Source organism: Nyctereutes procyonoides, unplaced genomic scaffold (genome assembly GCF_905146905.1).
Source record: "Nyctereutes procyonoides isolate TBG_1078 unplaced genomic scaffold, NYPRO_anot_genome, whole genome shotgun sequence".
Taxonomy (NCBI): Eukaryota; Metazoa; Chordata; class Mammalia; order Carnivora; family Canidae; genus Nyctereutes; species Nyctereutes procyonoides.
The window spans coordinates 63,008,611-63,080,699 of record NW_026575133.1 but is presented as its reverse complement, the minus strand read 5'-3'; positions in this window follow the sequence as shown (position 1 = coordinate 63,080,699).

The window sequence follows — 72,089 nt, the reverse complement described above, 5'->3', positions numbered from 1 at the left end:
CAATGTATATAAAGTACAATTGCAAACTGTCACCCAGCCTTACTGAAGATATGTCCATTACTGTAGCTAATTTAAATGGTCACCAGGGTTGCATGCTTTGAAGTTTCGAATAATTTGATGACTTCACATCTTTAATTATATAGTTATGGGCCATAAAATTAATTACTTTGTAATCCTTATTTTATGATACATACAAATGTGTGCATGGTGACCTTTCTCTATAGTTAAAACTGCCTAAGCTACCTCATTAACAAGAATGCTTAGTAATGAAGTCTCAAAATTATATAAATCATTTTAAAAATTATCTCTATAATGATGATCCATTTGTTCACTTCAACATTTATCAGGGTCTAGGATCCTGAATAATTTGAGTCAAGATCCTTTCATCTCCACTTATTAGCGAACATTGAATGACTGTCGTTATGAACTAACCAGAGAGGTTTCTTTCCCATAACACTTTTAAAATTCAGTTCTACAAATATTTGAGTACCTAATGTTCTAAATACCATAATATAAGTTAAAACCACAAGAAGAACAATATATTCCCTGCCCTTTATGAATTTGTACATAGTGGAAATGTGAGGCGGTTACTCAAATCTTTCATTAGTACTTAAGGAGTTATTATTAATAATGGTCATGGGCTAGGCAGATGACATTTTATGATGTCTTGTCAACTTTAGAAAAAGTCTATATCTGGCTTTTGACATTCATTTGTTGTTGTTGTTGTTATGTTTATATAGTCCTAGATAATTGTTTGTTCCAAGATTGCTACAAGTTCTTAGTCAGCCAGGCTTCAAAGAATTCTGAGAGTTGCTTTAAATCTATTAAAAATTCTGTGGATTGCCCCTATATTCCAAATTTGAATCGCAGTTTGGAATGGTGTTGCTTACCTAAGGGATTGCTGAGATGGAAATATAATAATGTGAACATTCAGTTCCAGAGTAGTGATGTGATAAGCGTTTACTTTAAAGATTTTAAAAATGATGTCTCACTATAATCTTTATTCCCCTTCATATTTTCTTTCAATAAAATTTGATTAAAGAAACTCCATAGTGCTATTTGAAGACTCTAATTGTATAAGAAGTTTATAGAGCTTCTTAGTCAATTTATCATAGTTGCAGAAAGATATATTTAAAGCCTTTAAGAGACCAGTGAATGGCAAAAACTTTTGAAAGGTCGTGTTTCTTCGAGGCCATATCCCACCTATGGAAAATAATGTGATTACTAGAATAATTATAAACAGAGATTAAATGCCTATTTATGTCATACTTATAGGAGCTAGAAAAGATGAAGCTAGTTAGAAATGATTACCTATGAATTTCAATCTTACTGCAATGTTTATTTACTATATAATGTCAATATGATCACATTTCATTAACCTCATGGAGCTCAGTTTTTCGCATTTAGTATCTCTAAAATCTGGATATAGTGATGGCATGTGAAAATAAAATTTGAAGTGTTATTCATTCTTAGTAGTACATAAAACAATAGTTCATTTAAAGTCAGTGGCATTTTAGATTTGATGAAATGTGCTGTTGTTCTAAGTCTGATCAGAAATAATTGCGTAATAAAAATAACACATTAAAAAAAAACTTACTGGGTTGGAGAGAGATTTCTTATTGCCATGATGAAGTGTTGTATCCTGCTGTATCATTCTGCTTTAAACAATTGAAACATGGAATAAAATATATGAAACACATATTTTTAGACATTGAGCAATAAACAGCACAACACAGTAGTGATTCCTTAAACAAGATAAATAAAGTATAACAATTATCCCATTTTACTGTCAAAAGGGAATTTATAGGACACAGCTTGAAAGAATGAACCCAAACAGAACCCTGAAGGCTCTTTAGTTGAGGAAGCAAAGTTGAGAATTCAGGGTGGACAAAGCAGCTGGAATATACAAGCCATAGAACTGAAGAGAAGAAAAGAACAAAATGAGCAGAAAAGATGAACAGAGAGAAAGTATAAGAGGCTTCCCCAATATTTTAAAGCTGAACAGTAATCAGTATATGTATCGGAGGCAAAGAACCAATATAAAGGAAAAAGAAGAACAACCTCTGGATCCTATATGAGAATGGGAATAATTAGTTTCCCACCAGCCAAAATGGGAAACAAAACAGAACAAAAAAAATGAAAAACCCAATTTATGTCATATATCAGATATGAAGTAGAGAACTTTGAAGGATATACTTTGGTAATGGGTCATAATAATCACAGACTGAATACTGCTCTAGTTTCAGATTTACTCTGGAAACTTGATGGGAAAAACCCCATTAATAGGTAAAGTGCCAGAAATGACACAGATAATCAATAGAATCAGTAGACCAAGGTAAAACCAGAAGGAAAGAAAAACAGAAAGAAAACAGAAGGAAAAAAAAGGAAGAATGGAGGAAAAAAGAACAGAACTTAAAATCTTAGCAAGCAGCTAAGTATGTTTGTAGGTCCAGGAAGGAGAAGCAATGAAGGGGATGGAAAAAAATAAGTAAATAATGGCCAACTTCTTTGAATGAATAGACAGAAAATGAGTAAAAAATGAGAACAGTGGCCAGCAATTTTTTTTTTCAATGAGGAGTCATTTAGGTTTTGTGAGCCATGTGGTCACTGTAGTAACTTATTCAACTCTGCCCTCACAGTGCAAAAACAGGCATAAAAAACATAAATTAATGGACTCAGTTCTGAGTATGATGACTACTAAAGAAGATAGTGTGTATGTACATGCACATGTGTAAGATGAATTTACTTTTGATTCTAATTACAGTCTTGTTAAAATTCAACTTGAAACATCTTATTAAGTTAGCATTCAATGAGATGCCTGATTGGTAAAGCTATACGCTGAGGTCAAAAGAGGCCAGTTTACATAAAGAACCAAAACCTTCTGATCTATGAAGAGTGAAGATGAGTCCTTAAGACTTAAAGTGAGGAAGATTGGTCATAGTGGACCAGAGGGCTGGTCACAAGAGGATTCAGTGGAAGGAAAGAACAAGGTCTTTGGTAGAATGCCACTTTGTGGAAAGGGAGATTCTGAAATGATGTCTTTTTTTGTTTTCCTTTTTGCTCAAGCAAAGGATTTTGTGTTAATGCACGTAAGGCTGTTTGGGGAACATTGTGTGACCAGCTTGGAAACCTTTAGGACATGTAACAGTGGCACACAGTTTCTGAAATTTTGGGCTTAAAAAGGGAGATTTGGGTCCAGGAACCTACAGAAGAAAGGGCATTATTGCTAAACAGTCAATATTGTTGTATTTTGGAGACTAAGGTGTAACTGTGTGTATGGTAGCCCTTTGAAAATGAGAAGCATTGAAAGGCTGTGGATTAATGAAAATGTACAAATTCCTCTATAACTGGTTTCAGCTATTTCCTGTTATTGACACAGGGGATGGGGTCATTGATGCTAAATACGTGGATAGAAGGCCTCAAGAAAAAGTAAGAGTGATGTAATTTAGTATCTTGATTTGTTCAAGTGTGTCATCAGCTATGGGTATACTCCTGTGTCTAAGACATATTCTATTAGATGATCTATGTGGCTGGCCTTTTACATGAGATTAAATTTTGAGACTTTCTAGACCTGTGATTAGGTTCTCACTATAACTTACTGATCATTAAATTCTTTTTTTTTTTAAATTTATTTATGATAGTCACACACACACACACACAGAGAGAGAGAGAGAGAGAGGCAGAGACATAGGCAGAGGGAGAAGCAGGCTCCATGCACCGGGAGCCCGATGTGGGATTCGATCCTGGGTCTCCAGGATCGCGCCCTGGGCCAAAGGCAGGCGCTAAACCGCTGCGCCACCCAGGGATCCCTGATCATTAAATTCTTAAAGGGATATTGTTGCTCTTTGGCAGTTTGTAGGATTTTCTTAACCCTGACCTTCAGTTTTTTTGTAGATCATTCAAATAATTGCATGTCTTCTGATTGAGGGTCAGTGAAAAAAAAAAAAAAAAAAACAGACTGTAGGGTTGATTCTAGTATTTTTTCCTGAGATTCTGATGTGTATACCTGGCTAAGCCCATACTTTTTTACTTTGTTGGTGCTGGTGAATCCTTATTTTTAGCTCTTCCTTTTCAGCCAGGAGTTTCAACAAATAAGAAAATCAAAGTGGATTTGACAGAGGAGAACTGATATTATGTTTGTAGGTCAGAGTTACCTGTTCAAATTGTGAGTGCACCAATTATTTCTTATTTGGATTATTAGCCAGGGTTCTACTAATAACATGTTATTTCTAGACACTTCTTCCTGAGATCTCCTTATCAGGGGCTTGAGCTGCGGCTTTTTCCTCTGCTTTGATGCAGATTTTTCCACAACTAGCTCTTCTCTCATTCCCTTCTTCCTTCATTCTTTGCAGGTCTATACAGAGATAGGAACTTTGGGGGGGGGGGGATTCTTTAACAATCATTTTCCTGTCAGTGCAATAGCCATCTAATCTTTGCCTGGTGCCATTCTGTGGGGAAAAATGGAACCCTGGGGAGCTAGTACACCTTTTTACCTCTTGCTTGCATTCTTTTTTTTTTTTTTTTTTAAGAGAGAGAGCATGCATGAGCATGCCTGAGCAAATGGTAAGTAGGAGTTGCAGAGGGAGAGAGAGAGAGAGAATCTCAAGCAGACTCCCTGCTGAGCTGGGAGCCAGATGTGGAGCTTGATCCCAGGACCCTGAGATCATGACCCGAGCCTAAATCAAGAGTCAGAGGCTTAACCAGCTGAGCCACCCAGGTGTCCGTCTTGCTTGTACTCTTGCAGGAAGTAATAAAGACTTGATTATTAGTTTCATTTAGACTCATGGTCTAATTGACTACCATGACACCTGCTTTGCTCAAGTGACTCCGTTTAATATCCACCCCCTAACCCAGAAAGCTTTGGAAAAGCCCAAAGTTCTTTCATTGTCATGTCCTTTCCCCTGCTTACAAGTCTTTGAATTATAGGCTCTTGGCAAACACTGTTGTTTAATGAATTAATACATGAATGAAATACCAAATGAATGACTGGTTTATAACTTAGCAGGACATTTTAGAAATAATATTTAAATGAGTTAGAAAGTTTTTTTTTTTTTTTTTTAATTTTTATTTTTAAGTAATCCCTCTACAGTCAACGGTGGGGTCAAATTTACAACCTCAAGATCAAGAGTCTGAAAGCTGGGACAATATTTCTAAGCTATTGTTCAAATCTACAAATATGTTCACCCTAATTATTAATAATGCCTGGTTAAAGATGACAAAATCTTTCCTGAATACTTTTTTTTTTTTTATAAATTAATTTTTATTGGTGTTCAATTTACCAACATACAGAATAACACCCAGTGCTCATCCCGTCAAGTGTCCCCCTCCGTGCCCGTCACCCATTCACCCCCACCCCCCGCCCTCCTCCCCTTCCACCACCCCTAGTTCATTTCCCAGAGTTAGAAGTCTTTATGTTCTGTGTCCCTTTCTGATATCTCCCACACATTTCTTCTCCCTTCCCTTATATTCCCCTTCACTATTATTCATATTCCCCAAATAAGTGAGAACATACACTGTTTGTCCTTCTCCGATTGACTTACTTCACTCAGCATAATACCCTCCAGTTCCATCCACGTTGAAGCAAATGGTGGGTATTTGTTGTTTCTAATGGCTGAGTAATATTCCATTGTATACATAAACCACATCTTCTTTATCCATTCATCTTTTGATGGGCACCGAGGCTCCTTCCACAGTTTGGCTATTGTTAGAAAGTTTAAGCTGATTTTTATGAACTAATTAAATCTGGTTGCTATGCTGAGGGATCTGAATGAATTTCTCTGAAGAAATATTTTCATGGTTCTGTTATAATACTTTATTTTTAACTCTGAAACACACACACAACACACACACACACACGCATATTTATTTGTTTGTTTGTTTGTTTAGAGTGTGTGCATTTGCATGAGCAGGGGGAAGGGCAGAGGGAGAGGGAGAAAAGACTCTCCACTGAGCAGGAACCTCAATATAGGTCTCAATTCCAGGACCCCAGGATCATGACCTGAGCCAAAGGCAACCACTTAACCTACTGAGTCACCCAGGTGCCCCTCTGAAACATATATTTTAAAGAAAAAATTTAAACTAATATTATGCTTCCAAAATATTGTGTAATACATGTATGTATAATTATAAATATTATAATAATTATTTTATTCTTTTAAAAAATATAACCTGAAAAGATAATTTACACTATCAGAACCAAAACTATGTAGATCCATGAAGAGAGACATGTTATCAGTTTTATTCAGCAATGTATTTTGATCATTGAATACTGTGGATCATTTAGAGTTTGTACTCAAAATAAGTAGATCAAATATTTTGTATTGGATATATCAGTTATAAATAACACCAACCATTTTACAAGTAGGGAGCAGAATGGATAATAAATGTTGGAATTTATGTGGAGACACAGTGTGCTTTGGTACTTAGTAGAGCTTTGTTTATGGTAGCAGAAGAGAGCTGAAGTTGTTGCTATGATAATTGATGTATATTTACAGTCCTAAGGATTTATCCTGATATACTATAGCCTTGCAATATACTAGAATATACAGTACACAGAGGAAAACAGTTTTGTTTACATAAGTTTATTTTATGAAGTTAACTCATTTCAAGAGGATTTTCTATGTCCTGCTGTTCTTAATATATTATCCCTGCAAATTCCTATCCTTTACTTCAGAGGAAGGTTTTTTTAATTAAATTTATTTTTAGAAAAGTTTGGTATTTACAGAAAAAAATGAAAGATATTACAGCTCCTAAATACTCCATACCTGATTTCCACTATCATTAACATCTTAAATTAATATTGTAGTATTATGTTCGTTGTAATTAATGAACTAATACATTAGTATTAGAGACAGTTTCTTACACTGCTAGTTTTGATGATACTGACAATTTTAAGAAGTACTGGTCTGATATTTCATAGCATGCTCCTCTAGTGGAATTTGTTTGATATTCTTCACGTGATTATGCTGCTGCTATGAGTTTTTAGCAGGAAGATAACACAAGTAAAATGTCATTTCCATTCTATCATATCAAGAGTATGTATTGTTAACATAGTTTATGACTGCTGTTGTTGATCTCCATCACCTAGCTGAGGGAGTGTCTGTCAGCATACCCCTCCCCACTTTCAAAGCACTCTTTGGGAGATTATTACAATGTGCAGCCTATGTTTAGGGGGTGGGATTTATGGCCCACCCTTGAGAGTGCAGTATATACATATATTACTTTAAATTCTTCTTCATGAGAGATTTGTTGTTTCTCACAATTTATTTATTCAATTATTACATCAGTAAGGTTACATGAGTACTTATTTTATTTTATTTTTTTTTGAGTACTTATTTTATACTTGATTTATAATCTAGTATCATTGTATTTTTTGGTCACATTTTTCCAAATTTGGCATTTCAGTTAGTTCTTTTACTTATTCAATTATTACACCAGTAAGGTTACATGAGTATTTATTTTATACTTGATTTATAATCTAGTATCACTATATTTTTTGGTCACATTTTCCCAAATTTGTAATTTCAGTTAGTTCTTGCATCCCTTTGACATATCCTCAATGACTTTTTTTTTTTCCCCAGCACTTCTTATTTCTTGGAACTAGGGTATGTTCCAGATTCATCTTGTATATTTCCTGACATAGTCCTGGAATCAGGCATTTCTTCAAGGAGCCCTGGTTAATTTTATTAAAGAATGGAATTGGAAACCAAAAACTGAGCACCACATGTGCCTAGATCTGGAATATACTTAGTTTCTTTTACTAGGTTCCATTCCTTTTTGAGATACTTCAACCTCACAAATAGGTGTTTAAAAGTTACATACATTCAGGTTCATTCTTTGTGCTGCAAAGTTCAGTTAGTTTTCATACATGCATAATGTCATATATCCACTGTTAACAGTATTGCATAGAATAGTTTTATTGCCTAAATATCTTTTATGCTTGCTTCACCTTTTCAATCCTACCACCCTTTCCCTTGAACCCTTGGCAACCACTGATATTTTCACTATGTCTATAGCTTTAACTTTTCTAGAATGTCATAGAATTGTCCTGTATGCTGTTTTTTCTGACTACTTTCTTTAGACAATATGCATTTAAGATTCATTTGCATCTCTTTCTGTGGCTCAAGAGCTCATTTATTTTTATTGCCAAGTAGTGTCTCATTGTATGGATGCACCAGTTTATTTATCCATTCATCTATTGAAGGTCATCTTGGTTGTTCCAGTTTTAGTAATTATGAATAAAATTCCAGAAATATTCTCATGCAGGATTTTGTATGGATATGAGTTTTTAAATCGGTTAGGTAAATATATAGATGACTGCTGCATCCTATGGTAAGACTATCTTTAGCTTTGAAAAAAGTTGCTTAACTGTCTTCCAGAGTGGCTATAGTATTTCTTTCCCACCAGCAGGTATGCAAACTCTGTAGCTCCATGTCCTCTCCAATATTTGGTATTGTCAATTTAAAAAAATAAAATTTTTATTATTTTTTATTATTTTTTTAATTTTATTTATAAAATTTTATTCATCTAATAGATGTGCAGTGGATCTCACTGTTTTTGTTTACAATTTCCCAATGATAGGGATCCCTGGGTGGCACAGCGGTTTGTCGCCTGACTTTGGCCTAGGGTGCGATCCTGGAGACGTGGGATCGAATCCCACGTTGGGCTCCCAGTGCATGGAGCCTGCTTCTCCCTCTGCCTGGGTCTCTGCCTCTCTCTCTCTTTCTGTGTGACTATCATAAATAAATAAAAATTAAAAAAAACAAAAACAAAATACAATTTCCCAATGATAAATGATGTTGAATATCTTTTCATATGCTTATTTGAGACTTCTATATCTTCTTTGGTGAAATGTCTATTCAGATGTTTGCCCTTCTATAATTGATTTGTTTGTTTTATTGTTAAGTTTTAAGTCTTTTATATTTTAGATTCAAGTCCTTTATTAGATATATATTTTTGCAAATACTTTCTTCTAGTTCATGACTTGTTTTGTTTCTGTCTTCACAGTGTCTCTCTCAAGGCAGAAATTTTTAATTTATTTTAGAAATCTTTAATTCTAACAAGTTACAACTTGTTATGCTTTTATTGTGGTATCTAAAAACTCATAACTATTTTAGTTTTGCATTTCTCTTCTGAACAGAATTTGAATGAGACATATAGTAGCATAAGAATATTTATACATTAAGCTTAGAATTTGTTTTTTAAATTTGAATAGAAAATACATGTAATAAAAATTTAAATTGGAATCTGAAGCCAAGGTCACAACACATTCTTAGAGAAAATAAAAAATAATTCTTAATGATCTGAAAACCAAATATAATTTCTGAAGGCTAATGTTGTATAAAAACATGTCAGAATATCTTGTTCTGAATAAAGAAGCAGTATAGTGTGGGAACATTAGACAACCATGGTAATGGGTTTTCTTCTCTATTTATATTACTCTTTTAGGTAATCTCATTTAGGTATATATCTTTAATTACTTATGTGGAATGATGATCCCCAAAACAACTCTAATGTTGAACTCCAACTTCCACCTGGCTGCAACATATCCACACTTTGTTCTTTCACTGAGAACAACATAACATTGCCTGGGATGGGTAGGAATTCCAGAAGAAAGCAATGCTGAGTTACAACCCTAAGTTTAAATTTGAATTCCATCCACAAAAAGGAATAAGTCTTTTAATACTCTTTTAGGGATAGTTAAAGTTAGGACAGATTGGTATTTGAAGGAAAACATTTTTTGATACTCATCTGAGTAGGTATCTGTGAAAGGCAGAAACAGCTAGTAGAAAAGCCCAGATTCTCCCGGTGCATAGAGCCTACTTCTCCCTCTGCCTGTGTCTCTGCCTCTCTCTCTCTCTCTGTATGACTATCATAAATAAAATAAAATAAGATAATTAAAAAGAAGAGCCCAGATTAAAGTAATTTCTTTGGTATTTGTAATTTTTTTTTATATCTCAACATTAAGGAATTTTCCACAACTCCACTTTTACTTTTACATTGACCTTTTTAAAATTGTTTATTTTGCATATTTTTGTTTGTTTTACAAACTCAATCATGAGTGTGCCATTTGTTATTTTTTATGAAATAAATTTAAATATGTAACCACCACCCAAAGAAAAATATAAGACTTCAATTTATATTTCAAAACTGTAGTAATCAAAACAGTATGGTACTGGCACAAAAACCAGCAACTCAGCCTTTAAGGCCTGTCGTATTACCCCTAAATATAAGCATTTTTCTTACTTCAAGCCCTATTGTGAACTTAATATAAATGGAATCATATTCTTTTGTCTTCATTTTTTTCCTCAACCCTGTGCCTGTGAGATATACCTGTTTTATTAGCTATAGTTTTATCTTTGTAATGCTGACTGATATTTTTAATGTCTTATTGAAGTACAGTGAGTTATGTTTACGATTAATGTATTATGAACATAATTTAATATGCATTTTGTTCAAATATGTACATATTCCTTTGGATATATACTAATAAAAGGATTCAATGAGACCTATAATATGCATATACTCAATAAGTAAATAATAATAATTTTCAAAGGTCAACTTGGTAATTTACATTATACCAACATACATTTCTATTTGTTTAAAGGCAGGTACAATTGAATTTATGTTATTTTGAATCACATTATATATATGCCCAGAAAACTGGGTGTTGAGCAGGATTGTTGACCCTAAAATCCTTCTAGATTCATTATTATTAATATATTGGAAATCCTTAAACACTGAAATTTAGAAATTTCAGTTACTTACACTCAGTAATGGTTCTTAATCTTTTCTTCTCTTGTTTTATATATTTGATGGAATTTGGGAGACATATCCATTAGCTACTATGCTAAAATTTCTATATAATAAACTGCCATAAAACCTCAGTGGTATATAAAACTAAGCACTTAATGGCTCACAGATCTGCAAGTTGGCTTGCAGACTGCTAATTTAGTCTGGGTTTATATGAATGTTTCTGGTGATCATAACTCTGAGTGAACTGGGGATTAATAACCTAGGCTGAGCTCTATTCTGTTTGTCTCTCATTCTCCTCTCAAGACCAGTGGGTTTGCTGAGCATGTATCATCATCACTGCAGAGACATAGAAGAACAAGCCCAAATGTAAAAGACTTTTCCAAGCCTCTACTTATATCACTAATGTGGATATTCCATTTTTCAAAGATAGAAATCCAAGTGGGAGAACACTGAAACAAGTTTCATGGCAAAGAATTTGATGTGTACTCCTAATATTAGGGAATGAGTGAAGAATTGGATAATGGGACACCTTGGTGGCTCAGTGGTTGGGTGGCTGTCTTCCACTCAGGTCGTGATCCCAGGATCCAGGATCAAGTCCTGCATCGGGCTCCCTTTCTGGAACCTGCTTCTCCTCTGCCTATGTCTCTGCCTCTCTCTCTCTCTCTCTCTCTCTCTCTCTCTCTCTCTCTCTCGTGAATAAATAAGTAAATCTTAAAGAAAAAAAAAGAGTTGGATAATGATGCAATTTACAGCTCCAGATGTAAATTGGCATTTATTACTAGTTTATGTAGTCACAAACACATTATTTATATGCTGTTTTGCACAACCATGTTTTATTTTAATAAGTGGGAGAATACTGTCCTAACTATAACTAAGGTTTCCTGACATGTTAAGTCAATATGATACTTTCAAATATAGTCACTTGTGCAGATTCTGAAAGGAAAAAAAGAGCTAAGACATCCTGCTACAAATATTTTAATTAAGTGCCTATCATGTTTTGTTCAGGAAGTGAGGGTTCATTATTTAAGATTTTAGAAATGACTATTCTTTTTGGAGTTTTAAGCTGTATAGTCAAATATGTAGCCTGGATGGTGCTTCCCTTGTGACTAATGTTATGATGAAGAGACTGAGAACTGTCTTTCAAGAAATATTCTCTCTGACAGTATCATGATTAAGATGAGCTTTAATTAAGATAAATGGTGCTGCTTAGTCATCTGCTTGGTATGATGAGCCCTGAATCCTTAGAATAATGTTAAAAGTGTTGAAAGAATCTCCATTTTTTTTATTGAGGGCACAAAAGACATTTAGAATGGAGAGCTTGCCCACCTGTGCCATGAGCATGCACCTATCGGAAAGCCCTGATGCTGCAATTTCATTATAGTTAGCTATCTCTCCATAGGGTGGGCCGTGCTGACTACTAACCATCATACAAGGATGCCAGTCAGCAAGATTTGTTACAGGAAAAAAAAAGATTTTAAACAAAGTTAAGCTTAATTGGTGCTGATGTGTTCATTTATTTGACAATGCTATCATCTTTTTTTTTAATTAATCCATTCAAATTCTCCAAAGAAATTACACAGAACACTAAACTTTGACATTTACCAATCACTATTACTTAAGTGGGAAGAACTTTTTCTTAGTATCTGTGTTACTTTTCTGTTGCATTGTAACGAATTACCCCAAATTTAGGATCTTAACACAACAAAAATTTGTTGTCTCAGGGTTTTTAAGAGTCAAGATCCCAGGCAAGGGTTAACTAGATCCTCTGGTCAGGATCCTCCATGTTGAAATTCATGTATTAGTTGGGGTGGTTGTCTAACCTGACAAGATCAGAATTTGAATCCTTGCAAACAGTACTGTGCACCATTTTCTTGCTGGCATTAATCTAGGGGTTGTTTTCAGCTCATAGAATATCATTCCATAAAGTCATTATTTTACCTATGAAAGAAATAAGGAATATGAGCTATGATTTCAACTCACAAAATGCAAAGAGAAAATTTAAAATTCTCATTTCAGAGAGTATAATTTTTAATAGTATACACTTTGTGATAGTATTTACTACTGCAGTTTTAGGTGACTTAGGCATTATGTCCCATTAAATTATGAGTGATATCTTTTACTTCATGTTTTTAAAACATGGGGCCATTGGTGTGTTTTTCATAATTATCTGAAGAAAGAGGAGAAGGATGAGAGCAGAGATCTGATAAAAGATAAGATCTTTAAATTATGCTACCTAAAGGACCCAAGTTCTAGTATCCAGAGATAATCCTGGAAATGGCAAGACTTCAAAGGGGAAGAAGCAGAGAGAGAGGCCAGATCTAAGGAATTGGAATCTTTAGCTTGAGTAAACCAGGGATTTCAGAAATGCTTCTGCATCTAAAGGTACCTGTACAGTTATGTTAAACAATAGATAAATGCAGTAAAAGTGACTTAATCATCAGTTTGCTGCTAAGTGAGACCCAGGACAATCGGCACAACCATTAGAGACTTGGAAATCTCAGGAATAACTGAGTTTAATATGAACAGTTATCAGAACTAAAATTTAGTTGATGTAAATACACTATGAAAGTGTGGACTTAAATTTGTGGACTTAGTCTGTATGGATTTAAATTTGTATCTACTATTTTTCGGCGTCTTCTGTGACACACTTTTAAAAGGTAGTCTTTGAAATACTCATTTCTCACATCTCTCATGTCTGCCATATTCTCCTCACACTGGAAAATTCCTTTATGCTATTTCTTTGATCATACAAACTTAACTTTAGTATGAGTCCAAGAAGGTGTTGAATTGGGTTGGCTAGGAGGGATTCATTTTTGCAGAGTTTAGAATAGGGACGCCTTTGGCTCCGGGTGTGATCCCAGAGCCCTGGGATCGAGTTCCACTTTGGGTTCCCTGCATGGAGCCTGCTTCTCCCTCTGCCTATGTCTCTGCTTCTCTCTCTATGTGTCTCTCATGAATAAATAAATAAAATCTTTTTAAAAAAGAATTAAGAATAAAAACCATAATTAAAGCCAATTTAATGATTTAGAGAAGCATTTTCATCCCTATGAAAAAGACACCAACTTGTAAAGACCTAGCTGTTCAATAGGATCTCCTAGTATTTATAGATCTCTGTTAATGCCACTCCGTGCTTATAGACAGACTATGAGGACAGAATAATTTAAACTACTTGACATTATTCCACAAATTTACCTACCTTTTTTTCATATAGAACTTGACTAATTTTAGGTAGATATGTTTAATGGAAAATGCATACTTGGAGAATAAACAGTTACAAAAACATGCAGATATTGAAATTATTCTTAAGAAAAGAATACTTATAATTATGCAAAATAAGGAATATGCATTCTAAAGTGAACAGAAAATCATACAGAAATAATTGTTATATTCACTTTTTTGAAAGGATGCACTTTTTTTTAAAGATTTTATTTATTTATTCATGAAAGACACAGAGAGAGGCAGAGACATAGGCAGAGAGAGAAGCAAGCTCCATGCAGGGAGCCTGATGTGGGACTTGATCCTAGGACTCCAGGATGACACCCTGGGCCAAAGGCAGGCGCTCAATGGCTGAGCCACCCACGCGTCCCAGAGGTTGCATTTTTTGATCATTCTGGGTAATTATATAATGTCTACTGTTAAAGGAATCACAGTGATATATATAAGTAAAGATAAAGCAACCAATGATGAAAAAGCAATGATTTCAGAAAACAGATTCCATTTAAGTTTTCCTTTGTTAAAATTGATAAATTAAAATCAACTAAGTTTTTAACAAGAGCAATTGTTTGAATATTTGTTCAACCATGCTCTAACTACACCAGCTGGGATTTAGACAATTAAAAGTGAAAACTAATAGGATACTTTGAAGTGTATATTCTTCTGATATGTTTAGGAAACACTCAAAGTAAAGAAATCAGGAAAATTCTTAGATTGGGATTTTTTTTTCCTTTAAGAATTTTTTTTCCGGTTATTTGGCAAGAAGGACCAGTTTGTTTGTTTGTTTGTTTGTTTTCTAACTGACTAATACAAAAATCTCTCCCTAGATTGACTTTGCAAAAATAAAGAGGTTAGGAAACATGAAAGCACCAGGGAAAAGCAAGAAAGAAAGGGCTGCATAGTGTAATTGCAAATTAAAAAAAAGTTATTAAAAATGTTATTCCTTAAACATAACAGAACTGCAAGTTATAGAAAATTGATAAGAAAATTCTTTCATGAAATTTTATTTATTTACTTGCTTACTTTAAAAAGATTTTATTTGAGAGAGAGAGAGAGGGAAAGCACGTGCAGGGGGAAGAGTAGAGCGAGAAACAGGCTCCCTGCTGAGCAGGGAGTCTGAAGCAGAACTTGATCCCAGGACCCTGGGATCATGAACTGAGCCAAAGGCAGACAGTTAACTAACTAAGCCACCCATGCACCCCTCATTCATGAAATTTTTTTATTGAGATAATATTTACATAAAATGTATAGATGTTAAGTATAAAAGCTGATGAAGTTTGATAAATTTATAACTTTATGTACCATCACTGCAAGTAAGATATAAGACATTTCTAATGCAACAGTAAGTTCCTTTGTGCCTCCTATATTCAGTTGGCCCTTGCTATAACTTGCTCTCAGTGTTCCTTCATCAACTTTTATATCAACTTTGATATCATCGATCACCTCTTTCTTTGCCTTTGTGGGCACATCTTTCTTATTTTTCTATATACGTATCTGGTCATTCTGCATATTTCTCTGTAAAGGTTAGTTTCTTTAATTTTTAAATGCTTTGGAGTCTATAATGGGCCCACTAATTCCCTCTTTATATATTCCAAAATGATTATTTCTGTACATTTCCCCCTATTTTTAGTCAAGAATTTTCTCCTGAAACACATTTGTAAGCAAATATTAGAATGTTCTATAAGTAGCTCAAAATCCACATGCCTAAAAATGAATTGTCATCATTGTCATTGCCTAGTTCTTCTCTGATTATTGCCTTCTAAGTAAATGATTCCACAGAGCAATGCTAATACTCTTTCTTTCCCCTCTTTCCAGGCAATCAAAGTATTAACAAGTTCTACCCATTCAACCTTTAATATATTTTCCACATATGTCAGCTTCACTGGATCCTTAATGCTTCCACCCAAATCTAGGTCACCAGCATCTTTTATGGGGAAGTGATGGACTGACTGCTAAGGTGAATTTTCTACCTTTTTGTATGATTGCTACAAATTCCATTCATCATTGCATTCTTTCCAAAATACAGATGTGATCATGTGACTTATTTATTTAAAATATTTCATTTATTTCTCATTTCACTTAAAAGTAAATCCCAAAAAGCTAGATATAGCTTAATAAGTCATCTGTTATCTGGTCCCTGCATACCAGTTAAGCCTCATCTCTCTCTATTCTCTCCTATCAAGTGATACATAGTTACACAAATATTTCTGGGTTAATATTTTATTCTTTCTTTTCCCTATAACCTGTCACTTATGATCCATGGACTTTTCCACTAGAATCCTCTTCCCCATTCCTTTTCCTCATTATGGTACTAAACATTAATCATCCTTCAGCTCTAATTCTGAATCAGTTTCTCAGGGAGGTCTGCCTTAAACTCCATATTTAATTAGGCAAAATACTACTTTGACACCTGTGCTTTCACTATCTCAGCACTTACACATTGTTTTAAGCTTCAGTTTAATTGCCTTCTCTGCTAAACCATAAGGTGACAGGACCAGACCTTGTCTCCTTTTATCAGATTTATTTCCCAGAATACACTATGTGAGACAGGTACAAAAGGCAGTAATGAAGGGAGCAAGGGAGGGAGGACAGAATGACAAAAGAATAGAAAATAAAAATTCGGAAGACTCTCCTCCTTGGAAAGGAACAGGATGGATCTATCTATCATCTATCTATCTATCTATCTATCTATCTATCTATCCGTTACTTACTTTGTATCACTTACTTTGAATAAGGAAGTGATAATATCAGATATAACCTTTAACAAGTTTAACATATAATGTTGGTAAAATAGATTATGACATCAAGAATGAAGGAAGCTTGTTTTCTAGAGCCTATAGGGGAGAATAGAATCTGAATTAACGTAATGACATCAACATGGGAAAAAAAAATTTATTTGATAGAGAGAGATATCACAAGTAGGGGGCAAGGGCAGAGGGAGATGCAGACACCCCACTGAGTGAGGAACCTTATGCAGGGGCTCGATCCCAGGACCCTGGGATCATGACTGGAGCTGAAGGAAGACGCTTAACCAACGGAGCCACTGAGGTGCTCCTTTAAGGAGGCTTTTTGTAGTGAAAAGGTATTTAGGTTAAAGATCAAGATGTGTGCATCATTTGAAACTCTCAGTAATCTAATGAAATCTCTAAACATACTTTCTTTTCAGAAAAGCAGGTATAAAGACTATGTCTAATATAATTATTGACCAAGATGGTCTTACCATTTCTCTCACGTTGACTAAACTTTAGGTAAGTTTCTTTCCAACTGTAAGTTCCTGGCTTACTATTTTCTGAGAGCATTTATTAAAAAAAAAAAAAAAAAAAAACCAACTTGAAATTGTAAATTCTTTCAGATCTGCCCCTTTGAGATGTAAATCTTCTCCCAGCTTCTTGCCAGTTTTATAACCCAAAATGCCTTTTTCAAGAACCTGGGAGCCATCCCTTTGAACTATAATTAAGAAAGATAGAGGCCCCATCTCCCAGTCTCTGTGGGACAGCAGGAGCCAATCAGCAGTACAGGTCAGGTAGTCGGATGATGTTGACGAGTGCCTTCCCTCCTGCACCGCCCCGACACCCCCCCCCCCCCACAGTGTTTTCTAGCTCTCTTTCACTATCTCACTCCGTGATTAAAAACTCTTGCCTTTTGTTTCAGTTCTTAGTAAAATTTATCTCTTCTATTACAATAATCTTGACCTCTGTTACATAGTCCTGAAAAAAGTCATAGTCTCAGAAACTGCCTAAATTTACACAGCTATTCAGAAAAAAACTGCTAAATTAACCGAAGGGGTAAGAAATCAGACCCTGAAATGCCTTTGTCATTGCCAGCCTTTTGTAATTTTATCTCCTAATAGAAACACTCCATAATATATGCCTGGAGAACACGGTCATTGGTCAGTCTTTCTTTAAGTCTGCATCAGGCTTCTTCCCTTTGGAAATTGTCCTTTAAAGGAAAACAAAACAAATAATTTACTGTTTTTGAAAGAGAGGAACATCATCACTTCCTGAGTCCCATGCAGGAACTGATATAATCACTCAAGAAAAGTTCATTATGCTATGTTTTGTTTTTTTTCTTTCTATTTGATGGATTTGCAGGATGAGAAAAGAGCAAGAAGCATATCCTTGCAAAGCTGTCTGAGCATATTTGCAAGGAAATCTTTACTTGGCCATTTGCTTTCTCAGAGAATGCTAAAAGTAAACAGAAATGAGAAAATATGTTTAAAATACTTCATTAAGTGGCTGAAAACATAAACTCTAATTCTTTGGCAGTAATGTGTTATATAGGAAAATATCATTCGACCCATATCACCATTTTGGGTAAAGAAATTATCAGGTCTATGTTCCTACAAAAACTATTATTTATAGGTCATCAATAATCAGTTCTTTCTGTAGCTGAAAGCTATGAAGCCAAATGTTAGGTTTCAATGAAATAATATCACTTGTATCTCAGGAATCACACATTAGCAACCTCTCAATTTGGCATTTTTATTAGACTTGACTTGAAATATAAATGACTACTATTAGAATTTCTCTTCATACATTTATTCTCTGATACTTTCTTCTTTCCAGTTGTTATAAATTTTAGTATATATTAGGTTACCAATAAATTATTTCTGGATACTTTCCTAATGTATACTTCTATAAACTTTATTATTCTTTGCTTTTTGTTTTTAATGCACACAACTTCACGCTATAGTTCTTTTTTCCTCAGTCAGTTTTTCTCACTTGAGACTTTATGCTTTTAAGATCTCATTTAATAAAATATATGGAAAACTTGCCCTCTATACCTCTTTTTCCTCATTTGCAGTATAAATATTTAAATGTTAAATTTATGGTTCCTTTTGTCCATAACATTTTATGTTTGTGATTTTGCTTCTGAGGTTTTTTTTTTAAAGATTTTATTTATTTATTCATGAGAGACACAGAGAGAGAGAGAGAGGCAGAGACATAGGCAGAGGGAGAAGCAGGCTCCCCACAGGGAGCCCAATGTGGAACTGGATCCTAGGACCCCAGGATCATGACCTGAGCCAAAGGAAGACACTCAACCACTGAGCCACCCTGGTGCCCTCTGCTTCTGAGTTTTTAGTAGAGATGAAATTCTAAGATACTGAAATCTGGGCTGGCTCTTGGCCATCTAGGGGAATCCAGTTCAGCTGATTATATGCAGCTTTATGAGTATGCCCAGATGAAACCAGCATAGGAACTATCTAACTAATCCTGAGAATTATGGGAAATAATAATTTTCCATTACTTTAAAGCCTGAGTTTTGGAGTTGTTTAGCAATAAATAACTAATAAAAGAATTGGCATCTTGAAGTACAGTATTTCAAAACAAAAACCTAAACATACCTCCTTGGCTTTTAAGCACTGTGACAAGCAGAGCTGGAAGGGTGATGAGGAGTCTATAAACAAAATCTCAAAGAACAGAGTGGTAACTGCTTTTAGAAGTTGGAAAAGGGGTGACTTATGTTATAAAATTGAAGAACAATTAATAAAACCTTTATTATAAGTAACTAGGAAGACAGTGCAGTTAATGCCCTTGTAGATCTAGCATAGGAGATTTTCATCCAGATTAATAAAAATGTCACATCACATTTTTATAGCAACATATGTTACAACAAAAGAGAAATGAACCACAGGATCTGTTCAGTTGAAAGTAAAATTCAGAGAAAAATTGAGAGAATTTGAAGGATCAAAAATAAAAATATTACTCATTATTAGTCTCTGATTGGGAAAAAAGAAAATTCTCAGTGTGAATCCAGACCTGAGACTAAAGATTAGATAAAAAATATGACTTTAATATTCTTTGTTAAAATCTCTGAAAGATTTAGGAAATTAATGCCTGGGGGCTCACATATATTCCAAAACCTTTATTATTATCTCAAAAACATTAGGGATCTTGCTTTTTGGTGAGAGACCATGACTGTGCTCAGAGGAAAAAAATATATATTTTTACAAATTTGTACAAAACACCAGCAAATTGGATTAAAAGCTGAAAATTAGGGGATCCCTGGGTGGCGCAGCGGTTTGGCGCCTGCCTTTGGCCCAGGGCGCGATCCTGGAGACCCGGGATCGAATCCCACATCGGGCTCCCGGTGCATGGAGCCTGCTTCTCCCCTGCTTGTGTCTCTGCCTCTCTCTCTCTCTCTCTCTGTGTGACTATCATAAATAAATAAAAATTTAAAAAAAAAAGCTGAAAATTAAAGGGGCTCTCAGCTTTTTAAAAGCAGAAAGCAAGATGAAAATTCTATACATCTCTAAACCTTGGCCATTTACACTGGGTCTGTTATACTTCTTGCAAAGGAAACGACTTCAGAGGGCAGAGTCAAAAGCTCCAAACGTGGAGGCCAGAGCTGAGGATAAATTAAATATTCACTAAGAAACCATACCTAGGAACATAAATGAGCCCTCCTCAAGAAACATTTCCTGCCCCTGGAAGAGGAAATGCCAACATGTTGAATACATTTTGGAGCTATTATAAACTAATGACTGCTTTATACTTTTCCTTCTTCTCCTTTTTAAATGGGATTGTTTTTTGCTGTTATCCTGCCCCAGCCTCACAATTGTATGCCATCTGTCTCTATGTTTGGAGTGGGGTGTTCTTTTATGTTCATAGCTCTCTGGATCTGTGTACCTGTACCCAGGAGCCTCTTCTATATTTGGTTCATATGTAGATAATAAGATACTGTAATTTGGTCTTAATGTCAAAAGAGATCGAGTAGGGTTTGGTAGAGTGGGTATATTTTCCATTGGGAGCATTGGATGCAGTTATGGATAAAGGAAGGCTTGTGGTGGAAGCCATAAATTATTTTATTTTCAGCGACTCCTATCTTTAACTCTACCTCCTGTTTCATTCTAGGTTGTCTTCTAACTTATTGGACTGACAATATGTGGCAGACATGACATTTACAACTTCTAGTTTCTAAGCTTAAAGGCCCTTGCATCATTCATTTTTGCTGCCCTGACACAGCTATTTAGAGAAGCAGGCAATCCTACTTGAGAATGAGAAGCCATGTGGAGAACAAATGAATCATTCTAGCCCACAGCCAAAATCTGGAGCCAGACATGCAAATTAAGGCATCTTGGACTTCCAGTCTACCTGAATCTAGTTAATTGTACCCACAAAAGTGAACCTGGTGAAATCAGCATAGTAATGGCTGAAGAACTAATAATACTGTGATGAATAATAATCTGTAGATGTTCTAAGACACCAAGTTTTGGAGTGGTTTATTAGTACTTATTAAGAAGTGCATCCTTTCACACAAGCACCAAATCATGTAACACACATGTACTGCAGAGTAGGTATGCATGTCCAAGAGAGTTATAAGATTCATTTGGCAAAAGATAGACTTGGTCTGGAAGTATCTATTTCACTCTCTTTTTCTTTATTAGTATATCAACTTATGATATCATTGTCCTGATTATCTCTCTTTCTTTTTGCTTATTTTTTATTTCTCTCAATTTGCCACCTAATTTTATATGACCCATGTATCCTGTTAACAGTTAACTGGCTATCGTAGATAGTACATATGGACTGAGTAAATAACTTACATGTTATTTTGGTCTACAGGCAATGTGGCAAGAAATTAAGTATATAATTTAAATCCTCATAACATTTCACCTTCTTCTGGGATGCTTGGGTGGCTTAGTGGTTAAGCATCTGCCTTTGGCTCAGCACGTGATCCTGGAGTCCCAGAGTCGAGTCCCATGTCAGGCTCCCCACATGGAGCCTGATTCTCCAACTGCCTATATCTCTGCCTCTCTCTCTCTCTCTCTCTGTCTCTCATGAATAAATAAATAAATAAAATCTTAAAAAAAACTTTCACCATTTTAAGACCATAATAAGAATTTACTTATGATTTTTTAATTGATTTTATTTTTTTTTAGAACAGTTTCAGAATCACAGAAAAGTGAGCAGAAAGTGAGAAGTTTTCATATATGCTCTGTCCCCATACAGGTAGTCTCCTCAGCCATAAACATCCCTGCTAAAGTTCTATACTGTTTCAATTGATGAACCTACATTGATATACCCGAAGTCCATAGTTTATATTAAGGCTTATTTTTGGTATATGTTCTATAGGTTTGGACAAATAGAACAAAATTACATATATGCATAATTTTTGTATCATAATGGAGTTTTATTGCCCTGTATTTCCTCTATGCCTTGCTTATTCGTCTCTCCTGCCTTACTGACTCCTGGCAAACCCCTAATCATTTTACTGCCTCCTTAGTTTTGAGGTTTCCAGAATACTTATGTTTTTGGAATATTTTGTATTATTTTTTTACTATGTGCAGAAATAATTGAAAGTAGTAAGTATTCAAGTAATCTAGGGAAATAATGGTGTTTCAGGTTAGAAAGGTAGAATTCCATATGGAGAGGAGTGTATGGAATATTTAGTATGTATTCTGAGGGTAAGGTTCTTATACAGATCACAAAGGAAGTAATAATCTAAGGTATTACTTAAGTTTTGGGCTTAAGCAACTGGGTGAATTTTACCACCTACAAACTTAGGGAAAAGCAGGGAAGGATAAGAACATGGGTTTCCCTTGCAATATGTTGTTTTGAGATATTCAAGTTAATCTGGGTTGATAATGAGATCTACATTTGGAATTCACTGGGAAAATATACCATTAAAACCATGGGGAATAATGGGACTATCTGGGTGGACCATTGGGAGAAATACCCCATTCTGTCTTGAGACATCCAAACATTGAGGGGAATATGTGAAATCTGTGATTGAGACTTGGATAAATGGTCATGGAAGAGCATTCAGAGAGGATAATGTTGTGTAGCTAAGAGTATTTTATGAAGAAAGTACTCTTGCCAGCATTAAATAATGCTGACAGGTAAAGTGACATAAAGGTTGTGAGTATTCAAGGGTCCATTGAATATATATATCATCAGGAATGTCTACAAGGACATTGTCAGATCAAACATGGCTATGCTTCTGGAATAAAGGAAAATTTAGATGAATTTTTACTGCTGCTGGAAGTTATTAAATTAAAAAAAAAGAGTCCCATGGTTGTCAGTTTAATACTTCTTTTGTCTTTTGTTTGTCTTTAAGAAACTATCATTTCAAAGGATAATAGGTTTTAAAACAATGGAAAACTAATTGGTTCTTAGATCATATATCTATATTTGTATCACCCAAATTGATGAAAAATATGCTAAATATAGGTTATGAAATTCAGCTATAAGATCCATACCGAAATAAGTATCCTGCAAACTATATTCCTGTTAATATCCCAAGCCAACACACTTCCAAAGGGTGGCATATACTGCTTCTTTTCAGCACAAAATTGAATCCACAGGTCTTATACTTGTTTAAAATGTGAAAAGTCTGGGGCACCCGGGTGCACAGTTTGTTAAGTGTCCGACTCTTGATTTCAGCTCAGGTCATGATCTGGGGGTTGTGAGATCCAGCCTGGTGTAGTGCTCTCTGCTGAGTGTGGAGCCTGTTTAGGATGCTCTTTCTCCTTCTCCCTTTCCCTTTGCCTCTCCCTCCTTGCTTGCACACGCACGCATACACATGCATATGCACACACTCATTCTCCCTCTAAAAATAAAAAGTAGAATATGAAAAGTCTAATGTTCATTAAGTTCTACCAAGTTCAAGGGTATGAAAATCCTGGAATTTCTGAAACCAGGCTTCCTGATGACAAAATCTTTTCAAAGGGAATGTAGACTAATTTTTTGTTGATGTGGTGTGATGCCATTGCTTCTCCTGCCAGCAGCAGCAAACATAAAGTCTCTTTTAAAACATCAAGTCAGGGATTCCCTGAATGGCTCAGTTGGTTAGGCATCTGACTCTTGATCTCAGCTCAGGTCTTGATCTCCGGGTTGTGAGTTCAGCCCCTGAATTGGGCTCCATGGTGGGTGTGGAGCCTACTTAAAAAAAAAATGTAAAATCAATAAAATGATTATATAAACAACTTGTCATTAAGGTTTCAATTGAAGTAGCTGTAAAAGAGTCTTTAAATTGTTTAAGAAATAAGATGATACGACAAAAGACAGAAGGCCAGGGACTTCTGATACAGTATGTGAGGTATTTGGGTCTAAGAAGTCAGAGACATTGCTGTGCTTAACTAGCATTCTAAAAATTGACTATTTTTTTCTGTCTCAATCCTGAAACATCTACAGTTCTAGAGTTCTTCCATGACTTACACATAATAATAGTATACTCCTCATACCTGCTCTTTTAGGTAACAGGAAGGATACTTTTATACTTTATACATTATCATATTACAGCCTCATTGTCTACAGCCAAGTCCTGGTTCTCCAGCAAGTTTGCTCTACTTTTCTCATGTAACGTTTTCATATTCATACAAAGCAAACTCTTTTTTTTTAAGATTTTATTTATTTATTCATCAGAGATAGATAGATAGAGAGAGAGAGAGAGAGAGAGAGGCAAAACACAGGCAGAGGGAGAAGCAGGCTCAATGCACGGAACCCAATGTGGGACTCGATCCCAGGACTCCAGGATCATGCCCTGAGCTGAAGGCAGGCACTAAACTGCTGAGCCACCCAGGGATCCCCAAAGCATACTCTTTATGAAAAATTTGGCATTGAATCCTGTATAAAATGGAAACTGTATGCTGCATAAAAAACATTTTTAGATTAAAACATCTGTTTTTCTAAATACAGTTACCCTAAAACTATTTTGCTTCATTTAAAGAAGGATAATATGTTTGATATACATAAAGTCTTAAAATTCTTGCAAATGAACCATGGTTGTTCATTGTCCTGCCTATGGGTTACTGCAAACTTAAGTCAGCTTAAAGTCCACAAATATCATTCTAACTTATTCCATTTGTTTAGGTTAATGACTGATGATGATAATATCCATATAAAAAGCTATAAACTTGTCTCTCTAAAGCTACTGATTTTTAAAAACTTCAGACTCCCATCTAGAATATTCTGCACTTTCCTTTTTCTCTAAAATTAGATTGGCAGCAAACATTTATGTGAGTTACTGAGCCTGACATCTAATTAACACAGTCTTTACAGGTTTAATGAGCAGTGATAAATTTCTATCCTTTCTTTGGCACATTTTAATTAGTTGTAATTATGAGTGGAGTGACCTGAAAAGATTGTTGTCCCACAGAATCACAGTAAATTTGTATAATTTATATTTTCAGGGACAGAATGTGTTTTTATGACTTGAAAAACTAAAAGGTTATTTAAGCCATTTTAGTAGCCATAAAGTCCTCTATAGAGAGAACACAGGTAACTAAAACACTGGGCATTCCTATTTTCCCAATATCAGATGAGATGCTTCATAAATCACATTTATTATAGATCATTTCTCCAGAGTCAGCCTTTGCCATTTATGCACAACTTAAACATATATACATAATGCTTTTTGTCTTATTAATAAGGAGAACATTAGTAAACTGTGATTCTTAATATTATTTTAAAGCATAATTATTAATACTTTGAGGAATAGAAATAGATGCATATTTGTACTAAACTGTTTGAAAAGTACCATATATTCATTGGGAATAAAATGAAGATAAGGCAGATACTGGCCTTATTATAACAACGGTTATAGTGTAGCAGAAGAAAAAAGCAAGCAATTTTAATAAGTGGCAACATGTGAAGGATAACTGTTGCATACAATGGGAACACCTGTATTGCACTGAGGGATTGATGAAGTTTCCAAGAAGTGAGGGTGATGGTCATGATGGTATAAAAATAGAAATTAACACTGTCTTTGTGTTTACTCATTCATAGGTATTATTTTAAAAATTTTACATGCCTTTTAAATAACTGGTAACTTTAAGGAATAGGAAGATCAGTCAATTGAATTTTCCCATATATGACAAAGTTATAGAGACCAAGGAAAATTTGGTGTATAGCAGATTATAATCCAAAATTTACACCTAATGGAATACCCTATAATACATATTGTAACACTTTGCATTGGCAGAGGAGAGGAGGCTTATTTTGGTATATCTTTTTCTTCTCTGCATTTTAAATGTACCCTTTACTGCGAAGTAAATATCATCAATGTCAAACCTAAGCTGATACACCATTGCCTACAGCTTTTAATTCTTGCCCCCTACCCACACTACTATCCCCCTCTGAACCATCATCTTCACAGAGGAACATAGCATCCCATTCATCTTGGTATAGTGATATAAACTAGGAAGTTTAGGAATAGGAATAGTTTAGAAATAGGAATCCTCATAGGCTTTCTTAAGAGTGAGATCCTTCAATTATATATCAGCCTTATCAGTGGAAATGAATGTAATGTACCTATAAAATTTCTTCCTCGGTCTTTTCTGTCATTTACAAAAGACCGTTGCTTTTCTGTAAAATGTGGTGAATTGTATTTTACCAATATGGTTGCAACATATCTAATTCATCCTATAGGCTCTTTATAGTATGACTTTGGCATTGTTCCCATCAACCCTTATATTTGTGCCTCCACTTGAATGGGAGTAAGGGCTAGGACATGAATTGTGACTCACTTGTAACTACCATAAAGCAGCAGAAGGAACACTATGTGACTTCTAAGGATAGGTTAGAAAAAAATAATGCGTTTTATGCCTTTCTTGCTGAAGCACTCTTTGCAGCCTGGGGCCACCATGTAAGGATGCTGACTTCTCTGAGACCACCATGCCAAAGAATCCATGTGGATTTCTCCATGGAGAAACCCTGTGACCACATGAAAGGATATAAATGCATGGCCAGTTCTTAAATACTCTAGCTCTAATGACAGTGAGAAGGAAGCTGCGTGTGAGATCCTGAACCAACACTCTTCAGCCCAGTCCATCCTCAATTGCTAACACACAGCAACTGTAAAATAACAAAACAGTTGTTTTAAGCCAGTAAGCTTTGGCATGCTCTGTTATGCAGCATTAGATGACTAGCAAAGAATCATTGTGTAATGTTTAGTACCAAGCTGTGCTCTCCAAGTGTGCCTTAGATACTTTCTATGTATGTTGCAAGGATTTTTATTCTTTGAGAAATCTCCAACTCTACATTTCTTTATTTCTTAGTATTATTGCCTAATAGAAATCGCCTAAAAAACTGTCTTTAAATGTAAACACAAAAAAAGTAGAATGCTATAGTTGCACAACTGCTGTCTTGATTCTGCTGTCAGTAGATTCTGAACACATTCTGCAAATCAAAACTTCCATGGGCTAATCCCAGCTCGTAAGCTCTAATGCACTATGGCTTCTAGCTAGTCACTTAACATCTGTGAAGCATCTTTTTTTTTCTTTGCAAAGAGACAATACCACTTCCCTATCTCACAGGGGTGTTGTATGATTTCAGTAGGGTTGCACTCTGAAAATATAAAGTACTATAATTTCAAGGTAATATTACATTCTTTCCCATTCTCATTTGTGACCATATGGAATGGGTGCTATGAGGACTTAGTTTCTAGTTTGCAAAGTTTGCACTATTCTCATTGTCACCTTACAGCCAGCCATGTCTCTTACTAACCATTTGAACCCTGCACAGTTTGGTAAAATAAAATCCATGTGTCATCTAGAAATGGGTGCTGTTTTGGGCTTCACTTCCCTAACTTTTGAAAAAATTTGTAGTTTTATGAGGCTTTAATAGTTCCAATCTAACTGGGATCTGTAAGAGAATTTTTACTTTACTGCACTCCTAAGCAGACTGCATCAGGGAACAATTTGCTATGGAAATCTAAGGTCTAGGTTAAGTTTTAGTCAAATTGTTCTAGTAAGAAGACACTAATGGCTTTTACTCCCTTGGTTATTGATATAAATTCCTTGGCTACAGAATATATGTCTCTTTAATAGAAACTTGGACTATCTGTATATAAAATACACTTCCCTGTTTTTATAAAAATGTATAATTAGCTGAGTTACTCCCCATTCAATTTCAAAAGAGTACACAAAGATTGAACATATAGGAAATATTGGAAATAATGGCATAATATAATTTAACCAAGTAATATTTTAATATAATTTGGCCAATAGTAAAGCAGAGAGAATTAATCCATGTTTCTACTGTACTTCAAACCTGTAATCGTTTTAAATTGCAATATTGGACCAAATTAAGCAATATTTAAATTGGGTTGGCTGCATCCTCCCTGCCATTTCCACAGAATAGCTTAAAATAAGACAAATGTAAAACTGTTTTTTGAGTGACAATTGTAATATCCCATATTTTGTTATTAAAATATTTATAGTTACAAAAAAGTGAGAGTTTTAACCTTTCTTCTTAATTTGCAATGCTCATACTGGTCTGTAAATAATCCATCGCTAGACCAGTGGATTCATATGGAAATTACACGGTTTATTTTTCATCCTTTTGCATTTGATTGTTGTTAATCCTAATGTATTTCTGTAAAAATGTGTGTTTGTTTAATAACAAATCAAAAGTCTCTCTTTAAGAGGTATTAGAACACAAGTTGAATTCATTAGAATGTATTTAGTAAATTACCAAACAAAGGAGCTTCATTTTCCTATCTTTTATTTATTTTTTTTTGGTGGTTCTAAAGATTTAATGTCTTCTGTCATTTTAAAAATTAAACTAACCTGCCTGCAGCTCAAGACTCTCTGAGCAAACACCCTAAACTCCTCTTTGAGGCAGAAGTCATGCACTGTGGTCCACTTGCCTCCATATTTCCTCCACCTGCTGTTGCTGTTCCAACATCACCATTCTATAGACCATAGGTCTTCCATCTCATGGGCGCCACCAGAATTTTTCTTTAAGGTGAAAGCTAGGCATGCAGTTCTCAGACATGGACGTTATGTCATAGCAGATATTCTCAGTTGGAGCTGGGCTATGAGAAACAGGATAGTACAACAATTACCAGTGGACCTCAGGCAGGACAGATAAACTACATTCTGAGGAAAACCCAACAGGTTGCCTAATCCCCATATTGTCTTCTTCATACTAACCATACAACCTTTAGGCTCTTATAGTCAAAATGTATATTCACTCTTAAGTGAACAGGAATCCCAATTTGTATTGAGAAAACATACACACACACACACACACACACACACACACACACACACACCAATTACCTATTAGTATTCAATCTGGATTTCCCTTTACAAATCTAAACAAATAACCAAAATCTCATCACAAAGTTCAGGAAAGTTACCATGCTGGAGTTGGAGTTGCGGGCAAGAAGACAAAACCAAAGGACCCTTTACCTTGTTACCGAGTGAATGGAATCCATAAGTTTCCCTAGGAGGTGTTATTTGTTCTCAGTGATGTTCTCAGTGAAGAGAATAGTTTGAAACTAGGCACTCCATGAGAAATCAGTATAAGGTAACTAAGGAATCTAATACATATCAAAATAATAATCACCTGAATAAAATTATACTTTAATGGGATTTATTTTATGCTAGAAGGTGGTAAATTTTAGCATTTTTATTAAATATTTGATGAATACTTTATTTGAAACTGAAGGTCTTTACAACAGAGTAGGTAAGTTTCCCAACATATTACATCTTAAGCTACTTATATTTTTAACGCCTCTATATTTTTTTAAAAAATATTTTATTTATTTATTTTGAGAGGGGGAGGAGGGACAAAGGAGCAGGTAGAGAGAGAATCTCAAGCAGAATCCCCACTGAGTATGGAGCCCCATGTGGGGCTCGCTCATTGAGGGGCTTGATCTCGACCCTGAGATCATGACCTGAGCCAAAATCAAGAGTTGGACACTTAACCCTCTGCTCCTCCCTCAACTCTCTATCTCTAATATAAATAAATGCAATCTTTAAAAAAATAAACCACGTCTATTTTATCAACAAGTGTTCTGCACAAAATTATCTTTGAATTTAACCAACTAGAATTTTTACAAAGAGAGCATCTAGTATATGGAAATGTTAAAGCATTGAGCCATTTAGGTTACAGGTGAGAGAGGAAGAAGTTGTGACATCATACTAGTTACTGATATTTTTTGGTTCTTTAAAAATAAAATTTATAAATTTCAGGATAATTAATTTGATTAGTAAATCTCTAATATTAAGAAGGAACAATTAATAACATAGGATATATTCAGTAAAAATGTTAAATTACCTTGTGTGTGCTATTTATCATTCCTATGTGTCCTTCTGTTTATAGAACATCCATCATAATGTGAATTACAATGTCTCCTCCTCACTGTTTTTCTAATCCGTATTTCTTATTAATTATAAACTTCAAAGCAAGAGGGGAATTGTATGCTCTAAATCTGGCATAATCCTTAGCACTTACTAAGAATTAAATAACTACTTCTAGAGTAAAGGAATAAATTTACTATGTAGCTATTTTTCTAACTTCTTGTAAAAGTATACTCTGTTTAAGCAAGTTATCTTTATCTTTTTAGGATACTTGGCTTTTCATGGATACTTAATTCATATAATATAAATATAGTTAATTACTTTCAATCAGGATATTATTTCACGTTAAATATATTTTTTCTGTTTTACTTTCCAGAATTTCATTTATCTATTTATTAGAAATCTTAAATCTTGTCTGCTTAATGCCTTAATTAATATTTTTGATTCTGTTGTTTGGAATAGACAAACTCTTCGGTTACTATATTTTTTATAAAAGTAACGCAAAACCATTTTTCACTTACATTTGAGGTTAAATTTTGAAAAATCAATTGTTATTTTCTATACTGATTATCAAAAAGAAGGAATAGTAATTCATACGTATCGATACTTTGTGTGAATACAAGTACATTAAAAATGTGGCACATTTCAAATAGTATTACTGTTGTCACAGACAAGAATACCTTTTTAGGGATAGCAGTTATAGTTCTTGGCTGACTCTAGTCATTTGGCACATATATATTATGTTTAGAAAATAGTACATGCAAGGATGTCCACTGTCTGACATGAGGTCTTATAGGGGGCCAGTATACTAGGGTAGGTCTAACATTACAGAATTAAGTCATCATGTTTGCGGACCTGGATATTTGATTTGTCAGTCTCCCCAGGGTGATTTGGCCCTTATCCACTGACTCACAATTGCCAAAATCCCACAAATATGATATAATATTCAGAACGATAGTTTCCTTCCAAGAAACTACCATAACCAATCCAATTTGTTTTAGCTACTAAACATGTTCATATTCAAGGGCAAATTGATGGGGAATCAATTTCACTGAAAGACTCCTTTAAGAAGAAAAATAAGGGGATTTAGATTCAGTTTGGCAATCTTCAAGACTATAAATACTAATACAAGCCTAATATAGCTTCTAGAGTAGGTTGTGGCAGGGGCCTACAGGCAAATCTGGCCTGTAGCTTATTCATATACATCCTAAGTAAGAATGGTTTTACATTTTTAAGATTGAAAAAAAGTAAATAAAAGAATAATAGTTCCAGATACATGTAATTTGTATGAAATTTAAGTGCAAGTTTCCATGAATAAATTTTTGTGGGAACACAGCACCCCTTGGTCATTTACTGTTTTCTGTGGCAGCTTTTTCTGTAAAGACAGAGTTGAGAGGTTCCCACAGAGATTGCATAACCCATAAAGCCTAAAATATTCATTCTCTGTCCCTTTAAATAAAGAATTGGCAAACATTTGCTCTGGATACAGGCTTTTCAATGTTATATGGCTTATAAATTATTTGAGACTCTCTTAAGATGCAGCTTGAGATTGACTCAGTCTGAGGAAGGGTCTGAAATTCTGAATATCTATGAAACTGATATTTGGAGAACGAAAATTCCAGAACAGTGTCTCTAAACCCTGGCTACACATTAGAATACTTGAAAAGATGTTGTTTCCCTTGTGCACCAAAGATAAAACTTATTATTGGGATAGTCCCCTATAATCATTACCCTTTTAACATTTTTTAAGGTTTGTTTTTTTTTTTGTAAGATTTTATATATTTATTCATGAGAGACACAGAGAGAAAGGCAGAGACATAGGCATAGACAGAGAGAGAACCAGGCTTCCCACAGGGAGCACAATGTGGGACTCGATCCCAGAACCCCAGGATTATGACCTGAGCCAAAGCAGACACTCAACCACTGAGCCATCCAGGTGCCCCAGTCATTACCTTTTAAAAGCTTCCAATGATCGGAGATAAGGGCTAAGGGCATTATTAAAAGGATTTAAGTATGCTGTACCCAAAGCCAATGCAGTTCATGATAGTTTGCTATTTGTATGTCTCCAAAGACTCAACAAAACTTCCTTTTTTAAAAATTCAAGTATAATTAACATACAGTATCATATTAGTTTCAGGTGTACAATATAGTAATTCAATAAATATATACATTTCTCAGCACTCATCATATGTGTAATCTTAACACTTCACCTGTTTTACCCATTCCTCCAACCCCAGCATCCACAAATTTGTTCTCTGTATTTAACAGTATGTTTTTGTCTCTTTTTTTTCCCTTTGTTTGCTCATTTGTTTTGTTTGTTAAATTCCACATGTGAATGAAATCATATGGTATTTGTCTTTTTCTAACTGACTTATTTCATTTAGCATTATACCTTAGAGGAGGATCTGGAGGTCCATGGTATTACAAATGGCAAGATTTTGTTCATTTTATCGCTAAATAATATTCCACTGTATATATAAAATGTACCTTCTTTATTCATTCATCTAAGGATGGACACTTGGGTTGCTTCTATATCTTTGCTATCATAAATAATGCTGAAATAAACATAAGGTGCATATATCTTTTTGAATTAGCATTTCCATTTTCTTTTGGCAAATAGTAGTGGAATTACTAGATCATATGATAATTCTATTTTTAATTTGTTCATGAACCTCCATACTCCTTTTCACTGTGGCTGCAACAATTTGCATTCCCATCAACAGTGTGTAAGTTCCTTTTACTCCACATTCTTGCCAACAGCTATTTCTTATGTTTTTGATTTTAGCCATTCTGACAGATGTGAGGGGGATATTTCAATGTATTTTTGATTTTCATTTCTCTGCTGATTAGTGATATTGAGCATCTTATCATGTATCTGTTGGTCAGCTGTATGTCCTTTTTGGAAAAATGTCTATGTCCTGTGCCCATTTTTTAGATTATTTGGGTTATGCGTGTGTGTGTATGTGTTGACTTGTAGGAGTTCATTATATATATTGAATATTAGCTTCTTATTGGATCTATCCTTTGCAGATATATTCTCTAATTCAGCAGGTTGCCTTTTTGTTTTGTTGCTTATGTCCTTCACTGTGTAAAAGCTTTTTTTTTTTTTGTATTCCCAATAGTTTAATATTGCTTTTGTTTCCCTTAGTGGAGGAGACATACATAGAAAAATACTTCTATGGCTGATGTCAAAGAAGTCACTATTTGCATTTTCTTCCAGTAATTTTATGGTTTTAGGTCTCACATTTCAATCTTTAATCCATTTTGAAGTTTTTTTGTGTATGTATGGCATAAGAAAGTGATCCAGTTTTATTCCTTTGCATATCGCTTTCCTCATTTGTTGACAAGACTGTGTTTTTCCTATTGTGTGTTCTTGCCTCCTTTGATTAATCGAACATAAAGCCATGGGTTGATTTCTGTGCTCTCTATTTTGATCTGTTGATCCATGTACATATTTTTTTGTGCCAATACCATACTTTTCTGATTACTGCAGCATTGTAGTGTATTTTGAAATGTGGAATTGTGATACCTTCAACTTTGTTCTTTTCAAGATTTCTTTGGTTATTCAAGATCTTTTGTGGTTCCATACAAATTTTAAGATTATTCTAGTTCTGTGAAAAATGTTGTTGGTAATTTGATAGGAATTACATTAAATCTGTAGATTGCTTTGGGTGGTATGGAGATTTTAACAATATTGATTTTTCCAATCCATTAACATGGAATAAATTTTCATTAGAATAAACTTTTTGTTTTATTTAAATTTTTATTTAAATTCCAGTTAGTTAACATATAGTGTAATATTAGTTTCAGGTGTACAATATTGTGATTCAACACTTCCATACAACACCTGGTGCTAATCACAACAAGTGCACTCCTTAATCCCCATCATCTATATCCCCTGTCCTCCCCACTCACCTCCCCCCTGGTGACCATCACCCTGTTCTCTAAAGTTAAGAGCCTGTTTCTTGGTTTGCCTCTCTCTCTCTTTTATTTCTATTTGCTCATTTGTTTTGTTTCTTAAATTACACCTGTGAGTGAGATCATACAGTATTTGTCTTTCTGTGACTGACTTATTTCACTTAGCATAATACCTTAACTCCATTCATGTCGCTGCAAATGGCAAGATTTCATTCCTTTTTATGGCTGAGTAATAACATGAGTATGGAATAAACTTTCGTTTATTTGTGTCATCTTCAATTTCTTTCATCAATGTTTAATAGTTTTCAGTGTTTTGTACTTTTTTATAATGTATGTATTTCCTTGGTTGAGTTTATTCCTAGATATTTTATTCTTTTTGGTAATTGTAAACTGGATAGTTTTCCTCTTTCTGTTACCTCATTATTAATGTAAGAAATGCAACAGGTTTCTCTATGCTAATTTTGTATCCTGCAGCTTTACTGAACTTACTTATCATTTCTGGTTTTTCTTTTTTTTTTTTTTTTTTTTTGGTGACGGCTTTAGTGTTTTCTATATATAGTATCGAGGCATCTGCAAATAGTGAAAGTTTTACTTATTCCTTACCAATTTGGATGCCTTTTATTACTTTTTCGTGTCTGATTACTGTGGCTAGAAATCCCAATACGATGCCAAATAAAAGTGGTGAGAATGGATACCCATTCCTGATCTTAGAGGAAAAGCTCTCAGATTTTTTGCCATTTAGTATGTTATTAGCTCTGGATTTTCTATATATGGACTTTATTATGTTGAGGTATGTTTGCTGTAAACCTATATTGTTGAGAGTTTTTATCACGAAAGGACATGGTCATTTGTCAAATGCTTTTTCTGCATCTAATGAAATGATTGTGTGGATTTTATCCTCATCTTGCTAATGTGATATGTTATATTGACTGAATTGTGAATTCTGAACCATCTTTACATCCCTGGAATAAATCTCACCTGATTGTGGTAAGTGTTGTTTTCCCCCACCAATGTTTCATTGAATTTGGTTGACTAATATTTTGTTGAACATTGTTTATGTTTATCAGAGATATTGGGCTGTAGTTTCCTTTTTGTATAGTGTCTTAATTTGGTTTTGGTGTTCAGGTAAAGCTGGTCTTCTAGAATGAATTTGGAATTTCTCTTCTTCTTCTTCTTCTTCTTCTTCTTCTTCTTCTTCTTCTTCTTTTTTGATTAGTTTGATAAGATCAGGGATTAGCTCTTCTTTAAATGTTCGGTAGAATTTACCTTTGAAGTTCTCTGGTCCTGGACTTTTCTTTGTTGGGTGTTTTTTTTTTAATTTATTTTGTTTTATTATTGATTCAATTTCACTGCTGGTAATCAGTGTATTCAAATATTCTATTTCTTTCTGATTCAGTATTAGAAGACTATGTGGTTCTAGCCTTCCAGGTCGTCGAATTTTTTGGCATGTAAGTTTTCATAGTGTACTCTTATAATCCTTTGTATTTCTGTGGTATCAGCTGTTGCTTCTCTTCCTTCATTTCTGATTTTACTTATTTGTGTCCTCTTTTATTTTCTTTTTCATGAGTCTGGCTAGAGTTTGTTAATTTGGCTGATTTTTTCAAAGAACTAGCTCCTGATTTCATTTATTTCTGCTCTGATGTTTATTATTTCCTTCTTTCCTCCAGTTTTGAGTTTTGTTCTTCTTTTCTAGATCCTTTAGATATAAGGGTAGGTTGTTTATTTGAAATTTTCTATATTATTGATATAGGCTTGTATTGTTATAATATTCCTCTTGGGAAAGCTTTTTTTGCACCCCAAAGATTTTAGACCATTGTGTTTTCATTTTCATTTGTCTCCATGTATCTTTTCTTTTTTATTTTATCTTTTTTTTTTTTTTTAGTTTTCTTTAAAGATTTTATTTATTCATTCATTAGAGATTGGGAGGGTGGGGCAGAGACATAGGCAGAGGGAAAAGCAGGCTCCATGCAGGAAGCCCGATGTGGGCATCCATCCTGGAACTCCGGGATCACAACTTGAGCCAAATGCAGATGCTCAACTGCTGAGCCACCCAGGTGTCCTTTTTTTTTTTTTTCCTTCTTTCGTTTTTATTTAAATTACAGTTAGTTAAGATACAGTGTAAAATTACTTTCAGGTGTAGAATTTAGTGATTCATCACTTACATACAACACCCAGTGCTCATTGTCTCCATGAATTTTTTGATATCCCCTTTGATTTCTTGGTTGACCCATTCATTGTTTAGTAGCTTGCTATTTGGCCTCCATATATTTGTGTTCTTTTAAGATTTTTTATTGTGATTGATTTCTAGTTTCATGCCATTGTGGTTGGAAAGATGCATGATATGATTTCAGTCTGTCAATTCACTGAGACTTGTTTTGTGGCCTAATGTGGAATCTATTCCAGAAGGTGTTTCATGTGCACTTGAAAAAAATGTGTATTCCACCATTTTTGGTTGGAATGTCTGAATATATCTGTTAGGTACATCTAGCCCAATGTATCATTCAAAGCCATTGTTTTCTTGTTGGTTTTCTGTCTAGATAATCTATCCACTGATGTAAGTGAGGTATTAAAGTCCACTACTGGTATTGTATTATGTCAGTTTCTTTCTTTATGCATTTTGGTACTTCCATGTTGGGTACATAAATATTTACAATTGTTTTATCCTCTTGTTTAATTGTTCCCTTTATAAATATGTAATGTCCTTCCTTTCTCTATTTTTGGCTTTGTTTTAAAGTCGATTTTGTCTGATATAAATATTTCTACCCCAGCTTTCTTTTTGCCTCCATTTGGAGGGTACATGTTTTTCCATGCCTTCACTTTCATTCTGCATGTGTCTTTGGGTCTGAAGTGAATCTTCTAGGTAGCATAGAGACGGGTCCTAACTTTTTATCCATTTTAGCCATGTCTTTTGATTGGAGCATTCAGTCCATTTAAATTCAAAGTAATTATTTTCGATAGGTATATGCTAATTGCCATTTCATTATTTGTTTTGCAGTTATTTTTGTATTTTTTCTATGTTCCTTTCTTCTCTTGTTCTCTCCCCTGTGTTTTGATGGCTTTCTTTAGTGATGTGTTTGGATTGCTCTCTCTCTCTCTCTCTCTCTCTCTTTTGGTATATCTATTACAGGTTTTTGATTTGTGGTTATAATTAGTCTCATATTTAACATCTTACTCATATAGAAGTCTGTATTAAATGAATGGTCATTTAATTTTAAACCTATTCTAAAAGCACTAAATTTGTACTCCTTCCACCCATGTTTTAGTATATGATGTTACAGTTTATATCTTTTTATTTTATGAATCCCCTGATTGATTTTTATAGATATAATTGACTTAACTGCTTTTGTGCTTTAAGTTCTGTGCTGGTTTTATAAGTGATGAATCTACTATTTTTTATTATGTTTGTATTCACCTGCCAAATTTTTTCCTTTCCTAATGTTCTTACTCCTAACTATTGCCTTTTATTTTCACTCAAAGAATTATCTTTAATATTTCTTGTAAGGCTGATTTAGTGGTCATAAACTTCTTTAACTTTTGTTTCTCTGGGAAACTCTTTATCTCTCCTTTTATTTTGAATGATATTCTATCCAGCCTTGCTGGATAGAATAATCTTAGTTGCAGGTTTTTTTTTTCCTTTCAGCACTTTGAATATATCATGCCACTCTCTTCTGGCCACAAGGTTTCTGCTGAACCATGTACTTCAGGCAGGGGTGTCTTCTATGTGGATTTTCATGTCCTTATTATTTTGGCTAAGCCTCATTTTCCTTCTGTCCATTTACCTGAAATGGCCTGCTTGTGGGCTTGATTTTATCCCTGTGTTGTTCAGAGGCCAATCTGGGGCCATTGTGAGCTTACATTTGAGTGGTGTCAGCAGTCAGACCAGATGCCTGCCCTCATCCCATTTGCCATGATGTGATGACATTGAACTGCATAGCATTCTCCCTACCTTATCTCTTGAGTGGCTTTTTGTTGGTAAGACTATTAGTCTGTCCAGGTGCCTGCCAGAGCTGCAGATGCACTAATCAGGGCACACTTCTCTGCACTGCTGGTTAAATGCTAGTTAAATGCTTTAGCTGCTGAGACTGTGAGTGTATGGTTATCTTTTCCTCTCCTCAAGTCAGGAGTCACTTTGGAGTGGCACTGGTCTCTGCCAGGAAACAAGGCAGGAATCATTTTGGAAGGATTCCTGCTAGTGAGGCTGGTTGGATGGGGTGGATTGGATGGCATGGACCCACAGGGCATGGACCCACAGGGCAATGTAGGGGCAAGGTGTAAGCTGTGTTAGAAAGGTAGGTGGATGGTATTCAGCTTTTTCCTGCAAGTTTCCTCTCTAGGCTAAGATGGGAAGAGAGAAGTGGTGATTTCCAGCTCTTCTATTCTTGAAGAAGTCTATCTCTCTTCCAGCATATGTTCTAGAATTAGTGAATAAAGTTCCTTTACCCCGGTGCTTTTCAAACTTCTGCTTTTTTCTGTATCTTCACAGGGTTGTTTGTTATCTTGTCTCTTTCAAGGCAGGAACTGTTTCTTATTGCCTTTGGCTCACCCAGAGCCTGAACCCACTGATTTTATAGTACCCAGAAGTAAGCCCTTCTGATTTTCAAAGCCAAAGGTCATGGGGACTTGTCTTTCCAGTGTAGGTCTCCTGTGTCTGGGATACCAGGTGTGGGGTCTGCTCCTCTCCCTTCTCTGTGCTTTGGTGTTATTCCTCCCATTTTTGGTTAGTCGTGATAAGAGTTTGGTTCCCAACTGGGTCTCTGCCCATTGTACCATTTTTAATGTGGTCTTCTCTGTATGGTTAACTGTGGAAAATCTGTCCCGCTTCCCTCTGGTTCTTTTTCTGGGCTAAATACACTGATGTAACTGTTATCTAGGTCTGTTCATGGGACCAGGTATGCATAGGATCATCCTACTCTGCCATCTTCCTAGAAATTCAAGAGGACTTCTGATGAAAGCAGTAATGAAGTTCCCAGGTAGACAAATTATGGTCAAACAAAAGTCACTAACACCATACCTGCTATCAAGCATGTCTACCTCCCATGAGGAAGCCCAAATGATACCAGTCTGACACCTGAGATAGAGTCAATGAAGAGTGAGCTGCTGTTGTCATTTCCTTCCTTGATCTCTACATCCAACAAGTAATTCCTTGCTCCAAGTTCAAGCACTTTGAAAATGCTCAATTTCATCACTGAATTGGATGGATAAAAGAATAATTGTGAGAACTATTTTTCTTGGGTAAGTAACAAGTGTCTGAATACAATTTATTTTGACAAGATTTTTAGTAATTTCCAAAGTTTTTACATGTCAGCAATCTTAGGTAGTATCCTTTTAAAGGAAGATAGATCCTCTGTGTTTAATTCTTATTATTCCCATTTAGTTATTAGGGAATTATAGTCATTGACATTTGGAGTAAATAAGGTGATCTCCTGGTTTCCACAGAGGGAAATTACAGTGGAGAATGAGTACTTAAATGGGATCAAAATAAAATACTTGAACTAAAAAGCAAGAATGATATGAACTAACACTATATTTATACTAACAGCCATCTGTGAAGAGAGATTGACTAACACTGAAAATAAAAGAGAATATGGTTTATACCTGACGAATTTGGACTGATGAAATAGATAAACTGTGAGATAGGATAAGTTAAAGTAGAGGACACATATAGATAGTTAGCACACGAAACTGAAGTGAATTATGAGTGCAAGGAACTGACAAGACCAAAAAGAACTGGGGAAAAAATCTGTATTGCGTGAATATACTACTTTGGTTCTTCCAGAAGTTCCAGATAGTAGAAAATCAGGGTGAAAGAGTACTGTATACTTACAAAATACTGAAAACATTTTACAGCTTCAATTCAGAGATATCTTCAAGGCACCCTCAAATAAATTATTACAAACAGATTTATCATTTCCCATCTGTTTAATTAATGGTACACCTTTGTGATTTTCTAGATGTGCATGGATATATACTTACATGCCAGCACAAAAAATGGTGTTGTTAAAATATAAGAATGTAGTAATTGTTCATTCATGAGGGCTTACTCTGTGTCTGGTACCTTTCTAAGTGTTTAGCAAGTGACAACTCACATGATCCTCAATATTCTGAAGTATTCACATAAAAAAGTTAAGGATTGGGCATATTTCATGAAAACATTAGTCACTCATAAAGTGGAAAGGACAGGCTTTATTTTTTAAAAAAAATTGTATTTATTTATTCATGAGAATACACAGAGAGGAGAGAGAAGCAGAAATACAGGCAGAGGGAGATGCAGGCTCCATGCAGGGCGCCTGATGTGGGACTTGATCCTGGGTCTCCAGGATCACACCCTGGGCTGAAGGCGGCACTAAACCACTGAGCCACTAGGGCTGCCCAAGGATAGGCTTTAAAACAAGGCCAAATGACTCCAGAACTTGTAATCCTAATCACTGTGCTCTGTGACCTCAAAACATGCAATTAATATGTCTTAATTCTCCACTGTTGAGATCAAATTTTAAATTAATGGAAGTTTAAAAAAAACACGTAATTGCAAATAGTCACTGTACTCTAGTTATTCTTTATTCTTTAGGTATGTATTTTTAAAGTAGAGCTTTATGAAAAGTAAAATGTCCAATTTACTAAATTCCATCTAATATTAATGAAATATTTATTGCATTCAGCACTATCCTAGCAGTAATTAAAGATCTTAGTAAGGGGATTGGGTAGTGAAAAATATACCTTTTCTCCCTTTGATCTTTTTCTAGTAAGTGAGAAAAAACAGTTATACTTGCAAGTCATTTTCACCTCCGTGCTTTTAGCATTCTAGTGAAAATGGAATATAAGTGCTATAATTTAAATTCCTTATATAAGTTCTGTTATTTGTTAGTGACCAACCTAAATGAAATTTCAACTTTGGGTTTTAAAATGTTCTACGTTTGGGATCCCTGGGTGGCGCAGCGGTTTGGCGCCTGCCTTTGGCCCAGGGCGCGATCCTAGAGACCCTGGATCGAATCCCATATCGGGCTCCCGGTGCATGGAGCCTGCTTCTCCCTCTGCCTGTGTCTCTGCCTCTCTCTCTCTCTCTCTCTCTCTGTGACTATCATAAATAAATAAATTTAAAAAAAAATGTTCTACGTTTCTCACATGTGTAACTGGATGTTATATTTTTATCTGTTTTGCAAGTATGTTGAGAAAATAAAGGTTGGTTTTTACATAATTTAAATTGAAGGTAAAAATTTAATTTACTTAAAATAGGCTTTTTAACTTGAATAAGCAAAACAATAAAGAGAAACTTGTGGTGGTTTTATTGGCTTTACCTTCAAATAATTGTAGTTGCGATTAAAGATATCTAAGAATAAAATTTTAAACATGGCTTTCCATAAAGAAACATCTCTGGATAAAATTAAAATATTTTAAATCTAGAAGATAATATTTACCAAATCCCACGGCTTTATTTAATATTAATTCCATATTTATAACTGCATTAATTCTCTATTGCTGTTATAACAAATTGCCACATATTTAGTATTTAAATGAACAAAAATTTATTATTTTACAACTCTGTAGGTTAGAAGTCTAACACTGATCTTACGGAGCTAAATCAAGGTATTAGCAAAGTTTGTTTCTTTTTGCAGGCTCTTGGAGCAAATTTGTTTCCTTTCTTTTTCCAGTTCATAGAGGCAGCTCATATTCCTTGGCACATGGCCCCTTCTTCCGTCTTCAAAACTAGCAATGTTGCATCTTTCTCTACTTTATTTTCATAGCCACAACTCTCTCTGACCCTGATTCCCCTACTGCCCCATTCTTCCACTAGGGGACACTTGTTATTACACTGTGCTTACCTAGATAGTACAGGATAATCTCTCTATTTTTAAAAATATTTTATTTATTTATTCATGAAAGACAGAGAGAGAGAGCGAAAGAGAGAGAGGCAGAGACACAGGCAGAGAGAGAAGCAGGCTCCATGCAGGGAGCCGGAGGCGGGACTCCCTCCTTGGACTCCAAGACCACGCCCTGGGCCCAAGGCAGGTGCCAAACTGCTGAGCCACCCAGGGATTCAATAATCTCCCTATTTTAAGGCCAGTTGATAAGTAAGTTTATTTCTATTTTCTATCTTAATTCCCCTTTGCCAATAAGATAACACATACACAGATTCCAAGAATTAAGTTGGGAGCCATAATTCTGTGTACCACAAAAACTGACCCTTGGTTTTAATTGAAATATCACTGATTCTGGATTTATTCAAACAAAGTGTCAATTGTTACTATTTTCTCCTGGTGTCATTAATATTTCTGTTTTATTTTTATATGCGGTTGATCCATGAATATTCAATTAGTGGCATGTATTTATTCCAGTAAGTGTCTTGTTCCTATTGAAGGATTGTCTTGTTCAAGCAGTTTCCCATTGCCTTCATATGCAGGGACATTTAAACTGCCTGTAGAACTGTAGCAGGCCAAAATTTGTCTACAGGTCCACGTCATGGTGGATTCCAGTATATTAGGTAACATGGGATTGTTTTTTAGTATTTCAGCTGCTATTTATTCTTAAGGCTGTCCTCATTCAGATGGATCTTTTTAGGTGTCTCTAGAATCAGGGCCCATCACACAGTCTGCTCTACTCAGGACCACTGCCTTTTGCAGTACACTCCTTCCTTTGATCTGATTAGAATTTATGATGCTATTGTGCCATGGAGCATTGCAAAATTAGATATCCCCAAAGTCCACTTGTCTGGAAATAAAACAGACAGCCAGGTAGCACACTTCACTGGGACATTGCTTGCTGAATAAGCAAACGTCCTATCAACACTTCTTTTTGGAGTGTAAAGCTGAGGAGATAGCAACCCTCAGAGTACACAAATCTTTTTGAAATAAAATAAGTCCTGTAAGAACACAACCTGTAGTGGAAAAATTCGCTCAATAGAATGAGACCCAGAATTTAATCTGAAAAATTATTACACTTTAACACTTTAATGATAAAACAAAACCCTCTGAGCCTCCAGGCAAACAACTAAACAAAAAGAGACTCTTAAAAGAGCCAGCACAAAAATACAGTCACATTGATACACATTTAAAAAAATTTCAGTAAAATAAAACAGAGGAACTATATACCTCAAAATTGCTCAAGGAAAGGAAATAAGTGCCAAGGATTGAATATCTTGTTACCCAAGGTTCACTATACTAAGACTACTAAAAAATTAACCATATAAGAATGAAGAAAATATTATATCCTTGAGTACTTCCAAAAATAAAGTTTTCACAAGAAAATCTCCTTAAACAGGATTAGTACTACACAGTTTCAAGGGAAATTACACAAAAAATCAGATAACTCCACTCTATTTATTTGATATATAAAAGTACATTTAAAAATCTCTTAGTACACTAAAATGAAAATTCTCATTAAGACTAAAAATATTTCAAATAATATATATCCATGCTAAAAACACTCAATAAGATTAAATAGATACTTTCTAAATTTGATATGTATGTGAGAGTGTTTGTGTATTACATATGTCGGTTCTAAAGAGCAACATCTTATTGGGGAAAATGGCACATTCTCTCTAAGGAAAGGAAAAGACAAAAATGTACACACACTATTGTTTGGGGAGAATTTTCCAAAATAGCTATAGAAGAGAAAGAGCATTTAAAATTCTCTGTATATGAGATGAAATGGTGGTATGCCTGAAAAATACCCCCTCCCAAAAAAAACAAAAACAAAAACAAAAAGTTCTGTAAACAGTGAATCCAATAAAGTAGAATTTTATTAAAAAATTCACTAGCCTTCATATATACACATAATAATTAGTGGAAACTTTTTAAAAAAGATTTTATTTCTTTATTTGAGGGACAGAGTGAGTGCACAAATGGCATGATAGGCAGAGAGAGAAGCAGAGTCCCTGTTGAGGAGGGGGCCCGATGTGGGGCTCTATCTCAGGACTCTGGGATCATGATCTAAAGGTGGAGACAGATGCTTAACCAAAAAAACCACCCAGGTGCCCCAGGAAAGACTTTTAGTAGAAGCTAAAACCTATATAAAATATAAATTAAAAAGCAGGTAAAGTAATATCACAAAGTTGTAGTAATTAAAACAGTATAGCACTAGTATAAATATTGACGTGTAGATCAACAGAACAGAATAGAAAATCCAGAAATAAACCCATAATGATAGTCAATTGATCTTTGTTAAAGCAGGGAAAAATATCCAACGGGAAAAAGTCTAAACAAATGGTGTTGGGAACACTGGATAACCACATGTGAAAGGAAGAAACTGAACTTTCTTAAACAATACACAAAAATTAATTCAAAATGGATTATAAACCAAAATGTAAGTTTTTTACTATGATTCTAAATCCAACTAACCTGAACTAAAAATATTAATGCTTATGAGTATGAGTTAAATACCTAAATAAACATGGGACTATGAACTGCCAGTCAACTAACATTTGCAGTTCCTTTTATATTTTGTTGGGGCCTTTAACCAAATGGGCAATAAGTGTAGATATATGCCCATTTCATTGATCAAAATTTTGGATTATTTTATGATCCCAAAATTTAAACCCAAACTTAAAATAGCATAACTTTCTTTTTTTATCATAATATAAATGCTTAAGAAATACCTTGAATAAACATGGAGATTAGAAAAGAATAATCTTCAGAAAGGACAAAATATTTTAAGCAGATGATATATTTCCAAAAGTGAAACCCCTTTCCTAGGTAACAGGTAAGGCAAATGTTATTTCTGAGAAGAAGAATCATTCTTTTATTGGATAATTATGGATAGATTCACACCAAAAATTTATATGTGGTTCCACAAAGCATTAGTTTCTTCTTGAGTTTCTTAAGTTAAAATGTTCTATCAGGCTTAGGAAGAATTCAAAAAGAAAGCTGCTAAGTGAAAAATAACAAAAATTACACAAACAAAACATATTTTTTTAAGCTCATGGATCCTTTTAGATAGAAAAAAGAATCTAACAATTGACACTTATATTCCTTTGCCTCTACATCTTACTTATGAACATAAGCTCTAACTTCCTTTGGCGGCAACAGACTTATTTTACTCTTGTTAAAAAAAAAAAAACAATTGAATGATATAAAATTTAATATGCACAATATAAACAAAGTTTCTTGAGAAAAGTAGAAAATCTGTCTGGAAAAATGAGAAAATACTAAGGAGGTATATAGGTTAGGATTCTATGTAATCATGTCATATTTTAACAGTATAGTTGTATTATTGAAGTATAACTATATATAATATAAATATTAGGTAAACAGTAATGATAAGTAAATTTTAAAATGTCTCTAAAACTTAGAATTTTAGAAAGATACCTGTTTACTAAGATAATTGGGAAACATAAAGCAGTTAAATTTGTTTATTAGGTATAATACATTGATTTATTTATGAAGTGGAACATACAGCAAAGTTCTGGGTCTGCTTGAGATTCTTTCTCTCCCTCTGCCCTCCTCCCACCCCCTCCTGCTCTCTAAAAAATATAAATACAATAAAAATCAAATTTAATTAAAAGATCTAGAAAGAAAAGCTCATATTCACAAAGAAATTAAATTTAAAACATGTTGCAAAATCAAGAATCTTTGGTTTTGTGAAATGCTGTATTAAATTTGTGAATTAGAAATAATTTTAGTCATAATTAGCATCTGGATATCTAGTCTAACAGATTTTTAAGAGTAAATCGTATTTTTGTTTAGATTAGTGTATGATTATTGAACATGAGCCCTGTTGCATTTCAAATTTATTTTTGTAAGTTATGTGTGTTTCTGTGGTTCTATATATGTCTGCTTTTTAGTTCTTGTTTTGTTTTAGAAGATCTCTTGGGATTCTGAACAAAATAAATGTAGATTTTAGGGAAACTATACATGTTAACTCACTTCATAACTATTTGCATGATGATTGTAATTAACTTAGATGTTTGGAGTTATTACATATAAAGTGATATTAAAATTTATACATAAGGGTGCCTGGGTGGGTAAGTCCGTTTAGCGTCCAACTCTTGATTTCTGCTCAGTTCATGATCTCCATGTGTGCAGAGTCAGCCCCAGATGGGCTCTTCACTCAGCACAGAACCTGCTTGTTCTATCTCTGTTCCTCCCCCAGCTCATGTGCACTTTCTCTTTCAAGTAAATAAATGAATACAATCTTTAATATTTGTATATACCATTTTGTGTGGAAATTTGCTCTTATGGTTCATAGGTAAATAGATGTTAGAATGGCTTAGTCATATCTCGTGGTATATTCATCTTTATAAGGAATTGTCAAGTTATTCTGAAAAATGGTTGCTAGTATATAGAAATATATTTCTCTTTTTTGTTTGTTTTGGTTTTATTGAAGTTCAATTTGCCAACATATAACACCCAGTGCTGATCCCATCAAGTGCCCTCCTCAGTGCCCATCACCCAGTTACCCCAACACCTCACCCACCTCCCCTTCCACGACCCTTTATTCATTTCCCAGAGTTAGGAGTCTCCAATGGTTTGTCTCCCTCTCTAATTTTTCCCACTCAGTTCCCCCTCCTTTCCCTTATATTATAATCCCTTTCACTATTTCTTATATTCCCTGTATGAGTGAAATGATATAATGATTGTCCTTCTCTGTTTGACTTACTTCACTCAGCATAATACCCTCCAGTTCCATCCACATTGAAGCAAATGGTGGGTATTCATCCTTTCTGATGGCTGAGTAATATCCATTGTATATATAGACCACATCTTCTTTATCCATTCATCTCTTGAAGGACATTGTGGCTCCTTCCACAGTTTGGCTATTGCTGGACATTGCAGTGGACATTGCTGTTATAAACATTGGGGTGCAGCTGTCCTGGCAATTCACTACATCTGTATCTTTGGGGTAACTACCCAGTAGTGCAATTGCTGGGTCGTTGGGTAGCTCTATTTTTAACTTTTTGAGAAACCTCCATTCTGTTTTCCAGAGTAGCTGGACCAATTTGCATTCCCACCAACAGTGCAAGAAGAGTCCCCCTTCTCCACATCCTCTCCAACATTTGATGATTCCTGCTAACTTTCTTGTTGTTTCTTGTTAATTTTCACCATTCACACTGGTGTGAAGTGGTATCTCATTGTGGTTTTGATTTGTATTTCCCTGATGGCAAGTGATGCAAAGCATTTTCTCATGTGCTTGTTGGGCATGAGTATGTCTTCTTTGGTGAAATTTCTGTTCATGTTAACTGCCCATTAGTGATTGGATTTTTTGTTTCTTGAGTGTTGAGTTTAATAAGTTCTTTATAGATCTTGGAAACTAGCCTTTTATCTGATATGTCATTTGCAAATATCTTTTCCCATTCTGTAGATTGTCTTTTAGTATTGTTGACTGTTTCATTTGCTGGGCAGAAGCTTTTTATCTTGATGAAGTACCAATAGTTCATTTTTGCTTTTGTTTCCCTTGCCTTCATAGATGTGTATTGCAAGAAGTTACTTTGGCCAAGCTCAAAAAGGTTGTTGCCTGTGTTCTCTAGGATTTTGATGGAATCTTGTCTCACATTTAGATCTTTCAATCATTTTGAGTTTATCTTTGTGCATGGTGTAAGAGAATTGTCCAGTTTCATTCTTCTGCATGTGGCTGTCCAATTTTCCCAGCACCACTTATTGAATAGACTGTCCTTTTTCCAGTGGATATTCTCTCCTGCTTTGTAGAAGTTTAGGTGACCATAGAGTCGGGGCTCCATTTCTGGGTTCTATACTCTGTTCTATTGATTTATGTGTCTGTTTTTGTGCCAGTATCACACTGTCTTGATGATCACAGTTTTGTAATACAGCTTGAAATCCAGCATTCCGATGCTCTGGGCATTGGTTTTCTTTTTCAGTATCTCCCTCAATATTCAAGGTGTTTTCTGATTCCATACAAATCTTAAGATTATTTGCTCCAACTCTGTGAAGAAAGTCCATGGTATTTTGATAGGGATTGCATTGAATGAGTAAATTGCCCTGGGTAGCATAGACATTTTCACAATATTTATTCTTCCAATTCATAGGCATGGAATGTTTTCCATCTTTTTGTGTCTTTCTCAATTTCTTTCAGAAGTGTTCTGTAGTTTTTAGGGTATAGATCCTTTACCTCTTTGGTTAGGTTTATCCCTAGGCTTATTATGCTTTTGGGTGCAATTATAAATGGGATTGTAATTTCTCTTTCTTCAACCTCATTGTTCGTATATAGAAATGCCACTGATTTCTGTGCATTGATTTTATATCCTGCCACATTGCTGAATCACTGTATGAGTTCTAGCAATGTTGAGGTAGAGTCTTTTGGGTTTTGTACGTACAATATCATGTTATCTGCAAAGTGGGAGAGTTTGACTTCTTCTTTGCCAATTTGAATGTCTCATTTCTTTTTGTCATCTGATTGCTGAGGCTAGGACTTCTGGTACTATGTTGAATAGCAGTGGTGAGAGTGGACATCCTTGCCTTGTTCCTGATCTTAGGGGAAAGGCTCCCAGTGCTTCCCCATTGAAAATGATATTTGCTGTGGGCTTTTTGTAGATGGTTTTTATGATACTAAGGAAGGTTCCCTCTATCCCTGCACTCTGAAGAGTTTTGATCAGGAATGGATGCTGTATTTTGTCAAATGATTTCTCTGCATCTATTGAGAGGATCATATGGTTCCTGTTTTTTCTCTTGTTGATGTGATCTATCACGTTGATTGTTTTAGGAGTGTTGAACCACCCTTGCATCCTGGGGATAAATCCCCCTTGGTCATGGTGAATAATCTTCTTATTGTACTGTTGGATCCTATTGGCTAGTATCTTGTTGAAAATTTTGCATCCATGTTCATCAGGGATATTGGTCTATAATTCTTTTTGATGGGTCTTTGGTTTTGGAATCAAGGTAATGTGGCCTCACAGAACGAGTTTGGAAGTACTCCATCCCTTTCTATCTTTCAGAACAGCTTTAGTAGAATAGGTATTATTTCTTCTTTAAATGTTTGATAGGATTCCCCTGGGAAGCCATCTGGCCCTGGACTTTTGTGTCTTGGGAGGCTTTTGATGACTGCTTCAATTTCCTCCCTGGTTATTGACCTGTTCAGGTTCTCTATTTCTTCCTGTTTTAATTTTGATAATTTGTGGTTTTCCATAAATGTGTCTATTTCTTCTAGATTGCCTAATTTGTTGGCATATAGTTGTTCATAATACATTTTTAAAATCGTTTGTATTTCCTTTGTATTGATTGTGATCTCTCCTCTTTCATTTATAGTGTTATTCAATTGATTTTTTATCCTTTTAATAAGGGTGGCTAGACGGTTATCTACATTAATAATTCTGTCAAAGAACCAACTCCTGGTTTTGTTGATCTGTTTTACAGTTCTTCTGGTCTCTATTGCATTGATTTTTGCTTGGATCTTTATTATCTCTCTTCTCCTTGGTGTAGGTTTTACTTGCTGTTCTTTCTCCAATTCCTTTAGGTTCAAGGTTAGCTGGTATATTTGAGTTTTTTCCAATTTTTTTTAAAGATTTTATTTATTTATTCATGAGAGACACAGAGGGAGAGAGGCAGAGACACAGGTAGAGGGAGAAGCAGGCTCCATGCAGGAATCCGATGTGGGTCTCAATACAGGGACTCTGGGATCACACTCTGCACTGGAGGCAGAGGCTCAAACACTGAGCCACCCAGGCACCCCAAGTTTTTTCCATTTTTTTTTGAAGGAGGCCCATATTGTGATGTATTTCCCATTTAGGATCACTTTTTTTTTTTTTTACTGTATCCCAAAGATTTTGAATGGTTGTATCTTCATTTTCATTAGTTTCCATGTTTTTTTTTTTTTCATTGTTCTCAAATTTCCTGGTTGATCAATTCATCTTTTAGTAAGATGCCCTTTAACCTCCAGGTGTTTGTTTCTTCCAAATTTCTTCTTGTGATTGAGTTCTAGTTTCAAAGCATTGTGGTCTGAAAATATGGAGGGGTCAATCTCAATCTTTGGTATTTGTTGAGACCTGATTTGTGACCCAGTATGTGATTATTCTGGGGAAAGTTCCATGTGCACCTAAGAAGAATGTGTATTCAATTGCATTAGGATGGAAAGTTCTGTATATATCTGTGAAATGTATTTGGTCCAGCGTATCATTTAAGGCCCTTGTTTCTTTGGTGCTGTGTTGCTTAGAAAATCTGTCATTTGCAGAAAGTGCCGTGTTGAAGTCTCCTACTATTAGTGTATTATGATCTAAGTATCTCTTTACTTTGGTTATTAATTGATTGATATACTTGGGAGCTCCCACATTAGGGGTATAAATATTCATGATAGGTATTCTTGTAGTATAGACCCTTTAAGTATGATATAGTGCCCCTCTTCATCTATTACTACAGTCTTTGTGATAAACTCTAATTTATTTGATATGAGGATTGCTATTCCAGCTTCTTTCGAGGACCATTTGCATGGTAAATGGTTCTCTACCCCTTCATTTTCATGCTGGAGGTATCCTTAGGTCTAAAATGAGTTCCTTGCAGACAGCATATAGATGGGTCTTGCTTTTTTATCCAGTCCGATACCCTACGCCTTTTGATGGGATCATTTAGTCCATTCATATTCAGAGTAACTATTGAAAGGTATGAATTTAGTGTCATGGTATTACCTATTCAGTCCCTGTGTTTGTGGTTTGTTTCTTTGGGCACCCTCTTTCTTTTACAGAGTCCCCCTTAATATTTCTTGCAGAGCCAGTTTGGTGGTCACATATTCTTTCAGTTTCTGCCTATCCTGGAAGCTCTTTATTTCTCCTTCTATTCTGAATGACAGTCTTGCTGGATAAAGTATTCTTGGCTGCACTTTTTTTCTCATTTAGTACCTTGTATATGTCATGCCAACCCTTTCTGGCCTGCCAGGTCTCTGTGGAGAGGTCAGCTGTAATCCTATATTTCTCTCTATATAAATTAAGAATTCCTTGTCTTGTGCTCCTTTAATAATTTTCTCTTTATCTTTGGAATTTGCAAGTTTCACTATTAAATGTCAAGGTGCTGAAAGGTTTTAATGATTTTTGGAGTGTCCTCTCTATCTCCTGGATCTGAATGCCTCTTTCCTTCCTCAGATTAGGGAAGTTCTCAGCTATGGTTTGTTCAAATATACTCTGTGGTCCTCTCTCCTACCCTCTTCTGGAAATCCAGTTATATATAAATTCTTTCTTCTGAGGCTATCATTTATTTCCCTATGCTTTTCTACATGGTCTCTTAATTGTTTTCTCTTTTTTTCCTCAGCTGCCTTCCTTACTGTCAACTTGTCTTCTATGTCACTCATTCTCTCTTCCACCTCATTAACCCTAGCAGTTAAGACATCCAATTTCAATTGCATTTCATATAACCTATTTTTAATTTTGGCCTGATTAGATCTCAGTTCTGCAGTATTGATGTCTCTAGAGTCTTTTATTTTATTTTTTTTTTCAGAGCCACCATAGCTTTATAGTTGTGCTTCAGAATTGACTTTCTGACATCATATTGAAATCCAAATTCTGTAACTCTGTGGCAGATAGTACTGTTTCGGGTTCTTTCTTTTGTGGTGAATTCTTCCTTTTAGTCATTTTTTCCAGTGCAAAGTGGCTGTATGAGCAGGCTAAGCCAAATTATCAACCATGACCTTGGTAAAATACACCTGAGAGATCCTCAAGGGTGATCCTCTTGGTTCTGAGCATATTTTGCTCTATATGTTAGAAGATGCTCAATCCCAAATTTATATAACCCAGGAATACTTATATAAAGCCCCAACATTAACCACCGAAACATAAACAACATAAAAGGAGGGGAGCAGAATGAGAAGGAAGAGAAAATATAATCTCATAGAATGAATCAACATGGTATTCCACTTGGTTCTGGATGTTGGTCGTGTTTAGAAGGTATTAACTTCTCCCTTTGTAGAACATAATAAGACAGAAAAAAACAAAAAACACAAAACAGAAAACCATATCTCATATATCTACCAAAAATAAATTGAATATTTTGAAGGGGATCTAGCAGTGAAAATATATCCTAGATGTGTAATTGTAGAAATCTGAAAGTCAAAAAGGAAAAAAACTTAAAACTGAAGAGGTGGTAAAATATTGTAGTTAAGGTGGGAAAAGAGAAAAACTATTGGAAATTTTTAGTCTGATATAAAAACGAGTTGTAATGGAAAAAGGAAATTTAACAGGGGCCCTCTAGTTCCATATACTATTTTCTCTTGATTTTCCCTAGGATTTAAGAAGATTACTTTTTTATTTTGCATTACTTTTAAGAATAATCTTTTACAATCCTTACCTTTTTTCCTTCTCTAGTAATTTTATTTTAAGCTCTGGTACTTTTTCATTTTTTTAAACTCTGGTATTTTTAAGATTATTTTTTGTCTCTAGTTTCAGCAATATCATTGTGATGGACAGTGATTTAGCTTTATGTTTATTCTATTTAGGATTATTCACATTCTTAAACTTGCAAATTTATAAGTTTCATCAGATTTGTAAAATGTTCTTATGATATTTTCTCTGTTCCTTCCTAGCTCTCTTCTTTAAGGGCTGTAATCATATTTCTATTAGGCTGGTTCAAATTCTATCACAATTGTTCCACTACTCTACAGCTCATTTTTTTCAAAATGTGTGTAACATTTTGTAGAGTTTCTATGTCTTCAAGTTCACTAAACATTTTTCTTCAATGTCTTGTTAATAATATTGCCTGTAGGTTTGTATCATAGATAAATACTTTCCTGCAATATTTTAAATTGTACCTTTTATAATAAATTTTTCATACCTCTACTTCACATCATAAAATTTTCTTCTAACTTCTTCATATGGAATTTAGTTATAATTTCTGTTTTTTGTCCTTATTTAATTATTCTGAGTTTTAAGCCTGATAATTAAAAAAAAAAAAACATTTTATTTATTTATTCCTGAGAGTCAGAGAGAAAGGCAGACATAGGCAGAGGGAGAAGCAGGCTCCCTGTGGGTAGGCTGATGGGGGACTCCATCCCAGGACCCTGGGATCATGACCTGAGCCAAAGGCAGACGCTCAACCACTGAGCCATCCAGGTACCCAAGCTTGGTAATTTTTGATTGGAAGGCAGTCATTCTTTTCAATCTTTTTTTTTTTTTTTTGCATCATAGGGAAATTTCTTTATACATTTTTTGAGTACTTGCTTCTATATTTGAAGTGTGCCTTCTGAATATCCTTGAGTTTCTATGTACAGTTATCCTCTTTGGTACTCTTCCCTGTAAATTCTAGCCAACTATATTCTCCCTGAATATTCTATAAATATATGATCATACCAGTTTATAACTAGGTACTGTCTCCCTGTACTGTATTCTGAAAAGTTGTCTGGGTAGCAAACTGAAGCAATAATGGGATTCACTTCATTTGTTTCCTATCTCTCAGTGATTACTGGTTTTTGTTACCTCATGTCCAATGTCTTCAGGTTTGTTGTTATACATATTTTATCTAATTTTTTAGTTATTTCAACTAGGATGGTAAATTCAGTACCTTTTCTTCTACTTGAAAACTTTAGGTTCCTGTTTAACATTTTTGATCACTCTCTCTCCCTCACTCTCCCTTTCTCTCTCCCCTCTGTGTAAAGTATATAAAAATACAGAAACTAAAAATTGGCTGGTAGCCTATCATTTTACCAATCTATTCCTTTTGTTGCAATTGAATTAGAGCCTTTTTCCCCACAAAATAATTTTGGTTTTAGAGCAATAGTGGTTATGGGAAGAAATGCTTCTAAATTTTATTTCTGCAGTATCTTTTTGTCACGTCAGCTGTTCATAGGTGACCATAACTGCTCAGTTTACTAAGAACTTACCATATACTGAAAACATTTTAAAATGTTTTATATGTATTTTTTAAATATTTTATTTGAGAGAGAGAGAGTGAAAGTATGACCAGGGGAAGGGGCAAAAGGAGAGGGAAGAGCAGACACCCTGCTAACACAGGACTTGATGCCAGGACCTCTGGATCACAACCTGAGCCAAAGGCAGATGCTTAACTGATGGAGCCACCTACACACTCCAATATCTTTTATGTATTATTTTCTCTAATCTTCATAACTATCTTTATCCTACTTAAAGACAAAACAAGTGAATAAACCTGAAGCATAGAAAGTTTGACGTGCTCAAGATTATAGAGTTATAGATGCCAATATTTGGATTTGAATTCATACAGTCTAATTCCACAGCCTGCCCAGGCTCTTAAATGCTCTGTATACTGCCGCTATCTCAGCTGTTTTGAACCTTAACAATACAATATTACTATCTGGGGAAACTTTTAAAACATATCAGTTCTCAGATCTCATCCCCTTGATTTCTTCTCTCTCTCTCTCTCTCTCTCTCTCTCTCAGATTTATTTATTTGAGAGAGAGAGAGTGCATGAGTGGGAGGGGCAGAGAGAGAGGAATAGAGAATTTCTGGCAGACTGTGCTGAGAACAAAGCCTGATACACAAGGCTTGATCATACAACCCTAAAATCATGACCTGAGCCAGAACCAAGAGTCAGACACTTAGCCTATTGCACCACCCAGTTGCCCCATCACTCCGTGATCTCTGAATTAATTAATTTAGGAGAGGTCTGATATTTGTATTTTTAAGGCCCCCCTGGTTTATTATTATAATGAATCAGTATAGCATTGGAAACCATTGCTTTACTTCACAAGTCATCTAGGTGACAGTGGCTTATGAAATAGACTGACAAAATATATCAGTGATTGTATGGAGATTCAGATAGTCACATAATCAATTCTTTGAAGTACTTGTGTACCAAGACAAGTGAATCAAATTATAATTAGTTTAATTTACACTTTTACAAGCTTTCAAAGGCTTTACTGCTAACTACCTTTGAGTTTAAAAGGGTAAAACTCTTGTTTTACCTAAGAATATAAAGGAAATCACTGGCTGTAAACCTTTTAGTGATTAGGAGATCTTAGCCTGTCAGTTTTTAGAGGTAGTTACTTTTTAGGCATGCACTCAGTTTTACTTTCCAAATAAAATAACAATAAATGTCTAATTATATGGAGACAAGTGCGAGCGTAAAATTAAAAATAACATAAATATGTTGAAAAGAAGGGCAATCTTTTTAGGCAGGTTAAAAGCAGAAAAAACTTGGCATAAGATTTTAATTCCTCATAGATTATCTCAGTCCCTCATTTGACAGTTTATTTTCATATTTCCATTAGACCTGTTCTTAAGTCTTTTTTAAAATATAATTTGCTTATAGATTTTCTGTAATTCTCTCATTGTTGGTAACCACATTGTACATTGCCATGATAAAACCATTGGTTCCTTTCCTGCTTTTGCTTACAATCTGTGTACACAATTTATAAGGTTCATTACATGCAAAATCAATAAGAACTTCACTGTGCTGTTCTCAGCATTTTTTTGCTTTTAGCAGTATAAAAGTATTTTTGCACTTTTGCTTGATCTTCTTCACTTCTATGTAATGGGTTTGCTAAAATGCAAATTCTATATTATTTTTCATGGGCTTTTATGGTTTTACTTACAGATTATTATTTTACCTGATTGTTATCTGCAAGCTCTGCTTCTAAGAAATTTTTACACTGAAACTATCTTTAAAAACATGCCCCTCACATGCTCAAAAAAAAAAAAAAAAAAAAAGGAAGGGAAGAGGGAGGAGGTGGTGGCAAGTACTATCCAATACATGCATGCTAAATAAACTTTAGTATCTTTTCACCCATCTGTAATGCACATTCTCTCCTTTGCTCCTGTGTGTTTCTAAGTAAGTAAACACAAAAATAATGAATATTCTTTTAAAAGATCTAGAGCTTCCTTGTTTTGAATTTCCAGAATCCTTTGATTCATTAGCTTATGACTTGAAATACTCTTCTTCTTACCTTTCCACTAGTTCAGATGTTTGTATTAGATGAAGGCTTCTTGGATCATAAAAAGCATAAAAAGTAGTTTTCTCTTTTTTGATAGAACCACAAAGATTTTTCTTATGCATTAATTAGTATACAAATATATTAATGCTTCATTCAGTAAATTTTAAGTCCCATTGAAGCCCAAAATCTCACACTTCTCACCTTGTAGTTTTAGTATAGTTTGTCATTCATAATGAGAACCATATAATGCCCATTCAACTTAATTGATTTAATTTATAAACCATAGAAGTAGTTTTTAAGCTATGTTACTTAGGTATGTATCAAATATGTATGTGATGGTTGGTATATACACATTAGTGTATATTAAAATTACCTTATGTTATAGGTATATTCAAAGTTGTGCTTTTATATTAAACATTTTTCATATATAAAATTAATGATAAGCTCCTATAAGAGAAAAAGTATGTTTTTATATGATGTACAATACTAATATATTTTAGTTCTCATTTAATTATTATTTATGCACTAAATTTTAACTTATAATCATCTATTTAAAATAACATAAAACACGTAAAATATTTAGGCATAGTTTGAAGACTCTATTTTTGTAAATTTTAAGTATGAATACATTTCAGCTAAAAAATAAACCTGCTTGTAAATATCAAACTGACAATTTTGCCATATGAAAAGTAATTTCTGATTAGAAATGATATATTAAAAATGACAAAGCCTAAACAAGAATTATTTATTTAAAAAGGCATTCTTGTAAACCTTTCAAATGATGAGGGATAAGAAGTTTTCTCTGATAATTTCATTGGTGTTGCCAACTATATCATGTTTCCAAGAAGTACTACTGTCAAGAAAAAGGGGAAAAAACACTGAATGATTAATAGTATAGTCAGTTTTCTTCCCCAAACAAAAATATTCTGATTAGAAAACAAATTTAAAGTGTCCTCTCAGCTTATAGAAATTTGATAGTTGAGAATGATTTGTATACTATGGAGAATCTATATCCACTGGCACCACTTATTTTAGATTAACATTCCTAAAAATGGAAGCATCTATGGAGACATAGGTATGAATTTTTAGATTCACTTTAGCAGATCATTGAGAAAAATATATCTGATGACAGAGTAAATATATTTCTAGGGATAGTATCAATACTTTCCCATTTATTTCACCTTCTATATTGATACTACATAATATCAAATGTACAGAAAGTGAAAGTGACCAACCTGCCGATAATTAAACATATGTATTAAATGGACACTAAGCAGTCCTTCTATAGAGCATATAGAGAATAATTTGACTATTTTTGCTACAGGGATTTTAAGTTTTATCCTGTAACATAAATTTACAGCTCACTGATTATTGTTTTAAAATTATTTTATATTTCAAAAATAACAACAAAAAGATAAAAAGTATGTGCTGGATTTCAGTTCCCAAAGAAAGTTAATAATAAATGTGGAACCGGTCTAAACCTTGACATTTATTATCAATCCTGAGGGCTTTAGTGGTATTCCTGATAGGATGAAAATCAGAAGACACATGTGGATATCTGAATCAAAAATAATAATTTTGCTTCTATTATTAAATGCTCTATGTCCATTATAAAAAATCTGGTTTTTGTTTCTTTGCTTTTAAGACTTTATTTTTGAAGAGCAATTTAAAGTTGGTAGAAAACTGAGAAAACGGGACAGAGATTTCCCATATATCACCTCCCTAGCCTCTCCCATTATCAATTTCTTTAACAGTGTGGTGCATTTGTTACAGTTGATGAGCCTACATTGATACATCGTAATCATTCAAAATCAATAGATTACATGACAGTTCATTCTTGTTTGTACATTCTACAGATTTGTTAATCACATAGTTTTTAAGTATTTTTGGAAGTCCCGTTCACTTTCAAAATTATTCTAATTTAAAATTATATGGCTATCCATGGGGAACCTGGATGACTCAGTTGGTTAAGTGTTTGCCTTCAGCTCAGGTATGATCTCAGGGTCCTGGGGTCAAGCCCAGCTTCAGGCTCTCTGCTCAGTGGGGAGTCTGCTTCTCTCTCTCCCTCTGCCTGCCACTTCCCCTGTTTGTGTGCTCTCTCTCTCTCTTTGTCAAAAAAATAAATAAAAATTTTAAAAGAAATTATATGGTCATCCTAACTATACTAGTGTACTTAATATAGAGTACTGTTATTAATGCTAATATATTTTTACTTTATTGCCTGACATTGTTTATTGCTTTTTATCATGGTTTACTAATGTGGTTAAGTTCGTCATATCCATAAAAGATCAAGTTGCTGAAAAGGTAATGTGAAAAGGTAACATGAAGTCTGTGTATGATGGAAGATGGCACAGGCAGGATGAAACAAATCCCAAGATATGGTCCTTAGGAAAGAAATTTTAAGTTTAAAATAAGATATATGAGCCAACACTGTAAACAAACTGAATAATGCTTAAATTTATGTGCTATAAGTGAATATAGGATGTAAAATGGAACATGTAAGTTAATTAAATTCCAAATTTTATGGTCCCAATTTCTGTTTCTAATAATAGTGATTTTTTTATGCTTTTGAAATAGTAATTTTTGGTTAATTATAGCAATTACAATGAAGAAGAAAGCATTTTATGGTATGGAGATAAAGTAAGGAATGTCTACACATTCTAAAATCTCTGGGAACCAGAGAATCAGGAAATCATGTTTAGAGCACACTTGTCAGAATGATCCATTCTCTCCACCTTTTCACAATTCTACACGTTTGAGCAATGAGCAACTGCTGCCATGAAGCCTATAGTGCACATTTGCTCATCTTCACTTGATACCTTCTGAGTAGAGTATGGCAGCTCAGAAAACAAATGAACAGACCTGCAAAGAGAAATACTCTTTCCTTTCACGTTTACTGTGCACTCACACCACACATATACAAATTACATGAGTTAAATCTCTAAGGATCTTTTGTCCTCCACTCTATTATTTACAATAATTTAAAGAGTTATCCAGCTTTTACCTTTATTTTTCTGTCTGTCCATCATGTTCATCCAGATGTCCACTTATCTCTCCACCCATCTATCTATCTTTCTATGAGATATAGAGTGTGCAGCAAATGTGAAAGGAAAGAGTATTTTGCTCATTGCTCAAACATGAGTGTTACTCACTGGATATTATCTTCCTCTAGAGAGGGTTTTAGTTTATTTCTAAGGGTTGCTCTGATAAAGACACAAGCAAATCCAAATTCTCTTATTTCAAATGGTGACTGCGGTAATTTAAAGCTGGCTTCAGTGGATTCTGATTTATTTCAGATTTAAACTTACCCTTTTGGTTTAGTCTTTTGTGTTCTAAGCCTGAAGCCTATAAAGTTTGCCAGAATCTCTCCTCTTTGGCAGATTATGAATGTCAACTTTTGTCTTGCCAGTTCTGTAAAGTTGGCGACAGATTTGTTCAGCCTCCCAGCATCTTAGCCAAACTTTTAGAGACAGTTCCCTGGGCTTTATTATTATTATTATTATTATTATTATTATTATTCTATTTTTTTCCTTCTAGGAGATCGGTCTTACAATTTCTCACTGCCTTATTCAGTAATCTTTTTAAAATTACATTTTGTCCAATTTTAAAATTATTCTTTGGGTGGTTGCCATTGCTGGAATTAGAACTGAAAACATTTTTGCTTCCTGATTCCTAATCATATTTTTTGATGCCCTACAATGGTGCCATTGTCTTTTCCCTCAACCAGAAATACGTTTCATTGTCAAATTATTATACATTCAGCAAGGACTTATTCAAATGTCACTTTGAGGACATCTCTCTTGATCCTCAGTGTTACCACTAATCTATTTTAATCTGTCACTAACTTCTAATTCTCTTGAATGCAAATCACACTGTACCATTTTTCCTTTAAATGCTTGATAGCATAGTTGTTTTTGACTCCTGAAACGGAAGTAACTAAGTTGCAAAGATGGTACTTAATACATTTCATGATATTTGGAACAGTTTATCCTGATGTCAGCTATTCACTTTGATTATATTTAAAGTGGCATAATATTGCCAATAGCTACACATATTCTATGTCATCTGCAGGATTAATTGTATTACATTTTTATCAAGTACACAATAATGGGAATATTTAAGATTATAAACCGTTTCCAAAATAGCATTCTTTTAAAAGAGCTTACTTTAAAATTCTCTTCTACTTATAATGAGATGACTCTCACTAGGCCATTGCGGAATACTCATCTGGATCCATTTTTAAGTCAACTTTTAAAGAATATGCGTTATAAAACATGTGTACTTATTTCCACTAAATCACGTTGTAAACAGATGCGTACATTTATAAATACCTATTAATAAGGAGCTTGATGATAGATGGATTTTATTTATTTTATGACTTAAAGATATTGATTATGGTTGCAACCACCCAATCCAATCATAGGTTGGGATTCTTTCCTCTCTTAACTCATACTCTACCTTGCAGGGCCCAGAGTAGCCCTTATACACAATTCAGGATAATTTCTTGATTTTGAGTTAGAACTTGGATGGGCTTAAATATGATTATAGGACAAAGGGTCTCATTGAGTTTCCATGTTCTCCATGGCCTATATTTCAGTATCTAGTCAGGAAAATTTTATCTTTTAATTCATTCAAAAATGAAATAACCACTGGCTTTGTATTTGCCCATTTTGTGAACCTACTTAAAGAATGAAAACATGATAATGTTTTTTTCAGGAAAAGATCCATGAATGTTAAAGTATGTCTGAACTCTAGAAAAGGATTATAGGTAATAAAATGTTTCAGCATTCCCAAAACACCTGGAAAGTTCAAATGAATTTTTAAGCCTGGATTTTCAATTTAATCCAAAGTATTATACACACTAAACCATGGCTACTTAATAATAACTTTAAAATTTTGAAGCCCATTGTATTGACCTGAAGCGTTATTCTAGAATTTCCTCGGATTATCTCTACTCTAGTCCACTGTGAAAAACATACAGGACCAATGCAAACTCTCCATAGTAATTTTCTAAACTGTGGAATTGTTTGGAATTTCCGGTCACTAGTAATTAGAAGTGGTTTCAATCCAGACTGACTTTTTCTATTTGCTACTGCCAGTGATCTTAACTATAAAGATATTAATTTCTGAAGGTTATCTTTAAACAAATACAGTAATTCCAATCTATTTAACTGATTTCTCATCAGTTAAGATTGTTATAGAAAACCATAAAACCAACAACCAACAAACAAACAAAACCGCAAAACACAGAAAAGTCAAAAGTACTGGGCAAGGATGGGGCATCTGGGTGGCTCAGTGGGTGAACATCTGCCTTTGGCTCAGGGCATGATCCTGGAGTACTGGGATTAAGTCCCACATCAGGCTCCCTACAGGGAGCCTGCTTCTCCATCTTGCTCTGCCTATGTCTTGGCCTCTCTCTCTCTGCATCTCTCAAGAATAAATAAATAAAATCTTTAAAACAAAACAGAAAACAAAAGTACTGGGCAAAGTAAAACACAAAATATAAGACGAAAATGACAAATTCTTGGCATTACTTTTCATTCCATAGATTAAAACATTTAGAATAGTTTTATTTAATTCACATTTTTTATTTATAACTATATTTTAACTGAATTATATATTTTATTTCATTCCTATTCACTTAAAAATAGATAACTCAGTAAAATAAGATATCTTTGAAAATACTTTTTTAAAAAATACTTTGTAAATATTTTGAAAAAAACACAATTAATCATGAATGGAAGAATATAATAGTGAATGAAAGGAGCTCTCTGAAAAAGAGAAAAGAAAGAAAATCTGCCTGGTTTTCTTATTTTTATCATTCTTCTCATAAATCCTATAAAATATATTTGTAGCAATTAAGACTTGTTCATTTCATTCTACACCTACATATACATGACTCTGAATATTAGAGAAGTGAAAAATTAAAGCAGTGATATATTAAATATATATATATATATATTTTATAGGTGATTACACTTATTATAGTCCATGTAGTCAAAAACTTGTATGAAAGCACCAGAAACTAAGCTTGAGATTTTCACGTTGACCATTTACTTAAATTATCATGACTCTACAAGTTCCTCTTGCCCACTATAGTCTCTTCTGCTCCTTTTATGTTTTCTTAACAGCTTTACTGAGATATAGTTCACGTACTATGCAATTGACCCATGTAAAGTGTACAATTCAGTAGTTTTTAGGATAGTCACAGACCTTTTCATAGTTTTATCTATTCTTTCTTCTGCCCTTTTAATAGCCTTCCTCTGACCTACTTCTCAACTAAAAAGTAGTTTTATTTGAAATCTAATGGTATGAAATGACCTAGTATGGCTACTGGTAAAATGCCACAAAGAACCAGCCCTAACTGAGCTGTATTGTAGTACACTGGGTGGCTGTTATCACTTCACTTTATTAAAACCCATATAGGTTAAGGAATAGCAGTAATAAAAAGATGTCTTGAGGATAATAAGAAAATATCACTGGACACATTTGCCTCCAGTCCACTTGGCATCCAAATTAAAAGTACTAAAGGGGAGTCTGGAGTCCCTTTATGTTATCAGTAGTGGTAATTCTTGTGAAACTAAAATTCATAAATGCCTGCCCTGAATTTACCTACCATAGTAATTTATGAATCAGGCAGTACTAATGTTACAGCAGCTCAAGCTCTTATGTATTCCCGACCACCACATGGAAGTGAATATAATATGGAAGGGCATAAATTAGATTTCCCAGTAATTAAACTACATGCCCTTGATCTATGAAACAAATCAAAGAAAATCTGTTTTATGTGAATTCACAATCTATACATTGTTGATTCCTTACACATTTGATAGGTGAAACTGAAACTGCATTTAGAACATATTAGAAGCTGCAGATACTAAAAGCCTGTTAAGAGTTTTGTAACCTGAGTTTATTTATTCTACTCTTATTTTGCATTGTCTCCAAAAAAAATTTGCAAATGTTAAATAAATTAATGTAATCTAATCTCTATTGCACATCAGTTATATACTTAAAATGAAGAAGCCCAAGGAAAGATGTATTTCTATGATTGGAAGCTACATGCCTTATATTTTTATATGTAATCATCTAGAACTGAATCTCAATTGTAGAGTTACCCCAATTTCAGTAGGATGCTTTTATTGTTCACTAAAATAATGGAGAGCTAAGTTTTTGGGAAAAGTAAAATTAACATACATATTAATGAACTTTGTATTCTTCTCTATCACAGAAGATTCCAACAGTTGAAAGTGTAATTTAAACATTTTGTGTAAAATTAATTTGTGAGATAAGTTTTATATAGCATGGAAGACAAAGATACATAAGCATTATTATTAGATATCAAAATAACTTCTCTAAAAGAGAAAAATAACCCATTAAATTATATCTTTAAAATGCTTGGAAGTAATTCTTTGGGGAGAAATAAATCCACTAACACTATTACAGTACATTTTAACAGCATATCATGATATGTGTACTAAACTGATGATGGGTATTCATAGATTGTCTCTACTGAATCTACGTTCTTGAATTAAACAGTAGCCCTAACTTAAGATGCCAGAACATATTAGTGTCCAGTCTGAATGTTCATGTCTCTGTCCTTCTTTGAAATTTGCCCCAGTAGTCTGGTATACTGGGACAGATTAAGCCTCATTTTGTTGGTAGTATTCTAGACAATGAAGAAGTGGTCATATTTATTAGCTTTGCTCTCATCTGCTTTTCTAAGCTGATATTAAAAAATGTACCTAGTGGGATCCCTGGGTGGCGCAGCGGTTTAGCGCCTGCCTTTAGCTCAGGGCAAGATCCTGGAGACCCGGCATCGAGTCCCGCCTCGGGCTCCCGGTGCTTGGAGCCTGCTTCTCCCTCTGCCTATGTCCTGCCCCCCTCTCTCTCTCTCTCTCTCTCTCTCTCTCTCTCTCTCTGTGACTATCATAAATAAATAGAAGTTTAAAAAAAAATGTGCCTAGTAGTTACTTAGAAATACTACCCTTATAATTCAAAGATGTATAGAAGTTTTATAGAAGGAAAAAAAAAAGGAGAGAGGCATCTGGATATAAACACCTACATGACACACACACAGGCACATATAATCCACTTTTCCTTCCATATAATTCCTTTCTTCTCTTAATTGATATTTTGATATCAAAGCATGTTGATATGTTCCTTTTATTATATCATTATTATATTTTATACTGCATTGAGTACAGCATCCCACTATGAATGAACAAATAACCAAAAATTATTGAACCATTGCATAATCAAAATTGTGCTCTTTAGATGCTCATATCTTAGAAAACAGAGAGAAAACTTTTTCTGGAAAATTATTTTAAGGAATTTTCTCTAACTAATAAAATAAGCTGTTATTAAACAAATATGGATTAGGTGAAAAAAGACATAAACTAATTTTATCTCTAGGTAACTCATCCCTTCCAAATTCATGAGGGTTTTATAACCAAAATGGAAGGAAAATAAGAGACATAAAATTTATCGTGATCTAGAGCCATAATAATGGACCCTAGTGAAAACCACAAGTGAGTTAGAATTGACCCAGTGGATGATGTCATTATCTATTCTAAATGAATTATAACAATGTAAAAACAAGACTTATGGCAGCCCTATCTGATCTTCCTATCCAATCAGAGAATCTAAAACACATCTTATATACAGGCATACCTTGGAGATACTCCGATTCCTTCACTAGTTCAGTAACCAAAAGTACCCTTAACCTGTTCAATCCAGAGCTCTGCTCCTCCTTAGCAAAGATACCCAACATTGGTCAATTGATTCCTCCAGTAATTAAATAAACTGACACTAGTTTCTTAGCTGGCATGCAGGAATCCTAACTGATCTCAATACTGGAGAAGCTCTACCTCTGAGTTTTGCTCATACTGAATCCTTCATGTGGCTTATTATCCTCTTTCTCTGTTAGTTCCTTGATGTCAGGTCAGGACATTTTTCTTGCTATTGTAACTCCCAGAGTACCTGACTACCATATCATGACCTGAAAAATGTAATAACAAAACATCAGCATTTCTCCACTATCAAAATTGTATGAGCTCTGTAGGACAGTTTGGAAGGTTGTATAATAACCATTTCCATTTGCTATGCATAACTTTGACAAGTAAAAGAGTTAGTAAATATTTCTTACCTACCATCCTTCTCCTCAAATGTTTAATGACATTATATAGCTGGAGTCATCCTCAGTACTATTGGTCAATTTATGGGTTTTTCTGTGGGATGGTCACCACACTTTTTTTTCTGTTTTATGCCTCAAATATTAAAGGCAATAAAGCTCATTTTAAAAATGGAGTAAGGGGGTGAACTTAACAAAACAGACTTCTATGACAACTAAGTGTCTTAAAAATAAAGATTTTATTTATTTGAGAGAGAGAACACTAGAGAGGGTGCGAGTGACTGGTGGATGGGCCAGAGATAGAGGGAGAAGCAGACTCCCTGGTGAGCAGGGAGCCCAATGCAGGGCTTGATCCCAGGACCCTAAGATCATGACCTGAGCCAAAGGCAGATGCTTAAATGACTGAGCCACACAGTTGTCCCCAAGTATCTTCTTCTTCCTCTTTTTTAAAAAATAAAACAGGGAAGAGAACTCCTTGAGAAAAAATGTTTTAATTAATAGTATTAAGGAGAAGTAATTTGCAAAAAAAAATAAGAGCATTTCATACAAGCAGCACTACATCTAAATTATTTATGCTACATATTTTTACACACACACACATGCATGTGCACACACACACACACACATAGAATTCCCTAAGTAAAAAGGTCTTAACATTTTTATGCATATTTTCAAAGACCAGACTACCTCAGGATAAAAGAGGGAAACATGTATCACTAAAAAGTAACACGTTTGCTTGCAGCCTGCTCTCAGCAGCTTGGCATAACTAGAAGACACCGTTGCTACATATTGCAGAGATGTACTACTAAAGAGTGCTGCTGCTGAGGATGTTTCTTCAAAACATATTGAACTGCCCCAAGCTAGCAAGTTGTTTAATGACATATTGAGTCCATATGTTAAAAAGTAGGGAATTATTTAGAAGAGTGCAAAGCTATAATTATCTTTTCTGTTACCAGCCAGCACATTGCAAATCATCTTCTCAAGGATACAAATTCTCCTCATACTATATAGCTCAAACCCTAGCTTCTCTTTTTATTTTGATAAAGATGAACCTTAAATAACTCAGTGTGATATTTCAATAGTATCCCCTCAATCACTTATAACATCATAACCTTGGAGGCTTATTAAAATGAAGACCCAGAGAACCAAAATCTCTTTGAGTATTGAGTGCAACTCAATAGATTGTAGTACAGAATTCTTTACACTTAAGCATGCCGGCTGACTCTAAGGGCCCAGGGAATTTGAGAACCATTATTTGCATGATACAGGCCAGATGGTCACCTGCAGAAAAGAGTTTGATTAAATTGTTGCTTAATAGGATTCTCTATCTACAGGCCTAACTTAAATTAAAAGAAAATATTTTCTATTATTAAAGCAGTTGTGATTTTGCTATTGAAGGAAATAATGCCCGGGCCTTTCTCCTCCTCTTAATATATTGTATTTACTACAGAATAAAGGGAAGCATGGAGGGCTATGGCAGTTCTATTTGGAAAACATGGGGAAAACATGGGTCCTATCCAGTTTTGTAAGGGACAAACTTAATTGGATCCTCTTGATTATTTTTACTTTAGCTTGGCTTTCAGTTTGAAAGGAACAGAGAACTACAGATTATTGGAATTTACAAACATATATATTATTTTATATTATTATTAGCCATACAGCCACACCTCATGAAATTAGAACAATGTTCCTCATCTTTCTGCATAAAACATGTTCATTGTACCAGCAACTCTGATAACCCAACAGCAACTTTAGGGATTCAATTTTCTTTAGCTTCCCCGCTATTATGAAGCAACCGGCAAGCAGAGGGACACCTGTTTCCTGCTCCAGAGATTTAAGAATATTATTTCATTTTCACTTTCTAAATTTGCCTTATCTGCTTCTGTCTCTGCCTCTATTGCTACCCTGCATTTTATAGGCACCTCAGACTTTATTCCTGAATCTTTCTGAAATAGGTCTGATGGATGAGTTTGGTTTTAGTCAATATAAAAACCAATTCATGGAAAGATATCTCTATCAGACCACTGCAGAGCTCAGGCCTTCCTTGTGTCCTCTTACCTTTGCCTAAGAGTCTGAGGTAGCTAGAGTTGGTAATAATTTCACTAGAGAACCTACTACCAGAAAACCTTAAAAAAGATTACTTGGACTGCTTTCTTTGTCAGGTGAGGTGAGGGATGGATTACGAACTTAGAATGGTTATTGGTTTAGGTTTGCCTATGAAAGGAGAGAGAGAAAGAGTGAAAAAGACTGAGAGAGTAAAGAGAGTTAAGGAAGTAGGGTATTCCTTCATTGTTAGAGATGATGCTGTCTACCTGGGCAACTTATTCTATAAAAAAAAAAAAAAATCTTTTAAAACAATTTTGAGATGCAGTGACTTGTTAGCAGCCAGCAGATGTGAATTAATAATATTATTTGGCTCTCTATGTTAGATATTTCTGGTTATAAATGGCAAGTTTTTTCAGTATTCCTGTGGTTTACAAGAGTGACTCTGGATACTATCACATCAGGCTCTTTGGAAATTTCAGCAACTACATAGAAGATTGAGTTTTCTCCATTAAATAGGTTGCTTCTATCAAATGGCAGCTATAATCACAATAAGAAATGTTTGCATAGTTAGTATTTATTGTCTGAGCCTGTAATTTTCTATTTTGTCTCTGGTTGTCTTTTACAACTTGGGGATATTTCTAAGTAAAAACTATAAAGAAAAGAATCATGATTTTCACAAAAGCCTGCATATAAATGCCTTATGTCTTAAATTCTGTAAAACTAAGCTGTAAATACAGTACTCAGTTCTCCTGAACAATATGCGGGGGAGAAGATTTTTACTAACATAGTTACATGATGTTACTTGGCTGAGTAGTATTATTTTACTTTCCCTTATGTCCAGTGACACTTTTACCTATTTATTAAATGTCTTACCCTGGAAAGAATGAGGCTAGGATTATTATCAGCTTGATAATAAACAAAGTGCACCTTTTCTATGTAAACGCTGCTGTGGAGATGTTTTGCTCTTCCATAAAGAAAAAGAACTTTTCTATACTACTTATTAAAAATGCTTGCTTTCTTGTCATGTCCACTTAAGGAAAAGGGCTACATTTTGTTCATTATAATATATTTATTTAATATTTTTTAAACATTTCCTTTTTTTTAAGGTTTTTTAAATTTATTCATGAGACCCAAAGACAGAGAGAGGCAGAGACACAGGCAGAGGGAGAAGCAGGCTCCAAGCAGGGAGCGCGACACGGGACTCGATCCCGGGATTCAGGATCGCTCCCTGGACCAAAGGCAGATGCTAAACCAAACCGCGGAGCCACCCAGGGATCCCCTCATTATAATATATTTAAAGTCAATCAGAATGCCTATCACAAGACAGAGTCACAGAATAGTTATTCTTAGAATAGATGGGTGAAAGAATGAATGAATTGGAGGGGATTTAAATTGTTTTTCTCTCTGTCACAGAGTAGCTTACCACATGACTTCTGAAACAAATACTCATTTGAATCACCCAGTTATCTAGGTAAAATGCATTCATTATCTCTTTGGTAGTCCTGAAGTAGGGCCTGCCATTTTTAGTTTATAATGTAAATGATGCTAGCAATTGTAGTACATGGAACCCCTTTGAGAAGCAGGAAAAGTATTGTTGCAAGCAAGCAACATATTCCCTAGTACTGAATTTTTTTTCCTAGTACTGAATTTTTAAAATAAGATGAACAATTTGTAACATTTGAAAGGAATGCCATGGTGCCTGGGTGGCTCTGTGATTGAGCATCTGTCTTGGGCTCAGGTTGTGATCCCGCAGGAAGTCTGCTTCTCCTTCTGCCTATGTCTCTGCCTCTCTCTCTGTGTCTCTCATGAATAAATAAATAAAATTTACAATAAAATAAAATAATAAAATAAAACAAAATAAAATTAATGCCAAGGTCCATTACATGACAAAAATTTCATTTTTATATTTGCTAATGAAAAAATACAATGTAGTTGCTTTACAATCATGTCATATTTTCAAATGCATTAATATTTTCCTTTTTCAAAGCAACAAAATAATACATATTTGTATGCATCATAATGTTTATTAATATGCATAGAATACACTCATTGCTTTAAATCTTCTTAAGCATTTGTCCTCAAAGTATATAATATGTGGGACAGTGAAGATCTTGGGACAAAACAAATCCATGAGTTCCAAAATTATTTTCATGGTAAACTATGATAGTTTTTCCCCAAAAATATTTTCTTAAAAACTAAGATATTGTTTGATTTCTCCAGCACATTGACATTGGTGCAATGGTACAAGAGCAATAGCTCCTCAGCATGAATCAAGGTAATGGCATCAAACTATGCTAGTCATTGTATTCTTGACCACAATGTATTCACAGTAAAGGTAATGCTAGTTTCACTGAAAAATGGCGATTCTGAAGCAATTCAAATTATGCTTTAACGTATTTAACCTCAAGTACATGCCTTTTTAACATTCTGTATGATGGAAGAGGAAGTAGGCATATCACATTTTTTCTGCATAATGAAATGCAATATTTGTTTCAAGGAAGGGCACTTCTGCAGTTGTTTGTTTATAAAACCAATTGATGTTTGCATAGAACACAATCTAACTTAAATGAATGACAAACTATGATTTTTCTGATTTAGTTATATAGCAGACATTTTCTTGATTTTTGAATGGAGTCTGTCATGTCAAAATAATAACTGACAGTATTTGTTGCCAATTGTAGAATTTGAGCTTTTAAAGAAAATCAGAATTTGGAAAAATTGGATTTGCCACTGTGAGTTTATTTGTACCTAACACTTTTCTGATGAGAAGAATGATGATCTTTAAAAATGTGTTTTTTTGATATTATATAATGAAGTCTGTCAACATTTGGAAGATATGAAAAATATACCAAACCAATATTTTCCAAATGACCAGAACATTATGTTAGAAAATCAAACATGGTAAAAAAAAAAAAAAAAAAAAAGCCTTTCGCAGTTGAGAAAAACCAATGGATTTTAGTGTAACAAAATACAAAATGCTTTTTTGATAGGGTTTTAGATACCACATGCAACCAATATTTCTTAAAAGTACCATTTGTCGAGAGACTTGGTATGGCATTCAAAATACATAATCTGAAGTTTTAATATGCTGTTATGTGATATACTTTCAATTTGATGTGTATAATTTTAAAATATTAATTTTAAAAATATTAATTTATACACTGTTTAACTGCTCCTTACTTCATTCTTTTCTCTGAAGTATGTTTTGATTTAGTGAAATATTAGAGTCTTCCAGGCAGTTCTGCATTTGTATAGATACATATATATCTATAATCAGTAAAGTAGACATATATCTATAAAATCTATATAATTTAAGTTATTTTATAATACATATTCATATAATTATATAGATAATTATACAATGTTTAGTAATTGGTTAACCGCTCATATAATTACACTTAGTTTAATTTTCAGTCACTGTAAATTTATTTGCAAATGTGTGTGTGGGTGTTTATGTGTTTGGTTTTATGTTTATTACAATCACAAGCATATGGATGGATTCTGTAAAAATCATAAATATATATCTGAGCGTGTATTGAAAAATGAGCAGTTTATAAGAATTATTTTAACACTAAGTCAATATTCCCACTAGTTAAGACTTAATTTGCTCATTAATCTAGCTATATTCTAAATATCAAAACCATTCAAGTATTTGTTGTTGCTGTTTTTAAATTGAGTGAAATACGAAATATACATTGACTTTAAAAGTGTTCTCGAAAATTTCTTTTTTTTCCCAATATTCTCATGGGCCAGATATTTTATAATAAAAATAAAATATTGACATAAAATTTGTCAGTCATATGACTGAAAAAATAAATAACTTCTGAGTTACTTAATCTCTTTGAGTGTGAATTAAGTGTAATGACATTGCAATATAATTAATTTTTAAATTTTTGAATATTATTATCATTGAAATAATTATAAATGGATTGGCAGAAAGCCTGAGGATTTATATCCAGAATTGTTCAAGCAAATGGATTGCAGTTTTGTATGATTTTCTTGTGATCATAAAAGTCTGTAACAGGTTCACCAATGCCAAGCAGGAATGAAATGAATCATTCTTTGTTTTACTCTAGATCAGGAGTCAGCAGACTTTTTCTATAAAATGTCAATATGGAAATGTGTTTGGCTTTGTGGTCCAGTCTGTTACAAGTCCTCAACTTTGTTGCAATATGAAAACAGCTGAAGACAATAAATAAATAAACGTGTAAGTCTGTTTTCCAGTACAACTGTATTTATAGTCAGTAGCTGATTTGGCCAACGAGGTTGTAGTTTCCTAAACCAAGCTGTAGAAAGATGATACAGCTTATTACTGGGTCCCTGAAACAAAGCTTCAGAAGTGCTTGGCTTGATGATAGTCATTGCTGTTTTTAGCATTCTTGCTGTTCTAGAAGGCAAGCCGAATGCATACTATGTGTCAGGCACTGCCTGGGTGCATACAATATGGCAATCTGTGATCCCAGTGTCAAGTTAAAGATATCAAAATTACTTCTCTAAGAATAGCAAATGTGATGGGAGTGACATGCAGACTTGTGTGTTGTGTCCTAGCAAGGGATCCGAGGGGTGCCGCAAGATGAGTTTTGAAAGGCAAATTCAATTTACTTGTTTTGAAATAGGATTTAAGAAGCATACAAGTGAGAGGGTATTTGTATTTGTTACTCTTTTGAAGTCAAAAAATTACTAAGTGCTTTACATTATGTTTTGAGTGTAAGAGTTTACCTTTAATTTTTAACCTGTATTGTTTCTTATCTCTTTTATGATGTCAGCTCAGGAAGGGCAGTCACTTTTGTTTTGTTTATTATGGTGTCCTCAGCTAGCCACTGTTGCAGAGGGTTTGGATTTCTAGTGAAGGGTTAGGGGTCTCATAAGTGCATCTCTTCTTTGCTAGAGTTCTCAACCAATTGAGAAAAGAAAAATGAACATGTAGATGGGGCTCTGTATCTTTGTTTAGAGGTAACAGTGGTCATCATAAATAAACTTATTTCAAAGGGTTCTTGTGAGGATTGAATGAGATAATACTTACAAAGCACTCTCAGTAGTGTCCATTCTGTCCCCTCAGCAACAGTCAACCATTACTATTAACACACTACAATTATATTTTAAGTAAATAAAATTAAATTAATGTGCAGTACGTCTCATGGTGTTTTAACCCAAAATAGATTAATTTATATACAACGATTATGTCTAAAACTAAGAAAACAACGACACATTTGGACTCTTATTATGGTA